General features: G+C 36.5%; 2 protein-coding genes and 1 long non-coding RNA gene across 3 annotated transcripts; 2 read left to right on the top strand and 1 right to left on the bottom strand.

The window, feature by feature from the left end:
* The first annotated feature begins 26100 nt into the window (after positions 1-26100).
* On the top strand, positions 26101-30029 carry LOC107772125 (thioredoxin reductase NTRB). The gene is made up of 2 exons (XM_016591610.2): positions 26101-27166; positions 29763-30029. Exons 1-2 carry the CDS (start codon positions 26134-26136, stop codon positions 29831-29833), a joined length of 1104 nt encoding a protein of 367 aa, XP_016447096.2. The 5' UTR covers positions 26101-26133; the 3' UTR covers positions 29834-30029.
* Positions 30030-47231: 17202 nt separating this feature from the next.
* Positions 47232-50907, top strand: LOC142179523 (uncharacterized). Its single transcript, XR_012707947.1, has 3 exons — positions 47232-47480; positions 49790-49831; positions 50674-50907. It is a non-coding gene; the product is annotated as an uncharacterized LOC142179523 (long non-coding RNA).
* Positions 50908-56656: 5749 nt separating this feature from the next.
* On the bottom strand, positions 56657-60547 carry LOC107772124 (3-hydroxy-3-methylglutaryl-coenzyme A reductase 1). Its single transcript, XM_016591609.2, has 4 exons — positions 59386-60547; positions 58663-58844; positions 58002-58348; positions 56657-57473 (listed from the first exon to the last, which is right to left on the bottom strand). The coding sequence occupies exons 1-4, from the start codon at positions 60429-60431 to the stop codon at positions 57231-57233; spliced, it is 1818 nt and encodes a 605-aa protein (XP_016447095.2). The 5' UTR covers positions 60432-60547; the 3' UTR covers positions 56657-57230.
* Positions 60548-72089: the final 11542 nt, after the last annotated feature.

The following is a 72089-nucleotide window of genomic DNA, read 5'->3' as shown; positions in this document are numbered from 1 at the left end:
AGGATGAAATATCTTTTACTTCTTCAACAAATACAATCTTGCGAGCATTACATCATCAATAAGTGATAATCACCTTTACTTTATCTTTTCGAGGTGGAAGTAGTTTAGGGTCAATGACGTTTCATCATTTAGTTGCATCTCAATTGTGTTGATAACAATTGTTTAACTAATAACTAAGGACTATTATAGCACAAGTTCTCATATGTATAAAGCATCTAAAAATAGCAACATGTTCGCCACGATTGTGGTGCAGTGGGTGTTGTGAATGTGGAGTCACATGACAAAACGAGAAGAAAATCCAGGAATATATTGTCAACGTTCGGAAAAAATCGAAGTAATCATTTCTATTTCCATCATGATATACGGGTTTTTTGCTCCCTTAGGCTAAGATTATTAACACGTATTTGCAAGCTCTCTAAACTTTAGTCTAACATGCCTAGCTTTATATGAATTTTATTTCCCCCATAATATGCAATAGTATTGAAGTTTATTAAAGGAAAATTAACAACTATGCTCATTTATAAGTAGCTCATTATAAAAATTGGTCAATTCATAAAATATTACTAATATTAGCCAAATATTATTAATATTAGCCAGATATTTGTAGCAAAAAAATGTTAAATTTTTATTTTATTTTGAGTGGTGTTATTAAAATAGATTAGATACATCTTAAGGAGCTTGAATCTCAGTTTTGGGATGATTTGGTAGAGTTTTGAGGTAGTTTGAATTTAAAATTCGAAGTAAAAAATGAACATGAAAAAAAATATGATGTGTATCACACTGTCCCCATTTTTATCATCCGGGCAAGGAAAATGTGGTTGCGGATGCCTTAAGCAGGAAGGCAGAGAGTATGGGTATCTTGGTATTCATTTTAGTATAGGAGAGGCCACTAGTTTTGGACATTCTGTCCTTTGCTAACAGACTTATGAGGTTGGATATTTCAGAGCACAGTCGGGTTCTTGCATGTGTTGTTACCAGACTTCATTATTGGGACAGATTAAGGCTCGGCAATTTGATGATCCGCATTTGGAGTTCTCAGAGAGACGATACTATAGGGTTTCTTTATCATGGGCAGTGTTGTGGAAGTCCGGAACAAGGTTATATTCAATATGAGGTGTATTGTCGGCATCCAAGATGTTATTTGAACAGCTATGGTGGTCAGAGGTTATTGCTTCGGGCATTTGAGTTGTGTGGAGCAGCATGTGATTGTATACTAGATTGGAATTTTGGCTCGATTCAACTTGTTGAGTTCATGCAGTGTGATGATGTGGGATTCGGGTCCTATGATGAATTTCAGACGGTGAGATTTGGGTTCTAAAAAGGTTGTTGTATTCGTTAATGAAGTCTTTTTCTAAAAGTTGTAGGGACATGCGAGTGGGGGTAATGCGGGGAGGCCTAAATTCCATTGATTCTGGCTAGAATCTATCGCTTCTTTTTATTGGTATTGCCAATAATAACTTATTTGTGTATCACATATGTATCATATTTCTATCAATTGTGTATCTGTCACGACCCAATTTAGGATTGTGACCAGTGCTTAGGAGCAAGTGCTCCCAAGTAAGCCTCATCGGTAATTTTACAGAATCGGGTAGAGTTTTCCCTATTTTTGGACCATCCCAAAAAAAATTCTTGTCTCAAATCAACAACCAAACATCCTAATATCATACCAAACAATTGACAACTTGTCAATTAACCAATACATGTCTCTACCATAACTAAATCACCAACTAACCACTAGAAATACTAATTTATCTCCAACTTGATAAATGAGAACAATACTCAACATAAGACTATAATAACAAAAGAATACTCATAACACTAAAATACTGACTATGGAGCAACTCTAAGAGTTCAATGGAAAGACCATAACAATAAATAAAATCTCTGCCCACGCGAACAAGTACGAGGCTCACCAAGAATTTTCAACTTGTGCGCTCTAATTAACGAGATCCTTGCATGCGTCAGCTGTTGTCTCTGTAAAAAAAATTAGCGGGAAATGAGTCGTTAGCTCAGTGAGTAATAACACTTAACCACAACCATTTTTATTTGGAGACAAGTCAGAAAACATGATAATATCTCAAATAGAAAATAATATAAAAATGCCCTTTCAGAAACAATAAATATTTTTCAGTCTCATCATACTTTTCTTGTAGTATAATATAATTAACAGTTCAGTAATAAGCTCGGTAACCACTGTATAATATCAATATTCACATTTTTGGGAGGTTTCAATGAACGGATCATGTATTCGGTATAACTGTGGACTTCTTTGCAAGAAGTCATATATAACGGTAGTCCCTACTCGAGGGAAATCGGTAACGGTATGTTAGTTCTACCTTTCCACTAGCGAGGGTTATAACTGTACTCTGTAATCGGTAAATACAAGGTGCACCAGGTCTAACGAACCCGTCGTTAGCTACAGGATCTTTCAATGTCTACTCTCATTTATACTTGTCTCTATAATCCGCATATACTCGTAGAAAATAATTTAAAACAATACAGGGCATTTCGGTATTTATCAAATCATGTAATTTCCTTTCGATAACAGTAAATTCAAGAAACGGTCAAACAGATCTAGTGACACGAACATATTTAAAACCACAGTATTTATCTCAAATAACTATTTCGGTATCATATCGAGTAAAAGACTTGTCTCACATGCAACTCAAAATAATCGGTAACATATTCATATTAAAAACCATGTGTAAATCATGCAAGTTATGAAAACACAAATTGCGGTAAGACTACTATTCACAGTACTCGTGCCGAAATACCAAATGCTTCACCTCGAGCAATTCGTACAAATTCCTCCAATCAATCTATAATTACATAATATCAATCTCATGTTAATTTCCTTGTTTAAGCTAATTCATAGCTAATTTAGAATACTCAATCATCGGAGTTCATGTTTGGATCTTAATTTGTGGATTTATATTTACCTCCATATGAGTAATTACTAATTTATCAACTCCAACCTATTCATATAATTTATTACTCCAAATTTCATAAAGTTCTATTGGTTCTTTAGGAAGAAAATTCTCAATTGTGTGAATGAACTAGTGTAATTTCTATTACTCTGTAGAATCTTCCAATCAAGAGAATCGAAATTTAAATCTACCAGAAGAAAAAGTTCAAGTAATACCCATAAGAGACAATTTGTGCTTAAGATTCCTCAACAATTATAGTTATGGCTCCAATACACTGCACTCACTTCTTCCTCCTTCTTTTCTCTTTTCCTTCTTTCTTCCTCTGCTCTTTTTTCTTTTCGTTTTTTTCACTGTTTCGAAGCTTTCTGCTTCGTTTTGAAGTTAATAAAGCTTTCTGCTTCGTGTTGTTAACCCTTTTCAAAGCCTTTGTTGGCAGGTAAGGGTAATGGGCTCTTTTGGCCTTCTTTTTTTCGGCCTTTTTTTTTTTGCTTTTTTTTATATATATTTTTTACTATTAGTTCTTATTTTATTTTTAATAGATGGTTGCTTATTATTATTATTATTATTATTATTATTATTATTATTATTATTATTATTATTATTGTTATACTAATGACCAATACACCCTTATTAAAAATATAGGTTGTTTGTGTATCACATGTATATCCATGTATACTTGTGTGTGAGATACATGAGTGATACATGTGTCGCAAAAGAATTTTTTTGAACTCGATTTAATTACGAATTTTGATACAAAAATAGTCCAAATCGCCTTCAATCTTCCTCAAGTTTTGTATATTGACTTATCTATATGTTTTCAATGAATTTCAACTATACCCATTAAAAAAGTTCCTTTTTTGCTTAGATTTTTAGAATATTGTATATATATATTTTTGTATTTCATCACCTTATTTGCTACCTTATTCATGAAATTTCATTTTCGTCTTGCATCTAATGTTGATAATTACGCTTAAAAATATGGAAGGAGATTTTTGCATGTGATTCTTTGAGAGAAAGAACCTTATTTATTTGGTTTTTTAATTTTTATATGTGCTTGGCTAGTTTTGGTAAGTCTATGACTAATGGCTAGAGGTTGGTAAGTTGAGACTTATTTGGAACATTCGTGTAAGTTTCGTTTTATTAAGGAATTTTTACATTTTTATGCCACATAGGAAACCTTATTATCCTCAATGTTTAAGGTTTGACTTAATTACACTTAGTATACCAAATTACCAATTCTATATCATAATTAATTAAGGATATAATTAATTGTACATTTTTTACTCCTTAATTAAAGGAATCTGCACGTTTCTCTCTCCTAACCCCGCAGTCCCACCCACGTTTTACCTATACCCACGTTCTTTTTACCATTTTCCATCTTCTGAAACCAAATTCTCCCTCTAAATTCACAGAAAATTGAAGAAACCCTTCAACAAAGTTGGTTCCCCGTTTTACTCCAATGGAAGTTCATCAATGAAGAACAACAAAGTTCATCAAAATTGAAGTCAAATCTTCAAAGTTCATACAAACATTTACCTTCAGCTTCAAATTTTCTCAATGAAGAAGAACAAACTTTCAAAGAGATAAGAGAGCAGCAATTCCACCATTGACAACCATTAAAAAGCTTTGAAGCTTTGAATTCAAATTTGGGTTTTCAAAAATCATTATTTGTTTTGATTGGGTGTTGTTGTAAATAATTGGGAATATGTTTTGGAGTTTATATCTCAATTTTGAGGGGTTTTGGTGAAGATTTAGACTTGGTTTTGGCTGAAGAAGAAGAAGACATATTGCATAAATTGTAGATAAATTGTAGTTACAGTTGGATTGATCAGAATTTGAACTAAATACATCTTCGCCGCCGTTGACGGTTTCTGACGAGGAAACTCCTCTGTTCTCTACTTCTCCATTCTCCATTTCTTATTTTTACTTCTGTTTTACGTTTTCTATTTCTAATCTGAGTTTCTTGATTTCGCACACTTTATACACACATTTGATACTGCAAAAATATGAAGTAGTTACAGTTGGATTGATCAGAATTTGAAATAAATAAAAGAGATTTTTATATTCCTATACCACATATATTTCAAATTCTATGAAAATCTGATTTTACGGTAATATCTATAAAATTCCTACATTTATCTACAAATAAACTACACATCAATTTTAGGATGTATAAAGCAATATTATTTTCATAATTATCTACAAAATTATTACATTTATACTACAATTAAACTACAATCTATGTTGAAAAAATGTTGACTACAAATTTTTCTCTTCATCTACAAATTTTCTTACAAAAATTCCACAAATATACTACAAATCAGTTTAAGTATGTATAAAGCAGTATTATTTGTAAGGGAATCTACATAATTACTACATTTATACTACAATTAAACTACAATCTATGTTGAAAATCTACAAATTATCTACAAAATATCTACAAAGTGGGTACATTAAATTTTAATATCCCAATTCTCATTCAATTGGAGCATAATTAGGATTTTTGACATAATTGTGTTTTTTCAGAAGATTTGTAGAAGTTTTAGTTGTTTTTTATTTGTGAAAACAGAAAATAAAGCATCTACAATCAGAATACAAATAATCTACAATTTATCTACAAAATATCTATAATTTATCTACAATTTCTGCAATATGTCTTCTTCTTCTTCTTCTTCGAGTTTCAATCTAAAATTCAGTCAAATCCAAGTCTAATCTTCACCAAAACCCCTCAAAATTGAGATATAAACTCCAAACCATATTCTCAATTATTTTCAACAACACCCAATCCAAATAAATAATGATTTTTGAAAACCCAAATTTGAATTCAAAGCTTTCAAGCTTTTTAATGACTGTCAATGGTGGATTTGTAGCGATTTTGATTTGTAGCGATTTTGATTTAATGACGAACTGAGATTTTGATTTGTAGCGATTGTGAGAATATCGAAGAACAGAATTCGATTATAAATTGAAGATAAAGGATTTCCGTGATATGATTTGATCTGATTTACGCCAAATCTTTTTAGAAGATTCTGTTCCTGAATTTTAGCTCGACAAATTAGGAAGATTCAGCTACTATTAATTAGTATTTAATGATTGGTATAATAACAGTAGAAAAAATGTGGACAGGGCGGGTAAATTAGAAACTATGCACATTTTTAGTAATAGAGTTTCATATATGGTATAGGAAAGAAAAAATCTCTTTTATTAAACTCCAATTTACATCTTGTCCGGACTAGGATTAGTTGATCAAATGACATATTTGTGCTAATATATTTCAATTATACTCCATATCAATCGTGGTAAAATTTCATTGAAGCCATTTTCTCAAGCACAATATATGTTTGTTTTCATCTCCGTCGTCCTTATTGATCTCATGCAGAATCCAGATCTGGAATTACCTAGATAAAGTATTCAAATGGTTTATAGCCTGTCGGTGTACTTCTAAAACTAACTTATTTATAAATAAAAAAGTGCTTTCCAAAAAAGAATTTTGGTGAAAAAGTAATTTGTTAGCTAATTAATTTGAAAAGTACTTTGAATAGGATATAAAATTCATTTCATTCCATTCACGCTTATTAGTTGGGGGGGGGTACACAAATAGCCTAGGACTGCTATTTAGAAATTAGTCAATACTTATTTTGTCCTGGAAATTTGAACTAAAACTCTTAACTTGAGGACTTTATGTTCTGAAAAATTGAACTGAAAAATAAAAATTCAAGACACACCGACTAATTTCTTAATAGCAGCTCTCTAAAATAGCTACATGGTATCATTTCTACTTATGTGACTTGTGAGTGGCAAACAACTTTGAAATGCAATTGGGCCAGCGTTTATTAAGCAGTGGACTCATTTATCTGGGGATCTGTCGCTTGGCATGGGCCTATAATTCTTGATCCAACAAATTTCATCTGTAGCAGGATACGGGCCTAAAATTCTTGACCAAGAAAACTGTTTAACCTGAACTTTCATTTTGTCTTCTTCGGTGCTTTCACGTCCAAATTATATGAAAGACCATTGCTGCCTTCGCCACAAAGAAAATCTGATCCGAAAGCTCCAATCATCCTCTTTCTATTTCTCTGAAATAGAAATCGACAGACAAATAAACATAGAGTATTGAGTACGTACTGTATGGGGTAAAATTGGTTTACAACAGATGGTCGAATGATAATATTGTTGGGCACGCCAAAGGCCCAATGGCCTAATCGTATTTTCTTTTGGTTTTCATTCATATTCGGTGTTTATTCATATTTTGAGTGGGTTTTGGCTTTAAGAAAAAGCACCACTCATGATCAATAAATAGGACAAACTTGGAGAATTATTCTATGCTCATTGATACAAGTCTTTGAAAGACTTAAGCATAAGAGTGGCTCTTGATAGAGCTTTCATCAAGAGAGAAGAGAGAAGAAAGGTATTTGTTTTGTTGCAGATTTTTATTCCGATCAGCCAACTTCAAATTACATTTTCCGATTCGTAAACCGTTGGATCGGGCTGAAATTTTGACTGATTGTTCATAACATCTTGATATTTGATTTGAACGGTGAAGATCGGATTTTGGAGGCCTGTAGCATCTGATTTCGATCCTCGAATAGCAGCTTCGTTTTGTGGATTTTCCTCTTTCTTCAATTGATTAGTTGTTGCTATTGTTGCTCCATGTTTGGCACTTATTGTGTAGACAATTTGGAGAACTTTTGTAACCCTCTTATTTTTATAGTGGAAATTTTTGGATCTTTGTGATCCCGTGGTTTTTACTTTCGATTTGAAGTGTTTTCCACGTTAAAATTTGGTGTTCTTTATCTTCTTTATTTTTGGGTTTGCCTCTTCCTCGACATAACAGTGATATCAGAGCCTTGGTTATTTATCCGGGTTATTACGAAATGGAGGCGAATATGAGCAAGATGGTATGTTTAAATGGGAGAAATTATAATGTTAGGAGAAGCAAGATGAAAGATTTGTTGTTCGTGAAGAAGATGTATCTACCCGTTTTTGCAGCTCATAAACCCGAGAGTGTATCTAATGAAGATTGGGATTTCGAGCACCAACAAGTATGTGGATATATACGACAATGAGTTGAAGATAATGTTCGCAACTATATTGTGAACGAGACACATGCGAGATCATTGTGGGAAAAGCTAGAGACTCTTTATGCTTCAAAAACTGGGAATAACAAGTTGTTCCTACTAAAGTAATTTATGACCTTTAGATACAAGGAAGGCAGCCCTATCCTTGATCACATAAATGATTTTCAGGGCGTCCTTGATCAGCTGTCTGGAATGGGAGTTAATTTTGATGATGAGATACAAGGACTTTGGCTTCTTAATACTCTGCCAGACTCTTGGGAAACTCTTCGTGTTTCTTTGACAAATTTAGCTCCTGGAGGTAAGGTGGTCATGGAATATGCCAAGAGTGGTGTGTTGAACGAGGAAGTAAGGAGAAAATCTCAGGGTTCGTCCTCGCAAGCAGATATCTTGGTTACAGAAGACCGGGGGAGAGATAGAACAAGAGGCTCAAGGAATGGAGGTAAAAGTAGAAGTAAGTCAAGGTCTAGATACTAAAATATTACATGCAACCACTGTGGCAAGAAAGGACACATCAAAAGGTTTTGCCGCAAGTTGAATCAAGACATTAGAGAATGAAAGAAAGCTGAAAATAATGAGAACAATGTTGTTGTTATTGTTCGAGATGACCTTCGTTTTGCTTATGATGAAAACGTCATCAATTTGGTATCCCATGAGATGAGCTGGATAGTAGATTCCGGAGCTACCTTACATGTCACACCAAGAAAATATTTTTTCTCATCTTATACTCCTGTTGATTCCGGAATGTTAAAGATGGGCAATGCCAATGAAGTTAAGGTGTTTGGTGTTGGCATAGTTTGTTTGAAAACTAATAATGGTTCAACGTTAGTTCTTCAATATGTCAAGCATGCTCTAGACTTTCCTTTTAATTTGATTTTCGCAGGAAGATTAGATAATGAAGGTTACCATAATGCCCTCTTTAATGGCCAATGAAAGCTCACCAAAGGCTCGTTAGTAGTGGCTCGAGGAGTCAAGTCTGATTATTTATATGTGACACATGGCTCTATTCTTAATGACTCAATAAATCTGATGGAAAGTGATACTTTATCAGAATTGTGGCACAGAAGATTGAGTCATATGAGCGATAGGGGGATTACGTGTTTGGCTAAGAAAAGTTTGCTTTCTGGATTAACACAAGCAAATCTGAAAAGGTGTATCCATTGTTTAGCTGGCAAACAGAAAATGATTTTATTTCATAGCCATCCTCCCTTAAGAAAGCCCGATTTATTGGAGCTAGTACACTCTGATTTGTGTGGTCCTTTTAAAGTAAAGTCAAAATGTGGTACACTTTATTTTGTGACCTTCATTGATGATCATTCTCGTAAGCTCTGGGTGTATCCTTTGAAATCTAAAGAGCAAGTACTTAGCCTGTTTAGGGAATTTTAGGCCTTAGCTGAGAGACTGACGGGGAAGAAATTAAAATGTATTCGCACTGACAATGGTGGTGAATATTGTGGTCCCTTTGATAACTATTGCAAGGAACAAGGAATTCGTCATCAGACAACTCCGCCCAAGATGCTTCAATTGAATGGTTTGGAAGAGGGGATGAATAGAGCTCTAGTTGAGAGATTTAGATGCTTGCTTTCAGAAGCTAAACTTCCAAATACATTTTGGGCGGAAGCACTTAACACTGTTGCATATGCTATCAATTTATTTCCTACTGTTGCTTTGGGTGATGAAGTCCCAGATAGAGTTTGGTTTGCCAAATATGTTTCTTATGATCACCTGAGAATTTTTGGGTGTAAAGCTTGTGTGCATGTTCCTAAATATAAGAGATCGAAACTGGATGTCAAAACTAAGCAGTGCATCTTTATCGGTTATGGTCAAGATGAGTTTGGGTATCGTTTTTACGATCCAGTTGACAATAAACTTATTAGAAGTCATGATGCAATATTCTTTGAAGACCATACTATTGAAGATATTGACAAAGCTGAGAATATAGATTCTTAGAGTAATGAGAGCTTAGTTGATAGTGATCCAGTTTCTATTGCTAAAGAACCTATTGCACATGAAGGAACCCAAGACAATGATGGAGATAGTGATCAAGATCAAAATGATCATCATAGTATAGATGTTATGGATGCTTCAGTTGATGAAGTTGTGGTTGATCAACAACCAATTTCTGCTCATGTAACTACTTCGAATGCTCCTGAAACCTCTCTTAGAAGATCTACAAGGGAGAAGCAAAAATCCATGCGCTATCCTCCTGATGAGTATGTACTTTTGACTGACATGGGAGAACCTGAGAATTATGATGAAGCCATGCATGATACTCATAGAGATCAGCAGATCGAAGCCATGGAAAATGAGATGAATTCACTTAATATGAATGGCACATATGAGTTAGTGAAATTGCCGAAAGGTAAGAGAGTTTTATCTAACAAATGGATATTCAGAATAAATCAAGATAACCATACCTCTGCACGTAGATACAAGGCGAGGTTAGTTGTTAAAGATTTTGGCCAGAAAAAGGGAGTTGACTTTGATGAAATTTTCTCCCATGTTGTGAAGATGTCTTCCATTCGTGTGGTTCTAGGCTTAGCATCAAGTCTAAATTTAGAGGTTGAGCAGATAAAGGTCAAGAATGCTTTTTTCATGGTGATTTAAATGAGGAGATTTATATGGAGTAGCCTAAGGACTTTGTAATTAACCTTGCAGATAAACATGCGTTTTGCAGAAAATTGGCAAGCATGAAGCCTCTCAATAGTTCCTCTACTTGAAGACACATTTGGCCCCTTGGCTGGAGGGGAGTTTTGTTGGGCACATGCCGATGTTGTCCAGCCATAGGCCCAATGGCCTAATCCTATTCTCTTTTGGTTTCTGTTCCTATTCGGAATTGGATTCAGTGTTTATTCCTATTTTGAGTGAGTTTTGGCTTTAAGAGAAAGCACCACTCATGATTTATAAATAGGACAACCTTGGAGAATTATTCTATGCTCATTGATACAAATCTTTGAAAGACTTAAGCACATAACAATGGTTCTTGAGAGAGCTTTCATCAAGAGAGAAGAGAGAAGAGAGAAGAAAAGTATTTGTTTTGCTGCAAATTTTTATTCCGGCCAGCCAATTTCAAATCAAGTTTTCCGATTCGTTAACCGTTAGATCGAATTGAAATTTTGATTGAGTGTTCATAATATCTTGGTCTTTGATTTGAACTGTGGAGATCGGATTTGGAAACTTGTAGCATCTGATTTCGATCCTCGAATAGCAACTTCATTTTTGTGGATTTTCCTCTTTCTTCAATTGATTAGTTGTTGCTATTGTTGCTCCATGTTTTTGCACTTGTTGTGTAGTCAATTTGGAGAAGTTTTGTAACCCTCTTATTGTTATAGTGGATCTTTGTGATCCCGTGATTTTTACTTTCAATTTGAAGGATTTTCCACGTTAAATTCGGTGTTCTTTATCTTCTTTACTTTTGGGTTTGCCTCTTCCTCGACATAATAATGGTATTAGAGCCCTGGTTGTTACGGAATTTTTAGGTGTTTACCATAATTTTCTTACCATATTTGGTTTTCCTATTTGTTGAAGGAAAGTGCAACATATTTACCTTAATTGGGTTTTCTTTCTTGTAGAAGGAAATTATAAAATTTCTCATATTTGGCTAGTCCTTTTTTCTTGTAGGAAAACGTTTGGACTTCTATAAATTGAGGATCCTTCTCAGTAGCATCCACAATGTAGCCATATGGGGTTTATGAGTCGTGTTTAGGGAGGAAAACTTTACGGGATAAATGTTAGTGTGTCACTTGTGTTTGCCTCTTCGTGAGGTTGTTCTCTCAATATTTTTTACTCTCTTTTATTATAGTGTATTGCTCATCTCCACCGTGGACGTAGGTTAGTTGATCGAACCACGTTAAATGTTCTTTTGGTATATTTCTTTTTGTTGTATGATTTATCGTCGTTCAAGGTTTGCTTTGCTAGCTTTCATATGACACCTGATTTTTCGGTCATAATAGGTAGTATTAGAGTGAGGTTCAAGACAGGTTCATCTTGACGGGTTCAGTTCCAGTCGCAACATATTTGACGATAATCATGATATTTGTCAGAGAAATTTGACTAGTGTGCTACGCACGTTGAGACAAACTTTGTGGTAGAGATTTGGAGATGCGACCTGTTGAAGGCTATGTGAAGAAGGCGGATCAAATTTATTTTGTCAGAAAATTCAGGCCAAAGGGGAGAATTGTTAGGTGTTTGCCATAATTTTCTTACCGTATTTGGTTTTCCTATTTGTTGAAGGAAAGGGTAACATGTTTACCTTAATTGGGTTTTTCTTCTTGTTGAAGGAAATTACAAATCTCCCATATTTGGTTAGTCCTTTTTCTTGTAAGAAAATGTTTGGACTTCTATAAATTGAGGATCCTTCTTTCTAATTCAGTAGCATCCACAATGTAGCCATATGGGGTTTAAGAGTTGTGTTAAGGGGGAGAACTTTACGGGACAAGTGTTAGTATGTCACTTGTATTTCCCTCTTCATGAGATTGTTCTCTCGATATTTTTTACTCTCTTTTATTATAGTAGATTGCTCATCTCCGCCATGGACATAGGTCAGTTGACCAAACCGCGTTAAATGTTTGTGTCTCTTATGGTATATTTCTCTTTGTTGTATGATTTATCGTCGTTTAAGGTTTGCTTTGCTAGCTTCCACATGACACCTGATTTTTCGGTCCTAACAAACATAACACGTGGAACCGAAGAAAGGCAAAGGACGAGCCTGGGAACAACAAATACTGGATACAATGAGTGTCACCGATATCGGGTAAATCCCGAAGGGAGCATAGTTGGTGGTATAAGTTCAAAGGTCTGCCGTAGGAGAGCATTCAATGAGAGAATATTCACTAACAATAAATGAGCAACCTTTGCAGAGAATAATTGCATTCAAGGCCGCCCATTACATGTTCATCAATGACTCTTTTATTATCATTTAAGAGGAGTTTGATCTTAAGATCTAGTTTCCCTAGGTAAAGCTATAAATAATAGGGTCACCAGCCATTGCAGAGACAAGAAACTTTTTGCATACAAAAGCTTTTATTTTACTATGTTTGCTCTCAACTCAACAACTTTTTTTTTGCACTTTATCGTTATTTTCACTTTTGCTCTCGGATACGCTGAGTTTGGAGCCATGCTTGTTATCTTTTTCATTTCAACTGCAAAATCTTAATTTTAGTCCTATCTCTTTATTATTTTTGGATCAAATCAATTCGTTTGTCTATAAACTGCGTAACGAATTTACGTGTACCGTTTTGTGGGTAAAAGTTTTATTCATCTCTATTGATTTTTTCACACTAAATTATGTAACTTGCATTAGGTAAGACTGGCTAAGTGAGTGATACTTTTAAGGCAAAATTACGTGCCACATCAAACATTTGACACTATATTTACTATTTGTAACTATACTTTCAGCAAATTTACCATCTGTAACTATATTTAAATTTTATATCAAATTCATAAAATAAGAGATTAATTGTTTTCAACTTAAACAAGAGAGAGCGACAAGCTCTCGTAGATTAGTTGAATAGAGCATTCGTTTAGTTAGCGGAGGTCTTGAGTTCGACTCTCAACAAGAATATTTTATTTTTCTGTATTTCTGTATTTTTTCTTGATTGTATTTGTTGCACGAACGAATACAGTCGATACATATTGTATCCTTTGTATACACCTATGTTTACAGTTAATATACGTTGTATACCCTTGAATTTCACCTTGCTTACCTTTGATATATGTTATATTTGTTGCGCATTTGAATACAAGTGATACAAGATGATAATAATAGAGTAGTAGCTACAAATAATAATTAGATAAACTATAGTTACTAAACTCTAAATTATAATGCTTTATGAAAATTTTTCAATATTTAAAGTCGGACCGTAATGGGTTGAGTCAAATGACCTATCACATTTTTAAGCTGAAGAGTATTAGAATGTAACCAAACTACAAAACATGTTAATTGTCAAACCGCTGTTTGAAGGTTTAATATGATCATAAAGAAAGTTGCTATACTTATTCTTCGATGGGAAAAGAAGAAAAAAAAACAAAAAGTAAAATGTGAACTTTTGACTTTGTAAATAGGCTGCTTCGGGATTGTGACATTCTTGTTTTTTTATTGAATCGGACAGATTAAGGAACACGGCAAAGCATGAGTATAGTATATTTGGATATGATTCTTTGGATTGTCCTTATCCAATTTACTAGAAGATTCACTATTCCTATATTTCACATTAAGATAGCTAAATCTCTTTCTATTTATTTCCTAGCACGTTTGGCCGACTTATTGAAGCTTTGGTATCTCTTAAAATATTTTGGTAATTAACTTATTCTTTTATGACTTTAAGGCGGATCCAGAATTTGATAGTTATGAGTGCCCTATTTAATGCAAACCAAGCACTAGCAAAAAAGATTATATTAGGAAGTACATTTAGTCTGTTCGGTCCTTTTTGGATTACTTTGGTTCCGTTCAGTACATTTTGAATTTATTCAATCCAACTTTTAAAAAAAATGCATAAACGAATATATCATACGCCCCTTCAATTTACATGTAGTTGATTAATACTACATTATGTCTTTGATGTATCACTCTAAAAAATCTCTAAAATTAATATAATAACAACATATGGATAAAAAGAGAAAATTATTAAAATTACATTCAAATAAAATTTGAAAATCTAGAAAAAAGACAAAGGAAGTTGTAACGACCCGACCGGTCGTTTTACTTTTTAGAACCCCATCCCCCTAATAAGACTTCCCACACTTGCTTTAACTAATTTACGACATGCGGGGATGGTTGGTTCGAAATTTGGAAGAGTTTGGGTTGGAATAGGCTTACTTGATTCCCTAAGATTTTCTTAAAATGCTAAGTTTGACTTTGATCAATATTTTTAGCAAACGGACCCGAACTTGTGTTTTGACGGTCCCGGAGAGTCCGTAGGAAAATATGGCACCTAGGCGTAGGCCTGGAATTGAATTCTGAGGTCCCTAGCCTGAGTAATGAATTTTTATTAGAAATTGTTAAACTGAAATTTTAAGGATTTAAAGAAACTAAATAATGATTGATCACGTTGGTATCGGGCCCATATGTTGGTTCCAGAGCCCGGTACAGGTCCAATATAACATTTATGACTTGCCCGCAAAATTTGGTGTCAATCCGAGTAGTATAAGCACGTTTCGGCGCGTTAGGAGTGAATTGAAGAACTTGAAGTTCATAAGTTTGATTCAATTGGTTTTAGGGGGGTGATTCAAAGATTTAGCGTTGTTTCGGGCATTACCGAAGGTTCGAGCGAGTCCGTTTCATGATTTTAAACTTGTCGGTATGTTCGGGCGGGGCACGGGAGCCCCGAGCGTCAATCGGACGAGGCTCGAGTGAAGTTGGAAAATTTGGGAAGAGGTGAAGCTTCAGGTTGTTGTCATAACTGCACCTGCGGTTGGTCAACCGCAGATGCGAGACCGCAGAAGCGGTCGTCCTCTCGCAGATGCGGCCAAGGCAGGCCAAGCCAAAGCCATAGAAGCGACTCCTTAGCCGCAGAAGCGGCTTCAAGACCGCAGAAGCGGTCCCAGTCCGCTTGGCCAATTCCGCAGATGCGGCCTTCCTCTCGCAGATGCGGTCCCCTGACTGCAGATGCGGAAATCACTGAAGCAATGAGCTTCATTTAATACGGGCTCTAAGCCATTTTGGCCATTTTTCATTCACCCATTGAGTGATTTTGGAGCTCTTAAGAGAGTACTTTCACCTAGCATTTTGAGGTACGTTTATCCCACCTATTCCTAGTTTAATACTTGAGTCTTGGGTAGATTAACACACAAAGATTAAAGTAAAATTATGGGGTTAGAGCAAAACCTAGGGTTTTGATAAAAGTTAGATTTAACCACGAATTTTGTTATGAAATGAATTAGAAATAATATATTATTGATCCTTAGGTAATAAAGAACAACTTTCTTTGAAAAATTTCGGAATCCGGGCACGTAGGCCCGGGGTCGGATTTTAGGAAACTTGTGTTTAAGATTGGAAAATTACTTTAGTAACTAAAATGCGAACTCTTGAGCTTGTATTGACTAGTTCCTACCTCGTTTAATTAGTTTCGGATTGTTCGGATTCAAATTGAGGGTTTTGAGCACGTTCTTGGTATTGGAAGTACACTTTGGAGCGATGTGAGTCTCCTATCTAACCTTGTAAGAGGGAATTGTCCTCATAGGTGATATAATTGAATAACTTGCCATTAAATGTGGGGGCTACGTACGCACTAGGTGACGAGAGTCCGTGCGTAGCTACTATTATGCTAAGTCCGGGTAGTCTAGGACCCAAAAGCATGTTTTATGTGATATTCTTGTAACTTTACGTTTAATTTGGATTGTTTAAAACATGTTGATTATGGTAAATGAGACTAGTAAGAGAAACATTATCTTTCACGGCCCTTTTAAAGAGAAGTTGATATTTCTATGAGTAGTTGCTCCCCAGATATATATTCTTGTCTACTTGTTGTTCTGTTTAATTATATTTGACCGCATCGTATGTCTGATACGCGAGCGAGGTAATAGATACATCTATGGTTCGCATCGTTCGACCCTCAGCAGTGCACAATTTACTTTTATGTTGGATCGGGCCGTACGACTTCGGCACTACTTGCACATGTTTTTACTCTGTATTTTTCTATAGATTGAGCTTTGTTATATGCCCTGAGATGTAAATGGCCAACTGCGTTATTATCTAGGGAAGAACCTGTTATTTCTTGCTATAAACTGTTAATTATTTATATTATCCATGCTCAAAATAATTTATTTCTCATATTATTTGAACCTAGTAAGTGTCAAGTCGACCTCTCGTCTCTACTTCTTCGAGATTAGACATGATACTTACTGGGTACATATTATTTATGTACTCATACTACACTTTTGTACTTAATTGTACAGGATCTGAGGCAGGTACATCTGGTTACCAGTCTGGTACGCATTCTTGATCAGTGTCCGAGACTTCCACGGTGAGCTGCTCCCTTCTTGTGCCGTTCAACAACATGATGGAGTCTCTCTGTATTTTGGATGTCTATTCTATTTCAGACAGTAGGATAGATTTATTCTTTTGTATATTCTACTAGTTGCCCATAAACTTGTGACACCAGGTCTTGGCATACACATTGGTGGACTATTCTTTTGGGGATTGTATAACTATTTTTGTACGTTACTAATTATCACATGCTTTTAACTTCAAATTTAGAAATTTCTGTACTTGTTTTAGTAAAGTGAAAATGGAAACTTATTAATACTTCCGTGTTGGCTTGCCTAACAAGGGTGTTGGGCGCCATCATGACCTATAATGGAATTGAGTCGTGACAACATGGTATCAGAGCACTAGGTTCACGTAGGTCTCACAAGTCATGGGCAAACCCGATAGAGTCTTGCGGATCGGTACAGAGACGTTTGTATTTATCTTCGAGAGGCTATAGGGTGTTAGGAAAACTACTCTTTATTCATTTCCAATCGTGCAGTGGTTGGTATACTAAATTTCCCTATTCTATTCTCTTACAGATGGTGAGGACACACACGACTGATGTTCCAGACACGGTAGGAGTTGCTCCCCCCGTTGCTAGAGGCCGAGGCACAGGCCAGGGGAGGGCACCAATCCGAGGTAGGGGACGAGGGCGTCCCAGAGCTGTTCCAGTAGCACCACCAGCAGATCCTGCGGGAGATCCTATCATTGAGGAGCAGGGCGAGGTGCCCGCAGCAGAGCCTACCCCAGCAAACTTTATGACAGCACCGGGTTTACAAGAGGTCATAGGCCATATGCTGCTGTTCATGGACACCATGACTCAGGTTGGTTTATTTCTAGCGGATCCAGCTACATCACAGGAAGGTGGGGAAGCACAGACCTCTACTGATCAGGCTCCTGGTCATGCAACTGCAGTGTATCAGACTCCGGGTGCACTACCCACAGTTGGGGCTCAGCTAATTGATGCAGTAGTGCCCGAGCCCAGACCAACTGCGGATGGTGACCCGCAGAAGTTATTGGATAGATGGAGTAGACTTCACCCTTCTATCTCAAGGGTGAGAGCGTCATGAGGATTCCTAGGACTTTATAGATAGGTGTAGGGACAAATTGCACAACATGAGGATATTCGAGTCGCATGGGGTTGACTTCACTACTTTTTAGCTGGAGGGCAGGGCTCGTAGATGGTGACAGTCTTATATTCTTGGTAGGCCAGCAGGTTCTCCTCCCATCACTTGGGGTCAGTTCACATAGTTATTCTTAGACAGGTATATTCCACCCTCTGAGATGGAAGAGTTGCGGTATCAGTTTGAGTAGCTTGAGCAGGGTCAGATGTCTGTGACCAATTATAAGGCGAGGTTTTCTGAGTTGTCTCGCCATGTACTCATGATACTTCCCATAGATGCAGAGATAGTGCGGAGATTCGTTGCGGGGTTGCACCCCGGTATTCGAGATAACATGGCCCGAGAGGTGGAGATGGGTATTGAGTATCAACTAGTAGTGGAGATTGCTCGCAGGATTGGGGGTTATCGCCAGAGGGGTAGAGAGCAGATTCAGCAGGACAAGAGGGCCCGATTTTCTGGAGAGTTCTGAGGTGCCCCAGATAGGGGTAGGGGCACTTCAGGAGAGGTCATCCCGGCAGGCCCCCCTATTCAGCACCACCACCACCTCCCCGAGGTGCTCCAGTGAGGCCTTATTTCAGTGCGATGCCGGAGATTTCTTATCGTCCACCAACTATTTAGGGTTCCTCCGGCGGGTATTCTGGTCATAAAAGTTCTTCCAGTGCTCACTTCAGTGCTATACCAGAGAGTTCATATCGCCCATCAGCCATTAAGGGTTCTTCTAGTGGATATTCGGGTTAGCAGGCTCAGACTTTAGGGCAACAGGTTGTGGTGCCGAGAGGTTGCTACATGTGTGGAGATCTAGGTCATATGAAGAGGACTTGCCCCAGGTTTAGGGGCAAGGCAGTATAGCAGGGTCAGCAGCCTATGATTTCAGCACCGGTTGCCCAGCTGTCTAGAGGTGGGGGCAGACTGGTAGAGGTCGTCCTAGAGGTGGAGTCTAGACAGAGAAAGGTCAGCCAGCTATTGCTGAGTTAGGTGGAGGCTAGTCAGCCGCCGCTCCATCCAGATTCTATGCCCTTCTGGCTAGGCCAAATGCATTGGCCTTAGATGTCGTCATCACATATATTATTTCTGTATACGGTAGAGATGCTTCGGTATTATTTGATCCAGGGTCTACCTATTCATATTTATCATCTCTGTTTGCTCATTTTCTGGTTATTTCTCCTGAGCCTTTGGGCACTCCTATTTATGTGTCCACTCCTGTGGGTGATTCTGTGGTTGTAGATCAGATCTACCGGTCCTGTGTGGTCACATTATGTGGTTTCGAGACTAGAGCGGATCTCACGTTTCTTGATATGATCGACTTTGAGATCATCCTAGGCATGTATTGGTTATCTCCATATCACGCCGTCCTAGATTGCCATGCCAAGACTATTACATTAGCAATGCCAGAGTTGCCAAGGTTGGAGTGGAAGGGTTCCTCAATTAATACATCTAGTCGGGTTATCTCTTTTCTGAAGGCTCAACATATGGTCGAGAAGGGTTGTTTAGCTTATCTAGCTTATGTTCGGGATACCACTATAGAGTCGCCGATGATTGATTCAGTTCCAGTAGTCCGGGAGTTCACCGATGTGTTTCCTTCTGACCTTCCTACCATGCCACCGGATCATGATATTGATTTGTGCATTGATTTGGCTCCAGGCACCTAGCCCATATCTATTCTATCGTATCGTATGCTCCGAAAGAGTTGAAGGAGCAGCTTGAGGAGTTGTTAGCAAAGGGATTTGTTAGACCCAGTGTATCACCTTGGGGTGCACCAGTGCTATTTGTAAAGAAGAAGGATGGGACTATGCGTATGTGCATTAATTACCGCCAGTTGAACAAAGTCACCATCAAGAACAAGTATCTGTTGCCTCGTATTGATGATTTGTTTGACTAGTTGCAAGGTGATAGGGTGTTCTCTAAGATCGACTTGAGGTCAGGGTATTATCAGTTGAAGATTCGGGATTCGGATGTTCCGAAGACTGCATTCCGGACTAGATATGGCCATTATGAGTTTTTGGTGAAGTCCTTTGGCTTGACTAATGCCCCAGCAACATTCATGGACTTGATGAATAGGGTGTTCATACCTTATATTGATTCCTTTGTCATTGTCTTCATTGACGACACCTTTATATACTCACGTAGCCTGGGAGAGCACGAGCAACAACTGAGAGTAGCGCTTCAGACCTTGCGAGAGCAAAAGCTATATGCTAAGTTCTCCAAGTGTGAGTTTTGGCTGGAGTCAGTGGCATTCTTGGGGCATGTTATGTCAGTAGAGGGTAGTAAGGTGGATCCCAAGAAGATTGAGGCAGTTCAGAGTTGGCCATGTCCTACTTTAGTGACCGAGATCAGGAGTTTCCTGGGGTTAGTAGGCTATTACAGACGATTCATGTAGGACTTTTCATCTATTGCATCACCTCTGACTAGATTGACCCAGAAGGGCGCTCCTTTCCGTTGGTTCGATGATTATGAGGCGAGCTTTCAGAAGCTCAAGATAACTTTGACTACAACACCAGTTCTTGTGTTGCCTTCCGGTTCAGGGATGTATACGGTATATTGTGACGCTTTGCGTGTTGGATTAGGATGTGTATTGATGTAGGAGGGGCGAGTTATTGCATATGCTTCACGTCAGCTGAAGATTTATGAGAAGAGTTATCCTGTGCACGATTTGGAGTTGGCCGCAATTGTTCATGCTCTTAAGATATGGATGCATTATCTATATGGGGTGTCATGTGAGGTTTATACTGATCATCGTAGCTTACAACATTTGTTCAAGTAGAGGCATCTTAATTTGAGGCAGTGTAGATGACTTGAGTTACTGAAAGATTATGACATCACCATTCTTTATCATCCGGGCAAGACAAATGTGGTCGCGGATGCCTTAAGCAGGAAAGCAGAGAGTATGGGTAGCTTGGCATTCATTACAGCGGAGGAGAGGCCACTAGCTTTGGACATTCAGTCCTTGGCTAACAGACTTGTGAGGTTGGATATTTCAGAGCCCAGCTGAGTCCTTGCGTGTGTGGTTACTCAGTCTTCATTATTGGGGAAGATCAAGGCCCGACAGTTCGATGATCCATATTTGGCGGTTCTCAGAGAGACAGTGCTACAGGGAGGTGCCAAGGAGGTTTTTATTGGCGAGGATAGTGTTTTGCGACTCCAGGGTCGCCTATGTGTTTCTAATGTTGATGGTCTGAGGGAGAGGATACTAAAGGAGGCACACAGTTCGCGGTATTCCATTCATCAGGGTGCGACGAAAATGTATTGTGACTTGAGACAACATTACTAATGGCGGAGGATGAAGAAAGACATAGTGAAGTATGTGGCTAGGTGTTTAAATTGCCAGTAGGTTAAGTATGAGCACCAGAGTCCGGGTGGCCTACTCCAGCAGATGCCTATACCAGAGTGGAAGTGGGATCGCATTACTATGGACTTCGTAGTTGGGTTGCCCCGGACTTTGCGAAAGTTTGATGCGGTATGGGTCATTGTCGACAGGTTAACCAAGTCGGCACACTTTATTTCGGTTGTGACTACTTACACTTCAGAGAGATTGGCTCAAATTTACATTCGGGAGATAGTCCGGTTGCACGGTGTGCCTGTTTCCATCATATTAGACAGAGGCCCTCAATTCACTTCCCATTTTTGTAGAGCCGTTTAGAGTGAGTTGGAGACCCGTGTAGAGCTTAGCACAACATTCCATCCTCATACAGACAGGCAGTCGGAGCGAACAGTTCAAATTTTGGAGGACATGCTTAAAGCATGTGTGATTAACTTTGGAGGACAGTGAGATCAGTTCTTGCCTTTGCCAGAGTTTGCTTACAACAACAGCTATCAGTCCAGCATCGAAATGGCTCCATTTGAGGCTTTATATGGTTGGCGGTGTCGTTCTCCTATCGGGTGGTTTGAGCCTGGTGAGGCTAAGTTATACGGCATAGATTTGGTGAAAGATGCCTTGAACAAGGTAAAGTTGATTCAGGAGAGGCTTCGCACAACTCAGTCCAGACAAAAGAGTTACGCGGATCAGAAGACGCATGATATATCATTCATGGTTGGCGAGAAGGTCCTCTTGAAAATCTCGCCAATAAAGGGTGTTATGAGGTTCAGGAAGAAGGACAAGTTGAGCACAAGGTTTATTGGCCCATTTGAGGTGTTGAAGCGAGTTGGAAAGGTTGCTTATGAGCTCGCCTTACCCCCTCCCCCCCCATTTTATCGGGAGTTCATCCAGTTTCTCAAGTGTCTATGCTTCGGAGGTATCATGCCTACTTGTCCCATATGTTAGACTTCAGTACTATTCAGCTAGATGAAAGTATGAGTTATGAGGAGGAGCCAGTTGCCATTGTTGATAGACATGATCACCAGTTAAGATTTAAGAGGATTTCAGTGGTGAAGGTCCAGTGGAGGGGCCAACCAGTCGAAGAGGCGACCTGGGAGACCGAGGAGGACGTGCGGAGCAGATATCCACATTTATTCAGCACCTCAGGTATTTTTCCATGTCCGTTCGAGGACGAACGTTTGTTTAAGAGGTGGAGAATGTAACGACCCGACCGATCATTTTGCTTTTTAGAACCACGTCCCCCTAAATAAAACTTCCCGCACTTGCTTTAACTAATTTACGACCTGCGCGGATGGTTGGTTCGGGATTTGGAAGAGTTTGGGTTGGAATAGGCTCACTTGATTCCCTAAGATTTTCTTTAAAGGCTAAGTTTGACTTTGGTTAAAATTTTTAGCAAACAGACCCGGACTTGTGTTTTGACGGTCCCAGAGGGTTCATAGGAAAATATGGGACCTGGGCGTATGCCCAGAATTAAATTCCGAGGTCCCTAGCCCGAGTAATGAAATTTTATTAGAAATTGTTAAACTGAAATTCTAAGGATTTAAAGAAACTAAATAATGATTGATCACGTTGGTATCGGGCTCGTATGTTGGTTTCGGAGCCTGGTACAAGTCCAATATGACATTTAAGACTTGCACGCAAAATTTGGTGTCAATCCGAGTAGTATAAGCACGTTTCGGCGCGTTAGGAGTGAATTGAAGAACTTGAAATTTATAAGTTTGATTCAATTGGTTTTAGGGGAGTGATTCTTAGATTTAGCGTTGTTTCGGGCATTCCGAAGGTTAGAGCGAGTCCGTTTCATGATTTCAAACTTGTCGGTATGTTCATACGGGGCCCGGGAGCTCCGAGCGTCAATCGGACGAGGCTCGAGTAAAGTTGGAAAATTTGGGAAGAGCTGAAGCTTCATATTGCTGTCATAACCGCACCTGCGGTTGGTCAACCGCAGGTGCGAGACCGCAGAAGCGGTCGTCCTCTCGCACATGCGGCCAAGGCAGGCCAAGCCAAAGCTGTAGAATCGGCTTTAAGACTGCAGAAGCGGTCCCAGCCCGCTTGGCCAATTCCGTAGATGCGACCTTCCTCTCGCAAAAGTGGGACTGTAGATGCGGTCCCCTGACCGCATATGCATAAATCACTGAAGCAGTGAGCTTCATTTAATACGGGCTCTAAGCCATTTTGGCCATTTTTCACTCACTCATTGGGCGATTTAGGAGCTCTTGAGAGAGGACCTTCACCTAGCATCTTGAGGTACGTTTATCCCACCTATTCCTAGTTTAATATTTGAGTCTTGGGTAGATTAACACACAAAAATTAAGGTAAAACCATGAGGTTAGAGTAAAACCCAGGGTTTTGATAAAAGTTAGATTTAACCACGAAATTTGTTATGAAGTGAATTAGAAATCGTATATTATTGATCCTTAGGTAATAAAGAACCACTATCTTCGAAAAATTTCGGAATCCGGGCACGTGGGCCCGGGGTCGAATTTTAGGAAACTTGTGTTTAAGGTTGGGAAATTACTTTAGTAATTAAAATGCAAACTCTTGAGTTTGTATTGACTAGTTCCTACCTCGTTTAATTAGTTTCGGATTGTTCGGCTCCAAATTCAGGGTTTTGAGCACGTTCTTGGTATTGGAAGTACACTTTGGAGCGAGGTGAGTCTCCTATCTAACTTGGTAAGAGGAAATTGTCCCCATAGGTGATATAATTGAATAACTTGCCATTAAATGCGGGGGCTACATACGCACTAGGTGACGAGAGTTCGTGCGTAGCTACTATTATGCTAGGTCCGGATAGTCTAGGACCCAAAAACATGCTTTATGTGATATTTTTGTAACTTTATGTTTAATTTGGATTGTTTAAAACATGTTGATTATGGTAAATGAGACTAGTAAGAGGAATATTATCTTTCTTGGCCCTTTTAAAGAGAAGTTGATATTTTTGTGAGTAGTTGCTCCCCAAATATATATTCTTGTCTGCTTGTTGTTGTGTTTAATTACATTTGACCGCGTCGCATGTCTGATTTGCGAGCGGGGTAATAGATGCATCTATGGTTTGCGTCGTTCGACCCTCGGCAGTGCACAATTTACTTTTATGTTAGATCGGGCCGTACGACCTCAGCACTACTTTCGCATGCTTTTACTCAGTATTTTTCTGTGGATTGAGCTTTGTTATATGCCCTGAGATGTAAGTGACCAACTGTGTTATTATCTAGGGAAGGACCTGTTATTTCTTGCTATAAACTGTTAATTATTTGTATGCCCTAGTAAGTGACAAGTCGACCTCTCGTCTCTACTTCTTCGAGATTAGACAAGATACTTACTGGGTACATATTGTTTATGTACTCATACTACACTTCTCTACTTAATTGTACAGGATCTGAGGCAGGTACATCTGGTTACCAGTCTGGTGCGCATTCTTGATCAGTGTCCGAGACTTTCACGGTGAGCTGCTCCCTTCCTGTGCCGTTCAACAGCATGATGGAGTCTCTCTGTATTTTGGATGTCTATTCTATTTCAGACAGTAGGATATATTTATTCTTTTGTATATTCTACTAGTTGTTCATAAAGTTGTGACACCAGGTCTTGGCACACACATTGGTGGACTATTCTTTTGGGGGATTGTATAACTATTTTTGTACGTTACTAATTATCACATGCTTTTAACTTCAAATTTAGAAATTTCTGCACTTGTTTTAGTAAAGTGAAAATGAGAACTTATTAATACTTCCGCGTTGGCTTGCTTGACAAGGGTGTTAGACGCCATCATGACCTATAATGGAATTGGGTCGTGACAGAAGCAAATAAACAATATAAATAAATAATAAAAATGAGATTACACCAAAAAATGAATAACAAAGATGAAGAAAATAAGAAAAATTAACAAAAGGAGCATACAGAAAAGAAAGGAAAGGGGATAAGGTAACAAAAGGAATGACAAGGACCAAAATTAGTCTTGATCCTAGGTCTTTTACGTGAAATTTCGGCACTTCAACCATGGCACCTACATCCGTTTCGTCTCGGGTGCCACTCATTCTGTTATGTAGGATATTTGAGGAAAATACTAGTAATACATATACAAGATTTTATCCGAAGTGAGCGGATGGCATACCTTCCCAACTCTATGCATAGATCTGTCCCTGCCTTTAACTAGTCAAAATATACAATTTGTATCAAAAGTGCCCTCACGTAAGTCTTCAATCGTGCAGTCTCATCAATATCATCACCGGTGAGATGGTGACTATAATATTATAAATATTTACTATAATTTGACTTTTATTATGAAACATATATTGATTAGAAACACACCTTTATAATCAAGCTAAACTATGCCCTTATTAACTTGTCGAACCAAGTGTTCGAGGATTGCTTTATATGATTTTCCTTTGATATCATATCCGGAATTCAAATTTTTTGTTTGAGAACTTCTCTAGAAACTAATCTCAGAAAACTAAGTACAAAAGAAGTCATATTCATATAATATAAACAAGGATGACAAGGAATAACTTGGCTTCAATTTACCTCCAAAATAAGAACTCCATTAAAAACAATAAAAAAGAAGGAATAAGATGTTGAACTAAGCTAAGCATGTAATTGGATTCCGAATATGGTTTTGCTTCCAAAACTATATTTCCAATATGATATAGTAGTACACATTTCCCCATTCAATATTCATATTTAAACAGTTGTCTGGTTGCAAAGTCAAACTAAAACCCATTCTATTCAAAGCAAAAATATGAGGGGGAACTGTTGGCCAAAACTCTTAAATACCCTCAAAAAAGCCCGTAACCTAATTCCCGTCGCTGCCCTCTCCACCACCTCCTCCGCTAATTCTCCCAAAATCTCCTCCATGGACGATCTTCCCAAAACCCTAAAAACCCCCCTCTGTATCATCGGCAGCGGCCCCGCAGCTCACACGGCCGCCATTTACGCCGCACGTGCCGAACTAAAGCCGATCCTCTTCGAAGGATGGATGGCTAACGACATAGCTCCCGGCGGTCAGCTTACGACCACCACCGATGTCGAGAACTTTCCCGGTTTTCCTGAAGGTATTGGCGGTGGTGAGCTAATGGAACGGTGCCGTGCGCAGTCCGTTCGTTTCGGGACACAAATTCATACTGAAACTGTAACTAAAGTTGACTTTTCTAAAAGTCCTTTTGAGATTGTTTCGTCTGATAGGACTGTGTTAGCTGACGCCGTTATTGTTGCTACCGGTGCTGTAGCTAAGCGGCTTGAATTTCCCGGCTCCGGCAATGACGGGTTCTGGAATAGGGGAATTTCGGCCTGCGCCGTTTGTGATGGCGCGGCTCCGATTTTTAGGAATAAGCCGTTGGCGGTGATTGGTGGTGGGGATTCAGCTATGGAAGAAGCTAATTTTTTGACTAAATATGGTTCTAAAGTGTATATTATTCATAGGAGGGATGAGTTTAGGGCATCGAAGATTATGCAAAGTAGAGCATTGAGTAACCCTAAAATAGAGGTGATTTGGAACTCAAGTGTAGTGGAGGCTTATGGGGAGAAGCTATTGGGTGGATTGAAGGTGAAGAATGTTGTTACTGGGCAAGTTTCGGATTTGCAGGTTTCAGGTTTGTTTTTCGCCATTGGGCATGAACCAGCTACTAAGTTTTTGGACGGGCAGTTAGAGTTGGATTCTGATGGGTATGTTGTGACTAAGCTGGGGACGACGTTGACCAGTGTTAGGGGTGTTTTTGCTGCTGGTGATGTGCAGGATAAGAAGTATAGGCAAGCTATTACAGCTGCTGGCTCAGGTTAGTTGTTCGGACTTGCTTTAGTTTATTGCTTTGCTTAACTCAGTATAACTACTTTTCTTTTTATTCTTGGTTGTGATTTCTAACCTTTGTAGAATTTGAATGTCAATTAACTGGCTAATGCCCTTAGATGTTGTTGAATGCTTGTGCATATTTCTCTCGTTGATATTTGGTCTAAAACGTTAGCAGAGAGATGTTTCATTAGTATAGCAAACTTTTAGTTTTATCAATAATGAAGTAGAGAATGCACTCTTTGCAGCTATCCTGTCTGGATATTTGCTGAAGAAAACCAATTCGTCAAGTGACATAATGGCTGTCTTTTATAGTGGTTTACCTTAGTTTTATAATTTGTATCATTCACAATGGTTTCTTTTGAGCTACCTTAATGTAATATTTAGAAGAAAAGGAACCAAAAACAGTCCCATCAGTGTCGTGTTAATTTGATTTGGTTATTGGAAGAGGAACTTCTCGATATAAGCAGTAAGAATAGAGCAAATATATGATATGAAGAAACCAATAATACATATGGAGATCGCCTTAGGGGGTGGCAAGGCACCGTGCTGCTTAAAGTATCACTTGAACATTAGTCTATGCGTTGCAAATATGCTTGAAATGTTCTTGGAGAGGTTTCTAGTGTAAGGACCTCGATCCCATAGCTTGGGTGGTGGGGCTGCCCTTGTGATGGACAAGAAAAAGGGTTTAAATGCAGTTTTTTGTATTTTGTTCCAATCTCAGATTTTTCTTTGGTTCAATAGCCATCACTAGCATAAAACAAATTACTTGATTAATGATTTAAATTTAGAGAAGTGTTTTTGTGTTGGAAAAACTCACCTGATTATCATTTAGACCTTGCCATGATTTACAAAACTTCAGATTTCTCATTGCTTAAAGGTGCTTCTTTTTTTTAAATAACTCTAGTGATATCTGCCTCGATATGAAACCAATGCCAAGAAGATAATCCTTTAAAACAACAATTTTCTGGCTGGTCTAGATGGCATCTTGTCCGAATTCTTTGGATAAACCATCTTTTTTAGAAAGAAAGGTTCAACATAAACCATCTTTTAGGGATTGTAAAAATGTTTTCGAACTCAGTAAGAGAATTAATAGCCTCATGTTTCACTATAATCATAGAAATCGTGATTCTAGGATCTTCTGATGCCTTCATATCAAAGAAATACAAGCATCAATCTGAGCTTTGGTTAATCCATTTACATAATAACGGGCCTTTTTGGTGATGAAAAAATCGGGATATTTTATTCCAAAAGTATGGTCTTTTGAAAACTGTTTTACCATTCTAAGGTGGGATTTAGGTCCTACCGATTTATCTCTGACAGAACGATTTCATAGCAAATACCGAATAGTTAAACCAGTTTGCTCTACTGAAACCAGTTGACTATTTAGCTTCTCTGATTAAAAAAAAAAGTGACTCAATGAAAAAAAATTAAATACTCAAGCTTTGAGAAATTGTGCATGTGATTCTTTTCAATATTGATTTTTCACGTGGTTTAAGATTATGCAATTGTAAGATTTATTACTAGTTTGTGGCTATGTAAATGCTGGGTTAGATCATAGTGTTTGCAGAAAAGGGATTTTTGTTTAAAGAAAAATTTGTAGCAACTCGTCCATATTGTTTCTAGTACTGTTGTGAGGTATTCTGATTTCCTTGGAAGATATATAATTGTCAAATGGATAAAGGTTGCGGTATATGTTCTAGGACTTGTTTGCTGGAGCTTTTTTTTTTTTATTAAGCTCTGTACTTCTGCTAGTTTCCGTAATTTACAGAAATGTGTCTAAGGGATCCTACTAAGTTTAGGACATGTTATTGAACTAGGTTTGCTTTTTTAGGATCCTTACATTTTTTTTTTTGAGATGGAATTTTTAGGATCCTTACATTTGGCATTGAATTTTACGTTATGCTTGTGCAATAGTAATGTTGATTCATTTTTATATTTGGAGCATCCTTGAGAAGGAAACATTTTTCCTGATAAATTAATCTGAGAAAGAAACATTTTAGAGGAATGACCTTGTGAAAGAAATATGGTATCTGTTGGGTGCGGTTAGTAGCTTCCGCAAACATAAAGAGTACCTTGTGAAACAATTTGATTTCTGTTGGGTGCTCTATGCAATGCTGGTACCTTTGCAGTTGGTGCTTAGAAACTTTGTATGATGCCTCTTGCCTTTTCTTTTCTAAACATTTGTTGCAACTTTAATCAAGAATATCTCTATATGCTAAGCTTGGTTGGATACTGATATTAACACCTTAACATTTTGATACTCGAGATGTTCACGAATTCTATTGTTGGAATTTCTACCCATACAAGACCCTAGATCTCTGAGTTATACTAATGTGAAAAAAATGGTAGGAAATTTACTTATCATGTAAAAGTTGTACACAATGTTTATCTGAAATGGTTATGCCTTTGGGGAAGCTAGTGATAATTGCATCAATATGTTTATTTTAATTGCTTTTGTTTTACTTCATGATTTTGCCATTATGTTCTTCAAGTGTAACAATTGTGTCTGGACGAAGCACGTTTCTCTCGAAATAACACACGGCCTAATGTTTTTTGGTTCCTGTTTTGGGGCATGCTTGTAGGGTGCATGGCAGCTTTAGATGCCGAACATTACTTGCAAGAAATTGGTGCCCAAGAGGGAAAGAGTGATTGATTGCTTGGTATTGTTCCATTGAAATTGTGTTGCAAAAGGTCAGGATTGCATTGAAATCTATGTATTAAGAATTTGTTTCCTCGCAAATATTTATGATTGAAAAGCATATTATTTTTATGAAGCGATTTCTCAAGCCATGGTTCGTTCTTTGTACTAAACAGTTGGATTAATTTGAGAGATGCAAGTGTTATAATCAGCTATGTTGCAATTTTGTATTGTTGCCACCTCATATTGAATTTTGTTTTTCAAGCACAATTACGTCAAAGACGTAGAGAGCCATTTCCAGAGTGGCTTTTGATCTTGTAATTAGACTTGGAATGATGTTCATTAATCTTTAACAACAAGTATTGGGGGGATGTTGGTGAAGATCTATTTCGATAAACCTTATTCTTTAGAATAGATTGTGATTATAAATCAGAGATTTTATAACAAATTATAATATTCTTTTCAGAGAACTATGATTTCTATAATATCTCAAAAATTAAACAATGTATTACTCAATTCCTCATGTTGTAATGTCAATTTGAGTGCATGCTAGTTTAGTATTGAATTTGTATTACTTTCGTGAACATATTTTCGAATCTAATAGGACGTTGATAGCTTGTTCTTGAATCTATGTTATTGATGAGAAGAAGCCCCATGAACGATTAAATGAAAGCAAGAAAAGGAATTTAGGGCTCCCGACAAAGGAAGATGTTTCGGATATAACAAGGAATAAGAAAGTTTTATTTGCACATAAGGATTTGAGATACAGAGCAATCACAACCATTGATAAAAGAAGTGATAGATTTAATCTCAACTATTCAGATCATGCGAGGAACAACTATGAAGCATTGGATGCCAAAATTATTTCCACATGTGAGACGTGTAGATAGCACTATAAAGAATAAATACAGTTAGTTTGTTAATTGGTAGCAAATAAATAACAATTAGACAATTGTACAAGACTTTATTTTCTTTTATGATTTTTTTTATTTACATAGAATATATAGAGGATATGTTGTGTGTGTGTGTGTGTGTGTGTATATATATATATATATATATATAATTCTGCAGATTCTCTTTTCAATTCTTTATAATCTTACATGGTATCAGAGCAGTGAGGCTCGATCCTTGAAGAAAGTTTTTCATCATCGTTTTTGTGAGAATTTTCCATCACATTCATCATGTCTGACAGTACTTAGACCTCCCTACTCAATCTGCACCTGGAAATGCAGTCACCATTGATCAGAATCATCCTTACTTTTCTCATTCATTTTATGCTCCTGGAATGACACTTGTTAATGCTGCTTTTGATGGGAGAGGATTTCATGGCTGGTGAAGATCAGTACTGATAGCCCTTTCAGCTAAAAATAAATTGAGATTTATCAATGGTTCATGCCCTGCACTTGCTCTCACTTCAAAAGATTATCAACCTTAGAGCAGATGCAATGACATGGTAATCCTGGCTGCTGAACTCACTGTCCAAAATCTGCAAAAGACCTCTGGACAAGCTTGGAATACAAGTTTGGTCAGTCAAATGGAGCAAAATTATACCACATGAGGAAAGAACAATTTGGATTAGTACAAGGTACAAATGACATAGCAAGCTACTCCACAAAACTCAAAAGATCGTGGGACTCACTCAACTGTGATGCCAAAATGCAATTGCCTATGTGTTTGTGTAGGTAAGCAGAAATTGGAGAAGTCACTAGAGGATGAAAGACTCAATTCAATTCCTTACGGGATTGAATAATGCTTATGGTCAAGCAAGAGGAAATATACTCATGATGAACCCTCTACCCAACATAAATTGTGCCTACTCCCTTGTTCTCCAGGATAAAAATCAAAGAGAAGTCTATGCTAATCCTCTCATTTCTCCTGATTCCTCATCATTCATGGTAGGGAATAAGGTAATTCATTTTAAGGGAATTTTCCACAAAGGAATGGGAAGCAGTCACAAAGGTTTACTAGCTAAACAACCTCAAAAGTATGGGAATAACCTTAAAAAACATGGGTTTTCACCATAAAGGACCTCAACTTTCAAAGGAAAGAAGACAAAGTTCAACCCTAATGTATCTTGCACCTATTGCAAGAAGACATGACACTCTTTGGCTGATTGTTATATGATCATAGGCTTTCTTGAGGATTTCGAGTTCACTAATGGGAAAGGAAATCAGGGAACAATCAGGAGCAATGTAATTTTATGTGGAGACCAGGGAGAAGATCCAAACAACAACAACTACAATCAAATACTGAATCAACATTTTTCTAAAGATCAGTTTTCACACTTGGTTCAATGGATCAAACATGTCAAAGTGGGAGAATCGGGAAGTTCTAGTTCAGAGATTAATGCAAATGTTGTAGCTGGTACAATTATCAAATATTCTTTGACTCAAATGCTTTATCTCCTTTTCCAGTTCCTATAATATTAATCTTCCTAATTCTTTCAAAGTCATAGTCACTCATATAGGCAGGATTTCTATCTTACCTAATTTTGTTCTGGAAAATGTTTTTCATGTCCCAAGTTTCATATACAATTTACTATCAGTAAATAGATTTTGTTCATATTGCATTATCTCATTCTCATCTAGTTAATGTCTGTTGCAGACCCCTTTATTGAAGAGGCATCAAGTTTTTGGTGAAGCTAGAGAAGGATTATATCTATTGGAGCCTAATGCTGATAGTACTAAGTTTATGAATCAAGAAAATGTAGTTCAAACATCAGAACAAAATATTTTTAGTCATGTTTCAGTTCCTTTTTATTTTTTTCAAATGCAATCTCTCATGTAAACCTTTGACACATTAGATTGGGGCATTTGGCTTTTTTCATCAATGAAGCATCTCAGTTTTATTTCATTTCCTTCCAATTCTGAATGTTTCTGTGATATATGCCCCAAAGCTAGGCAAACTTTTAATCCTTTTCCTTTAAGTCAAATTAAATCCAAAAGAGCATTTTAGTTAATACATATAGATATTTGGGGTCTACACAAAGTTCCTACTTATAATAGATTTAAATATTTTTTAACCATTGTGGATGATTTTAGCAGAGAGACTTGGACCTTCCTAATTAGTACCAAAAGTAATGCTTTTAGGGTACTAAAGAATTTCCTAACAATGGTTGAAAGACAGTTTTGTGTGAAAGTACAGAAAATAAGGACAGATAATGCTTTTGAGCTTGGGAAAGGATCTCAAGAAGCTGTTTTTCTTTCCTCTCAAGGAATAATTCACCAAACATCTTGCGTTGCAACCCCTCAACAAAATGGCATAGTTGAGAGGAAACACATACATCTTTTGGAAATGGCAAGAGCATTGCTCTTTCAATTACAAAATCCTATTTGTTACTGAGGTGAGTGTCTGTTGACTGCTATATTTTTAATTAATAGGCTGCCTTCTAAAGTACTTAAGGGTCAGACCCTTTATTTCACGCTATTTGGACAACCCCCTTCCTATGATTCTCTTAGAAAATTTGGTTGTCTTTGTTATGTTTCTACTTTATCTAATGGTAGAAGCAAGTTTAACCCCAGAGCAAAGGCATGTGTGTTTTTAGGCTACCCTTTGGGTCAAAAGGGTTACAAGTTGCTAAAATTGGACACCAAGAAAATCTTGTCTCTAGGGATGTTCATTTCCATGAATCCAAGTTTCCATTTACTACATATGCCCTTTCCACAGATCCCATATTTCCTTTCTCCTCACCTCCTGATAACTCATTAACTAGTGGGGACAACTCTTTACTTTTGTTTTAGTCCGAAAGTATTGATTTGTGTTTTCGAAACTGATAAAATTGTGAAAATTACAGGAATATTGGAAGTTTGATCTCCCATGATGAAATCCGACTCAAAAGAAGTGTTCTAAAGCATAAGGAAAAAAAGGCGCAGAAGCAAAGAAGTGCGGTCCCTAGAAGGAATTCATCGGCCGTAGAAGAAATTTTGGACCGCAAAATTCCATCTGCGGCCGCAACCCAAGTTAAAGACCCCAACATGATTTTGACAGATGTGCGGCCACAAAATAGGGTCTGCACTAATAAATAATTCCAAGTTCAGAGAGTGTGCAGAAGACCAAATCCTGACATCATGCTGAAGTGCGGACCGCACAAGAATTGTGCAGCCGCAAAAGTTGCTTTGCAGCTGCAATCCAGAAATGTGCGGCTACAGAATCTACTCACCTGCCAACTGAAGAAATCTGCGGACCGCACATGAATTGTGCGGCCGCAGAACCTCCCGAGGGATATTTTTGTCATTGAATTTTGGCCCACTATAAATAGACAAGTTTCACAAATATAGGTCAAGTTTGGAAGAAAAAGTTGTTGTAGCCGTTACCTTTTACTACTTTAGGAAGTTTGTAACCAATTTAGTATTTTTACATTATCTTTTACTATTTTAATCCTTGATTACGAGTTTAATTAGCTTTTCTTTCTTTATTTTCTTCCATTCTCATTATGAGTAGCAAGATTTTTACTAGGGATGTGACTCAATCCTAGTGTGTAAACCTTGTGGATATTTAATTTAATGCTTGTTTATGATTGGGTGTTGGTTATTTAGCTTAGTTCATGCTTTAATTTTAGAATTAAACCTCAAGCCAACCGAAGAGGCCGGGTGCCTCATGACAATGTACCCGATCCACCCCCACCTCCATCACGAGCGGCTCCACACTAGGTGTTACCTAGTGAAAGATATGCTAGTGCAATATTCCCTCCCCATATTAGGGCGTACAACTTCTAAATCACCAATGTGATGCTCATTTTGCTTGAGCAACGGGGTTTCTTCACCGGTGCTCCAACTCAAAATGCGTATAATTATTTGAAGGGGTTTGTGGATACTTGATAGGGGAACAAACAAACAAATGTCTGCGAGGATGCATTGAGGCTAAGGCTTTTTTTGGTTCTCTACACGGGGGAAAGCTTTAGATTGGTTTGAACAATTACCGAACCATTCCATTCACACTTGGGATGAGTTGGCGGAAAAATTTATTGCTAAGTTCTTCTCTCTCGGGCACATGGCTACACTTCGAGATGATATTTTGGCATTCAAGCAAAAGTCAAATGAACCACTACACGAGGTATAAGAGCGCTATAGAACAACAATGGTTAAGGAATGTCCCAACAACAATATGACGGAAAACATGATTCAACAAACCTTCTATTGTGGGATCAACACAACCAACCAATGTGTAGTGAATCAACTTGCCGGTGGGAACTTTATGACTATGAAGGCATGTGAGAATTTGGATGAAATTGCGGAAACGTCACCGGTTTGGAAATCCCGGGCCAATGTTCCACAAAGTGATACCGAATATGATCCACCTTCACAAAGAATTACATGACCATGGGCAAAACATTGCCGAATTGACTACTACCATGAATCAACTAGCAAAGGCTCAACTTCATCAAGTGCAAAATTCTAAGCAAGTCAATGCCATGGAATGGGTGAACATGATGCTAAACAAGGGAAGGGCCAAAGGTCCTCAAGTGCAAATCGAGTGGAGAACTATGAGCAAGACGATAGTGGTTTTGAGCAAGATAATTCCTATAATGAACAAGAGGAGGAAGTGCAATATGTGAACAATTTTCAAGGGAAAAGAAACAAACTTTCAACGCCTAAACCAACAACAATGACGACCTCAAAACAATCAAGGTAATTGGAATTCTAACAATCAAGGAAATTAGAGTGGTAACAATAATCAAGGGAATTGGCATAACAACAACAATCAAGGAAATTGGAGTGGAAATAATTAAGGAAATGGGGGGGGGGGGAGGGGGGGACAATCAAAGCGTATGATACAACAATCAAGGCAACCAGGGGTTGGGTTTTTAAAGGCCCCCAATGAATCAACAACCGAGCAACCCGCCTCTTTATCCTTCCTATGGTCCAAGTTCTTCAAACAATAAGATGGGGCATATGGAAAATGTGTTCAAGCAAATGATGGAAAAGAATGCTGATTCGTATGACCAACTTTCCTCACACAACATATCAATCCCCAACTTAGAAGTTCAAATGGGGCAAATCTCTCAAGCTCTAAATTCTCGTCCTAAGAGGGCATTACCAAGTGACACTGTAGTAAACCCAAAGGGTGGAAACAACACGGGGAATGCCATGGTCGTGACCACAAGAAGTGGAAGAGGTGGGAATGCACCCACCTCAAGTCAAATGAAACTTGTTGATGATGATCAAGTGGTGAAAGAAGAGGAGGTCTCGAACAATATGGTGCAACCTAATGAGGAAGTTCCGATTGATATTGATGATAGTGTGGAAGAGACTCAAAAGGAGGTAAACCCGTCTATGGATCACATTATTGATATATCAGAGCCGGAAGTGCAAAAGGCTAAGGCATTATTGCCTAAGACTCCACCTCCATAACCTCAAAGGCTTGCCAAGAAAAATGGTGAGAATAAATTCAAGAAGTTCATTCAAATGATGAAGATTCTCTCAATCAATGTGCTATTAGTTGAAGCTTTGGAACAAATGCCCGGTTATGCAAAGTCTATAAAGGATCTCGTGACAAAGAAGCGGTCAATGAATTTTGAAACCATCAAAGTCACTCATCAAGTGAGTGCAATTGTGCATTCAATGGCTCCTAAGTTGGAGGATTCTGGTGCTTTCACGATTCCTTGTACAATTGGAAGTGCCAAGTTTGCTAAAGCTTTGTGTAATCTTGGGGCAAGTATTAATTTCATGCCCTATTCGGTTTTCAAGACTTTGGGAATTGGGCAACCAAGACCCCCATCTATGAGATTGCAAATGGCCGATCGTACTATGAAGATGCCCTTAGGAATGATTGAAGATGTTTTGGTTTTTGTTGATAAATTCATTCTTCCAGCGAATTTTGTCATTCTAGATTGTGGAGTTGATTATGAGGTGTCGATTATTCTTGGGAGACCTTTTCTTTCTACGGGGAAGGCTCTTTGTGATGTTGAAGCCGGAGAACTTACCTTCCGGGTTAGTGATGAAAAAGTGGTATTCCATGCGGCAACCAAATAGCAATGAGGTGTGCTCTTTTGTGTACTTGGTAACCAATGTTATTGTTGATGAAACAAGTGCTACACTCAATGTTGGAGGCCGTCTTGCTCAACTTGATGATGATGAGATGGATGGCTTCATGGAATGTCTGAACTCTTTGCATGGAATGGGGTCGTGCAACCATGCACCCCGAAAATTATCCTTGGTCTTGAAAATAGGATAACTCCTCCTACAAAGCCTTCTATTGAAGAGCCTCCTACCTTGGAGTTGAAGCCATTTCCTCCACATCTTCGGTATGAATTTATTGGTCCTTGTTCTACTTTACCGGTTATTCTCTCATCTTGTTTGACTAACGTGCATATTGGCTTTGCTACAAAAGAGGATGAAGGCTATTGGGTGGACCTTGGTGGATATTCGGGGGATAAGCCCCGCCTTTTGCATGCATAAGATCAACTTGGAGGATGGTTCCGAATCATCTATAGAACATCAAAGGAGGTTCAATGAGGCTATGCAAGAAGTTGTCAAAAAGAAGATTATCAAGTGGTTGGAGAGGTTGTCTACCCCATCTCTGATAGTTCATGGACCTCTCCGGTTCAATGTGTCACAAAGAAGGAGGCATTACAGTGGTCACCAATGACAAGAATGAGTTGATTCCTACAAGATTGGTGACCGGTTAGAGGGTTTGTATGGACAATCGCAAGCTCAACAAAGTCATAAGGAAGGATCACTTTCCACTTCCTTTTTTAGATCAAATGCTTGATAGACTGGCCAACCGTGCTTTTTATTGCTTTCTTGATGGGTATTCGGGCTACAACCAAATTCTTATTTCTCCAGAAGATCAAGAGAAATAACCTTTATATGTCCCTATGGCACTTTTGTTTTCAAGCGGATGTCATTTGGTTTATGCAATGCACCAGTGAATTTTCAAAGGTGTATGATGACTATTTTCATGGATATGGTAGAGGAATACCTTGAGGTTTTCATGGATGACTTCTCGGTGGTTGAAAATTCTTTTGATGATTATCTTGCTACTTTGGACAAAGTATTAGCTAGATGTGAAGAAATAAATTTGTTGCTCAGTTGGGAGAAATGTCATTTCATGATCGAGGAAGGCATTGTCCTTGACCACAAGATCATAAAGAATGAAAATGAAGTTGACAAGACAAAGATTGAGGTAATTTGTAAACTTCCACCTCCAACTTTGGTGAAGGGTGTGCGGCGTTTCTTAGGCCATGCAGGGTTTTACCGGTGCTTCATCAAAGATTTCTCTAAGGTGGTGAACCCGTTGTGCACGTTTCTTGAGAAGGATTCTATGTTTAACTTCAATGATGATTACATGAGAGCTTTTGAATTGTTAAAGTTCAAGTTGACAACTACTCCTATCACCACTGCTCCAAATTGGAGTGTACCTTTTGAACTCATGTGTGATGCAAGTGACGTAGCGGTTGGGGCTATTTTGGGGCAACCCATCAACAAGATTTTTTCATCCGGTCTACTATGCTAGTAAGACCATAAATAGTGCCCAAGTCAACTATACCGTTACGGAGAAAGAGCTCCTTGTTATTGTGTTTGCAATTGAGAAGTTTCGCCCGTACTTAATGGGTGCAAAAGTCATTGTCTACACGGACCATGCGGCACTTCATTATCTTATGAGCAAGAAAGACTCCAAAACTCAGTTGATGAGATGAGTGCTCTTGTTGCAAGAGTTTAATATTGATATCCAAGATATAAAGGGTAGTGAAAACCAAGTGGCAGACCACTTGTCTCGTTTGGAGGAGGAGGGGAGGTCGCATGATGGCCTTGAAATTAATGACTCATTCCCCGATGATCAACTCTTGGCAATTTCAATGAAAGAGGTGCCATGGTTCACGAATTTAGCAAATTTCCTTGTATGTGGAATCATCCCAGATGAGTTCTCTTCAAACCAAAGGAAGAAGCTCAAACGGGATTGTCAAGATTATTATTGGAATGAACCATACCTCTTCCGGATTTGTACGGATGAGGGTGATTAGAAGATGTGTACCAGAAGAAGGGCAAGGTAAAATTCTTGGGGCTTGTCATTCTTCGCCATATGGTGGTCATCATGGTGGAGCGATAATAGCAACCAAAGTGCTTAGTTGTGGTTTTTATTGGCCGACCCTTTACAAGGATGCAAGTGAGTTAATGAAAATATGTGATGAATTTCAACGGGCCAGTGGTATCTCAAAGAAAAATGAAACACCTCTCACTACCATTTTGGATATTGATATTTTTTAAATATGGGGTATTGACTTCATGGGTCTTTTTGTGAGTTCTTGTGGAAATACCTACATCTTGGTCATAATGGATTATGTGTCCAAATGGGTTAAGGTTGTTGCTTTACCCAACAATGAGGTGAGAAGTGTGCTGGCGTTCTTAGAGAAGAAATTTTCACAAGGTGTGGTACTTCGCGTGCAATTATAAGCAATGGGGGTCACATTTTTGCAACAGGGATTTCAACACTTTACTTAGCAAGTATGGTGTTACTCACAAAGTCACGACTCCCTATCACCCACAAGCTAGTGGGCAAGTGAAAGTCTCCAACCAGGATATAAAGAGTATTTTGTCCAAAATGGTGAATGCTAATCGGACAGATTGGTCCAAGAAGCTTGATGATGCATTATGGGCTTATAGGACGACTTACAAAACACCTATCGGGATGTCTCCATATCGGTTGGTATTCGGAAAAGCTTGTCATCTTTTGGTGGATTTAGAGCACAAGGTCATGTGGGCTCTAAAGGGGTTGAATCTTGATTAGGATATAGCCGCTAACTTGAGGGTTGCACACTTGAATGAATTAGATGAGTTCTGATACCATACTTATGCAAGTTCGTCCTTTTACAAAGAAAAGATGAAATATCTTCATGATAAATACATTTGGAACAAAGAGTTCAAGGTGGGCGATCTTGTATTGTTGTTTAACTCAAGGTTGAGGATGTTTCTCGGGAAGCTAAAGTCTAAATGGAGTAGTCCTTTTGAAATTATGGGTGTGACACCTTTTGATGCATTAGACTTGAAGAACAAAAACAATGAAGTATTCAGAATCAATGGTCAACGGGTGAAACACTATTTGGGAAAGGTTAGAGATAGCCACATCGTGGCGGTCATTCATTTCACTTGATGGTATTTTGCGTCGTTCCACAATGTTATATCAGAAGCTTCTTTGGAGGAAACCCATGTTTCTTTTCCTTTTTCTTTTTTATAGTTAGGTGTTATTTTTGTTCTAACTCGATTTGAAGTGTGCTACAGGGCTAAGTGTGACTTACAGGAATTTTGGATGAAAATATGGCTAAGTGTTTTAAGAAATGTGGACCGCTGTTGATTTATGCGGACCACAATATTATTAGTGCTATAGAAAAAGAGCATTTCGGCCACATATTTAGCTTGCGGACCGCTCAATCGAGATGATGAAAATACAACTCTCTAAAGTTTTAGCCTATCAGTGCGAATGTCGATCTACGGTCGCACATGAAATTATGCAGACCGCATATGAAAAGCTGAGATGAGGTTCTAGGTAACAGAGTGTGGACCGCACTCGTTCTTTTTCCCCTTAGCAAACAAGTAGTATAAATAGAGGAGCATGGCTCATTTTTACGTTTTTCACTCTCTAAGCATAAAAATTGTGTTGTGTTAAATTTGCTTGGTGATTTTATTTGTCCACACACAACCACTTTGATCAGTAATTCATTTCACACACTCTATCTGGTATGCTTCAAGTTCACGTTAATCTTTTTAGTTAGTTTAATTTGTAGATTTTTGTTCTTTTTAAGCCATTTGTTATTCGAGTTCAATTGTGTGTCCATGTGGGGTAAATCTGAAAGGAGTTAACTAGATATATATTATATGGGGATTGGGTTAGTGTAATTTCATGTTTCTATGATGTAGCCATGTCAAATTATGCACGAAATTGAAAGCCCTAGATAGAAAAATTTGATATGTATGTAGTTTTTGAAATCTGCGGCCGCACTTGAATTTGTGGGTCCGCAGATATTGAACTTAGGGCAACTTAGTGAAGAAGGGATCTGCCACCGCAAGTTAAAATGTTCGAACCGCAAAATTCCCATCGCGACCTCAAAATAACCTAGTTACTATCATCAGAGAGTCCCTACTTTGAGACTCCAATGTGCGGCCGCAAGTTTAATTGTGCGAACCGCAGAAATCCTGTTACGACCGCACATTAACCAATTCTCTGTCATTAGAGAGTTATAATTTTTTAGGTTTTAGAGGTGCGACCATAAGTGAAATTGTGTGGACCGCACTTCACTTCTGTAGCCGCACAACAAAAATATACGGTCCACAAGTCCTCATCTGCAGTCACAAGTGAAATTGTGCGGACCGCAAATCACTTTCCCTGCAAGTATGATCTAACTGAACACACTCACTGTATTATAGTTTATACTTTACTTTCATGACTCATGTGTATGTTTGAACATTGAATTGTAACTAACACTCACCTTTGCTTGATACAGACAATGGTTCGATCTAGAAGACAAGGTAACACTTCAAAAGGGAAAGGTGAACCTTCTCGGGGTCGAGGCAAAAATCCTTTAACCCTTGGCCAACCACAGACAGTAAGGAAGAAAGCAACAACCGGCAGAGGGAGAGGTTCAGACCTCTCTGGGACAAGCTCATATGTCCCATCTAGGAAAGCGTCAGAGGGCAACTCAACCTTTGTTTAGGAGCAGCCGACCATACAGTTGAGGCCGTATGGGATATACCATATCAGAGACGAGCCGGCCTCATCTAATAGTGCTTCCGAGGGATCGAATAATGCTAGTAAGGCTTCTAAGCCATTAGCTACACCAGTCCCTAAGGCACAGGATACACCAGTTCATGATATCCCCGGTGATGGCGGAGGGGGAGATGCTACAGTTGCCAGCCTTGAAAGATCAAAGAAGAAAAAGGTTTGGGAGGACCGCTTTGTCAACCTAGCCGCCTTCACCAGCTTCCGTATGTGGTGGACAGTGAGGTCGCTAACTCTTGAGCGACAGTTTCTCTTGACAGATTTGGAGAGGTACAACCTAACCATTTTGACACAATTCAGGGCATGCAAGCAGTGGATATGGTTCACTCATAGTGTAATGGATGAAAAATAGTACATTGTTCGAGAATTATATGCCAATGTTGCTCATATAAAAAAAGGGAGGAAGGTGACCAAAGTATGTAACCTCAAAGTGAGGTTTGATCAGCATATGCTCAACACATACTTGGGATTTGATGATATTGAGCCGAATGAGTATTTGGAGAAGTGTGCACTGGGGGACAAAACCCGACCTTGGTTAGCTGATATTCTAGCACCACCAAGGCCACCACCACCATGGATTGTTGTTGGGGTTCCCATCCACCGGAGCACTTTGAGTTTTGAGGCGAAGGGGTGGCAAACCTTTGTCTACAACAGACTGGACCCGAGCCAAAATGAGACTCATCTCCGATTCCTCGAGCAGTTCTGGTGGCTTCTATCATCGTCGGATACCCTATCAATGTGGGTGCTGTGATGTCAGCCAACATCTCAGTGATCGTTCGGCAAGATGAATCGTCCTACTCGTATCCCAGCACTATTACAAAATATCTCACCGATGCAAAGGTAGAGCCGAGGGATTGTGATACAATGTTGAAGCTGAAGAAGCCTTTTACTTGGTACTCAGAGATGGATGCGAACAACCCGATGAGGAAAGTTCAGCCTCCTACCACCACATGCGAGTATGATGAGCCAGCCGTGGTAGTTTCTGAGACAGTTGATGTTTCATCCACTTCGGCTGAGCCTTCCTCAAGTGTCATAGCTATGCCTCCACCATCATCCACAACCCCTACTACAACTCCTGCCACAACTCCCACCTCAGCTCTTAGGCTAGTGCCTATGCCTACTAGCCCCCTATTTGTGCTTGAGTCTCCTAGACATTGGCGAGTCTCAACAACTGATGCAGACAGCTACTGCAAAGCTGTCTGACTTGTCTAGTACTGTTGCAATGCATTCTACTTCTCAGGCACCTCAGTTTCCCCCGACCATTGATGAGACACTAAAGAAGCTGATCACGTCCAAATGCACATCTCTAAAGAGGTATGGCACGGTTGTTTGCAATAATGAAACCCAACAAGGAGTCAAGATTGAATCCATAGAGAACTAAGATGGGAGTTAGTAGTATATATTCAGAATGAGTACGTGAAGTATCTAGATTGGACTTCCACAAACAAGTTTTTGTTTCTACTTTTAAAATTAAGCTAACAATTGCAAATCTAAAGGTATAAAACTAGAGTAGATTGTTTTTGATAGTTTTTCAAAGATATAAAAAGGCCCAGGGCTGTGACCATGACCTAGGTGTTTGCCTAATGGGATAAATACTTTTATGATTGTTTTATTGACTGTGGTGTATTATAGCTTACATCACTATATTGCCCGCTCAATATCTCTTGGTTAGAGAGTAGTTTTGCCCAATTTGGCTTTCTCAAGTCCAAATGGGTATCTAACAAAACGGTTGATAAGAGCTCAAGTCGGGTTGTTACTATCTCTAGGTTGAACCCTTTATTTGGGTTAATCAATCTCTCAATTGACCCAATTCCTTGTTAGATAAGTTAACTTAGACTAGATCCCTCTTTCTCAAGAAGAGACTAAGTCAAATAAGCATGAATCAATGTTTAAAACTACTAATTCTACAATTGAAGCTTGAACCTAGCTAAATAACAAATACCCATTCACAAACAAGCACAAAATTAATCACCCATAAGGTTTACACATAGGATTGTGTCATAACCCTAGTAAAAATTTAGCTACTCATAATGGGTATAGAAGAAAATAAAGAAGAAAAGATAATAAAACTCATATTGAAATATTAAAAGATAGAAATTCAATGTTGAATCATCAAAATAAGCTAAAGTTTCCTAAAGAAGTAAAGAAAAATGGCTACAATACTTTTAATATTCAAAACTTAACCTAATTTCGTGAAACTCTTCTATTTATATTATGCTGACAATTTCGAACAAAAATGCCCCTCGGGAGGTTTTGCGGCCGCATAATTCCATGTGTAGTCCACAGAATTCTTCATATTGTAGGAGCTACGATTTGTGGCCGCACAATTCTTGATTGCGGCCACGAGGCATCATTTCTACGGTCTGCAGATTTATCACTGAGGCCGCAACTTGGTCTTCTCCGGTCCGCACCTATACTTTTGCTGCCGCAAGGCACTTCTTGGAAATTGGGAAATTGCACACTCTCTGAACTTTGTTCATATCCTAACTTTTGTGGCCGCACAATTCTTGTGCGGTCCTCAATTTGCTAGAAAGTCTGATGGGCTTTTCTTCATCATCTGCGGTCGTAGATGGAATTCTTCGATCTGCACTTCGTGAGCTTCTGTGCCTGCTATTACCTTGAGTTTAGATTACTCCTTTTTGAGTCGAATTTCATCTTGGGAGTCCAACTTCCAACATTCCTGCAATTTAACACATTTCATCAGTTTTGAAAACACAATTCAATGTTTATAGACTAAAACAAAAGCTAAAAAGGCACTAATAAGTAGTCAAAATCCCTACTTATTAACATAAAAAATAATGTCGATTCGGATGACCAACTTGCCTCTTACAACATATCAATCCGCAACTTAGAAGTTCAAATGGCTCTCAAGCTCAAAATTCTTGTCTTGAGGGGGCACTACCAATTGACACAGTAGTAAATCCAAATGGTGGAAACAACACGGGTCATGCCATGGCCGTGACCACAAGAAGTGGAAGAGGTGGAAATGCACCCACCTCAAGTCAAAGGCAACTTGTTGATGATGATCAAGTGGTGCAAGAAGAGGAAGTCCTAAACATATGGTGCAACCTAATGAGGAAGTTCAGATTGATATTGATTAAAGTGTGGAAGCGACTCAAGGGGAGGTAAACCCGTCTAGGGATCACATTATTGATATACCAGAGTCGATAGTGCAAAAGGCTAAGGAACCATTGCCTAAGCCTCCACCTCCATGACCTAAAAGACTTGCCAAGGAAAATGGTGAGAATCAATTCAAGAAGTTCATTCAAATGATGAAGAGTCTCAATCAAGATGTCATTAGTTGAAGCTTTGGAACAACTGCCCGATTATTCAAAGTTTATGAAGGATCTCGTGACAAAGAAGCGGTCAATAAATTTTCTCGTGACAATGAAGCGGTCAAGAGTAGAAATCACTTCTATAATTCTCCTGATACCCCTAGACAAAGTAAGACTCCAACTCTAGTCCTTAGGAAGTCGCCTATTCATCAAAATATTATGTTTGCAACAATATTTACCTCACAGATTTGACTACCTCCTGTTTTTCTCAACCTAGTAAACCCCACGTCTATTATTTTAGAGCTTTATCTAATCACAATCAGCACATCATGCAATCTATTTCAGAACCTAGTAGTTTCTCTCAAGCTTCTATGCATTCAGGGTGGCAACAAGCAACGTTTTCAAAGATTAAGGCTTTGAAAGTCTATAACACTTGGGAAGTGACTATTTTATCACCCCGGCTAGAAGACTTTACCTTGTAAATGGGTATACAAGGTAAAGCACAACTCCGATAGAACTGTAGAAAGATTAAAGGCAAGGTTGGTGGTGGTGGGGGATATATACAGAGAGGAATCGACTATATTGAGACCTTTTCCCCTGTGGTCAAGATGACTACCATACGATATCTAATGGTAGTAACAGCTAAGAAGAATTGGCCTATTTATCAATTAGATATCAGTAATGTATTCCTAGACGGAGATTTACAAGAAGAGGTTTTTATGAAGTTCCCGACAGGTTTATCTTCTCCTAGTCCTAATCATGTGTGTCTCCTCAAAAAATCATTATATGGTTTAAAGCAAGCTTCACGGCAGTGGTATGCCCGACTTGCTGGTGTACTAAGCTTCAAAGGGTATTTTTCGTCCTTAAATGACTATTCTTTGTTTTTCAAATAACAAGGGACTTTTGTTTGTATTATTGTTGTCTATGTAGTCGACATTTTTATTAGTGGCAATCATCCAAAAGAAATCACAGCACTCAAAAACTTTCTTAATACTGAGTTCAAGGTAAAAGATTTGGGAAATTTACATTATTTTCTAGGCATGGAAGTTCTTAGAGAAAAGCAGGGGATAATTGTTTAGCAGGGAAAGTTCACCTTGGATTTATTGAAGGAATTCAACGTTTTTGATAAGCCTTGTGTCTCATCTCCTCTTGAACCATCCTCCAAACTAGTTGTAGATGAAGGGGACTCTCTTCAGGACCCCATTGTGTATCGACATCTTGTTGGGAAACTGAACTATCTCACACACACGCCCACATTTATTATTTGCAGTGCTGAAGCTTAGTTAATACATGCAAAATCCACAATTCTCCCATTTCAAAGCACTTCGAATATTGCGTTATCTGAGATCAGATCCTGGCCAAGGAATTCTTTTGAACTCTTACCCATCTCTTCGTCTGCTTACTTTTTGCGATGCCGACTGGGCGTCTTGTCCGGAGAGTCGCCGCTCCGTCAGTGGGTTTTATATCACCCTTGGTGCAACACCAATTTCTTGAAATCCAAAAGGCAGGCATCTGTTTCTTTATAATCCGCAGAAGCGGAGTATAGATCTATGCGTCAAGTCGTCGCCGAAATCACTTGGCTCACTCGCCTTCTTGACGACCTGTCAATTTCACCATCACTGCCAATTCCTATTTTTTCAGATAGCAAAGTGGCGATTCACATTGTCCGCAACCCCTTTTTTCATGGAAGGAGAAAACATGTCGAATTGGACTGCTATTTCGTTCGGCAACAGTTTCTCTCCGGCCTCGTTCCTCTCTCTTTTGTTCTTTCCTCCTCCCAACTTGCCGATTTATTCACTAAATCACTCTCAGGACCTTCACATAATTCTATTCATAGCAAGTTGAGGGTCACTTCTTTACCCTCCAACATTGGGGGGGGGAGATGAGAAGAAGCCCCGTGAACGATTAAGTGAAAACAAGAAAAGGAATTTAGGGCTTCAGACAAAGGAAAGGGGATTTCCGACAAAGAAAGATTTTTCGGATATAACAAGGAATAAGAAAGTTTTATTTGCACAAAAGGACTTGAGATATAGAGCAATCACAACCATTGATAAAGGAATTGATAGATTTAATCGCAACCATTCAGATCAGGCGAGGCACAGTTGTGAAGCATTGGATGCCAAAATTATTCCCACGCATGTGAGATGTATAGATAGCACTGTAAAGAATAAATACAGTTAGTTTGTTAATTGGTAGCAAATAAGTAACAATTACACAAAAGTATAGGACTTTATTTTCTTTTATGATTTTTTTTATTTACATAGAATATTACTATAATTTAGAAGTGAGAGTTGGGGTACACGAACATGGGATAGTTGGGGCATACGGACAGGGGTAATATAGGGATTTCAAAAAAATTCCTCTTACGCTTTGCCAATTTGACCTCTCCTCTATGACTTAAAGCTCTGCTAATTGGGAGATTAATGGTATTTTCGAACGTTCCTTCGTTTTTATCGAATTTCCAGAAGCTACTCAGTGCTCATATTCTCTTCTTCATTTGCTCTTCCGTAGACCAATCCAATTTTCGGCTTCTACTGTTTTGCCTGCAATTGCTCTTCCTCTTCCTATTGAACCTTCACTATTTTATGAAGTCTTCTTGACAATCAACACCATACAAGTTCTTATGTTCTGCTTGTGTTTGGTTGCTTCCATCGTTGCTTCTGCTACTCTTTGTCGTGAGTTTTGAATTTTTCCTCCTCTGCTTGGTGTGTCATCTATAGTTGAAAATTACTTTTCAAAATTCTAAAATTTCCTCTTGCTTGGTGTGACATATGTAGTTGAAAATCTCTTTTCAAACTTCAAAATTGTTCAATTTCAATTTCATATTATCTATGTATGTGCTTTATAGTTCTGATAGTTTTTATTGTCTTGAACTTTTTGTACATTGGGATCTATACTTGACGATTTCTTTTCAATATGCCTAAATTTACTCAATTTCAATTCTATGTTGTCTCTGGTATGTGTGTTACAGTTGTGGTGAATTTTTTTATAATTCTTGCTTCTTCTTTTCTACAATGTATATTGCCGCTAATGCTATTTTGGTGGGTATTAGGCGATTTCCCTTTCTTGTTGGAGTTTCACATGCCATCTGTAATGTCTGATAATATGCCTAAATCAACTACTTTTTTTTTTTACTTTTCTCATTTGTCCCCGTCCTCTGTCCTCTTAATTAATTTTATTTTTTATAGAAATATGATAAATCTTCTTATTAGCACTACAATTTGTAGTCCTTTACAACTAACAGTAAAATTTCTGTAAAGGTATCTCCAAAACGATTGGTAGTTACAAGCTTAGAGTTTTAACTTTATTAATGCATAGACATATGTAGGAAGAACTTTTTTGAAGCTCGCGTACTCGATGTGCCCTCATCAAAAAGAGAATATTAGGTATTTTTGAGAGATGGAGAGACTCAGTTGGAGAATGTGTTGTCTTGGTTGAAATTGCTAGGAAAAAATGTGAAATGTGCACTTTTGTTATCTGATGTAGCTGGATAGCTGCCGGTTACAAAGTTTAAAGCTATATAGACTGAGACTAGGATTTAAGAAAGACATTGTTTATTGATTTTATAATTATTTAGTTTCTAGCTAAGATGAATCCTTGAATATTAAGGACCCTAATGGGCCAAATCAAAATATCTTGAAAAAGGTTGTAGAAGGAGGAGAAGTGTTTTGAATAGAACAATCCCAACCAATAGTTGTAATCATAACAATTCTTTTTCTTGGAAACTTTAGAAGGCATAAGATATATAGGTATATGAACTGGTCTAAATTAAGCATTTCATTGTCGTTTCCTATATGTGTCTCTTTGTAATATGGAGGTAAGGATGTATGGGTTTGGTAAAGCTCAAGAAGTGCTTACCATGACTAGGAGGAATAATCAGTATAAATATGGTACTAGCTTGTAGAGTATTGCTGCAGCACTAATGCATGGTGAAGATAAAACAACTGAAAACATCTTCAAGAAGATGGTAGCATGATAAAGGAAGAGGAGTATATTGCTGAAAAAACTGCAGTGAATTGACTGCAAGTTTAATTGTCAAAGTCAATTTATCCTGCTAAAAAGATTATATGGGATGTTATGTGTATATACTTTGTAATTTCTATGAATTGACTGTAAGTTTAATTGTCAAAGTCAATATCGAGATTTTAAAAAAAAATTCTGCTTATGCTTTGCGAATTTTGACCCTCTCCTGTATGACTTAAAGCTCTGCCAATTGGCGGCTTAATGGTATTTTCGATCATTCCTTCGTTTTTATTGAATTTTCAGAAGCTACTCAGTAGTACGCACATTCTCTTCTTCATTTGCTCTTTCGTAGACAAATCTAGCTTTCAGCTTCTACTGTTTTGCCTGCAGTTGCTCTTCCTCTTCCTATTGAGCCTTCACTATTTTACTGAGTCTTTTTGAGAAATAACACCACAGAAGTTCCTATGTTCTGCTTGTGTTTGGTCGCTTCCATCGTTGCTTATGCTACTCTTTGCTTCTCTATTATTATTTTTAGGTATAGAATCGAAATTAAATTCATGAAAAAACTAACACTATGTAGTGATGATTAGCAGCTGCAACTATCTTCTAGAGCATGTATATATTGTATTTTCTTTAGTTTCTCCCCTCTCTGACATGTTTAGTATGGTGATCCGACTATAATTCAAGTTCAATGGTTGATGTGTAATTAGTTGTTGGGCCTAACTTATTTTTTAAAATTACTGAAAATTATCTCCAAATTGACTGAGAAAATAGATTATATTTGGTGGTTATAGGCTTATAGCTTTAATTTTATTAATGCATAGACACACGTAGTAGGAATTTCTTCTGGGGTATTTGTTGTTCCCATTGTATATCCTTTTATACATTCTTTCTTATGTACTTTTGTACACATCAAATTCATATAAATAACTTTTAGTACTGTCGCACTAGGTACATCCAAGATGTTTGAATATATGCGTGAACCTACTAACAAAATTTTATTCTATTTCTTTTACAACAGGTTTACCACAACATTCTGATTCATCATTCAATAACTCAAAAGGTACGTTATTTACTTCTGGTAGACACCATCATTCAATAACATATCTCTATCATGTATTATTGTGTCAAAGAAATATGTCTCAAATGTATGTCGTTGTTCTCATCTGTCTTTCTATTAGAGTATCTTACTATTTTTTTAACTTTCTTTAAACCAAATGATAAATTTAAAATATGGTTCAGATTATACTAACCTATAAAATTAATATAACTAAACTATAGACTATTTGAAATAGCCCGAAGCAAATGTACTTTGGAGTTATGCTAGAGGCCTCAAAGAAAGGAATGAAAAAATAATTATTTTGTGGCAACTAAGAGATAAAAGAGTTGAATATAAAAAATGGAAACTCCTTCATCATTTAAGTAATGCATGCTCATCTCTAGAAGTTGATAGCTGACCTTGAAAAAGAAGTGCTCTTACAATTATCAATCTTTCATTATCCCTTGAAGAAGGTCAGCAAAACCACATTGTTATCTTCCTTTCCTGAAAGATTTCTGGTATAAATTATATTTGTTTACACGCATAATGTCTTGTGGGTATGTATAAGTATACTCAGATGGTTAAATTAATCTACTCTCATTAACATTAACGTTACTTTTCATTTGATAGGTTATGTTTCTCGAGCTAAAAAAATATATCAGTTACTTCCAAACAAAGGAAAATTTATAGTACAATGCCACCCCGGGATTTCTTAAAATATATTGTTTCCAAGGGGCTACCAAAAACATTCATGGGAATACTTTTATTATTCGCAAACTCTGTTTAGCTCATATATTTTCGAACGTTCTGTCTATTACGTAGCTTTTGCTAAACTTCTGGGTTAATTATTTTTGCTAAACTTCTAGGTAAGAATTAACTGGCTTAACTGCTGACAATAGAACTATCTGTGACATAAAGGAGAAGACTGCTTATATGGCTCTTGATTTTTGGTTTGAGCTTGAAACTGCCAACACCAGCTCCTCCACTGTAAAGAGATGTATTTGATTATTTATTGTACATGATACGTTCTGTAAAAAGTTGATCAAGGTATATCTTGATTAAATATATTCTGCTGGCAAATGAGCTGAGTTTCTTTCTTTTGATCTATTCTATATGATCTGGGTCTTCAGTTATGTGCATTAAAAAGTTATACTGTGTTCTAGAATAGGGCATGTGAAGATTGCTATAAGCAAAAACTTGAGATGTAACTCGGTAACTTCTACTGTTGATTCCCTCAAATTCTTATTATACTACCTTCAAATGTTTGTAATTACTGACATAATGTTCATGTTCATCCTCGAAGAAAGTGGTTTAAGCCTTGCCATCACACAAGAAAAGTTGTTTCTTATATCTATTTCGAGTTGTTTTATTATTAAATTAGACAACTAAACTTTTAAAAAACTTCTTTATCATGTTGGGCCCGTGCCATGACAGATCTAGTGTTGTATATATAGGGCCGTCCAGTCCATGGAATTTTTACATGGATGATCTCTTTATAAAAAGGAATTTTTACATTCCTATTCCATATTGGAAACTATATTACCCTCAATGTTTAAGGTTTGATTTAATTACATTTAGTATACCTAATTACCAATTATATATCATAATGTGTTTTAACTATACAATTAATGTACCGTATATCACTCCTTAATTAGCGCTACCGTACGTTACGGTATATTCCTCCAAATCCACACCCCCACGTTTCTCTCTCCCAAACTCACACCCACACCCACGTATCTCCCCACACCCACGTTTCAAACCCATTATTCCCTCTGCTAAAACCAGAGAAACATATGTAATACCCTTCCATTAACGTCCAATTTCAAGCTTTTTTTCTTCTAAAACCAGTCAAAATTGAAGTCAAATCTTCAAAGTTCATACACACATTTACCTCCAGCTTCAAATTTTCTCAATGAAGAAGAACAAACCTTCAAAGAGACAAGAGAGTAACAATTTCACCATTGACAACCATTAAAAAGCTTTGAATTCAAATTTGGGTTTTCAAAAATCATTATTTGTTTTGATTGGGTGTTGTTGTAAATAATTGGGAATATGTTTTGGAGTTTATATCGCAATTTTAAGGGGTTTTGGTGAAGATTTAGACTTGGTTTTGGCTGAATTTCAGATTGAAACTCGAAGAAGAAGAAGAAAAAGAAGAAGAAGAAGAAGAAGAAGAAGAAGAAGAAGAAGACATGACATACATTATATTGCAACAATTGTAGATAAATTGTATATAAATTGTAGTCTATTTTTAGCAGAAGATTTGTAGAAGTTTTAGTCGTTTTTTATTTGTGTAAACAGAAAACAAAGCATCTACAATCAAAATACAAATAATCTACAATTTATCTACAAAATATCTATAAACTGGGTAAATTGAATTTTAATATCCCCCAATTCCCATTCAATTGTAGCTTAATTGGTATTTTCGACATAATTGTGTTTTTTTGCGGAAGATTTGTAGAAGTTTTGGTCATTTTTGATTTGTGAAAACAGAAAACAAAGCATCTACAATCAGAATACAAATAATCTACAATTTATCTACAAAATATCTACAAACTGGGTACATTGAATTTTAATATCCCAATTCTTATTCGATTGTAGCTTAATTGGTATTTTCGACATAATTGCATTTTTTGCAGAAGATTTTGTAGAAGTTTTAGTTGTTTTGGATTTGTGAAAACAGAAAACAATGCATCTATAATTCGAATACAAATAATCTACAATTCATCTACAAAATATCTACAAACTGGGTATATTGAATTTTAATATCCCAATTCCCATTCGATTGTAGTTTAATTGGGATTTTCGACATAATTGCGTTTTTTCAGAAGATTTGTAGAATTTTAGCCGTTTTTATTTGTGAAAACAGAAAATAAAGCATCTACAATTAGAATACAAATAATCTACAATTTATCTACAAAATATCTACAAACTAGGTACATATTTGGAATCGACATGATTCCCCTGAAATGTATGTTTCACATTTTTTATACATATTTTTGTTCAAAACAGTACTAAATCATCCATTTTAATACAATTTTTATACAATGTTGTTCAACTTTCATACAATAGGTAAATGAATAAAAGATAAATAAATAAACAACAGTCTACAATTTATCTACAATTTCTGCAATATGTCTTCTTCTTCTTCGAGTTTCAATCTGAAATTCAGTCAAAACCAAGTCTAATCTTCACCAAATCCCCTCAAAATTGAGATATAAACTCCAAACCATATTCCCGATTATTTTCAACAACACCCAATCCAAACAAATAATGATTTTTGAAAACCCAAATTTGAATTCAAAGCTTTCAAGCTTTTTAATGGCTGTCAATGGTAGAATTGTTGCTCTCTTTTCATTTGCTTCATATTACTGAAATTTGCGATTGAGAAATAGAGAGAGATGTAGAGAGAATTTCTGGAAACATAGTGTATCGCAAAAACAGAGTATGAAAAATCTTGTTCTGCGTTGTGGAAGATCAGAGTGAAGCCGACGATAATTATGGAATGTGCGTGATTTGCGTTGGGGAAAATCTGGAAAATATTTAATTCCCCCTTTTTAGCGCGCAAAATAAGGAATCATAAAGCTACAGTGATTTTTTATTTGATGCATTGTATATATTAGGTAGAAATACTATTAACATGAAGGGTAATAAGCAAACTATGAACATATTTGATAATATAGTTTCATATATGGTATATATACGAAAAAGCCTCTTTATAAAAATTATTTTCTTAACTAATAGTAGTATTCTTCGTTTGTTCCAAAAATAGCATATTTTATTACAAATATAGCATTATAGAAAAATAACTGCAATCCCTTAAATGCCGCACCCAATATTTAAGGAAATCGTTTCCAATTTAAAATCTTAAATGCTACACCCAATATCTAAGTAAACCGTTTCCATTTTAAAAGTTAAAAATGGCAGCACTCAATTTTTAAGAAAATCGTTTCCATTCTCACTTATATTTTATAAAAAGATTATAAAATTTCGCTCTCTTTCAATAAAACATCAATTACCAAAATTCTCAAAGATTTTTTCCTTTATTTCGCTCATTTATGCCATCTTCTTCTACAAGGATATTTTCTTCAACCACACACTAAAGTGAAACTAGAATGATAAAATATAACATTAGTTTAATATACTTAAAATAACATTGTAATTTATAAATTATAAAATACCATCATTATACTGTATATATTAGTATACTAGAATTTTCTTGTAATTTATACACTATTAAATACCATTATTCTATCGTATATATACATATTTATATACTATTATAATACTATGTATATATGTATTCCATGTATATTTTATTATCCACTGTTATTAATATTAATACATAATCAATATATACAATTGTTGAAGAAGTAATAATAAAATCTGACATTAATATGATTTTCACTTGGTATATTATTTGGTTGACTTATACAGTTATACATGTTTACATGGAGTATAATTATCTATTATAATTTATACATAGTTATATTATAAATTTATACCTTATTTATTCAGCGTATATTATCGCAACTATAAGGTTATATTCTAACCTTCTATATGTATATTAATTATATATGTTATATTTGAGATTTGTTAATTTTATTTTACTATAAATAAGAACGAACAAATTATGCAATGTGAGAAATAATCAAGTACAAGTCTATTTTGAATAGTATAACTTGATTACCTTTTCTTAAGGAAATAAATGCTTTAAATACGATGATTATGGGTGCTTTGAATAAATGTTTAAAGCTTGTTGCTAGAGAATATAATTATTTAGTTGCCATGTATGTAAAATCCTAGTTGGTGCTAGGTTCTTGAAATATTTTCTTAAATTTACACAGAAAATTCTGCACATTCTCTCTATAATAATAGTTTTGGATTTCAATCGCATTTACATATGCTCATTACTTCTGGCAATATAGTGGTCGTCGTGTATTATTCCTTGACTGATTTGCGTTAAAAGTTTGCTCAAATCAAGTTTGATTGATGGATGCTTCGATTTGTTTTTGTAGCTCGAGCTTCCGTCGTGCCTAGACCATCCCTTCGAGTTGCTATATTGTTCAGATTAAGATGTGCAAACCCATATACTAAATCACTCTTTTGTTTCATTTTGAAAGACCATCTTTGGGTCGACACATTTGACTTGTGTATTCTATTAGCAATCGAGGAATAAAATAATACAATTACTGCGGTAGAAGAAAATATCATATAAAAATTCAAATTTTTTACATGCACATGAATTTTGATTTTTGAAAGTGGTAGTATTAGTTACTACTATACTATTATTTATACAGGAATATATCATTATTAATGAATTTTGAAATTGTGTTTCTGAAGTCCAAAGGGTTATCATGCGAATTGAGACATAAAGAATGGAGTATTACTTTTAAAACATTTTTAAGATAAATTTTTCCCTTTAGATTACGCGTAGTCTGTGCTTCATTTTTAGCCCGACAATTATCTGGTCACTTGTTGCCTTGCGCCGACATGAGACTGTAAGCAAAGTGTAACAGGTATATGCACGTGGGACCCCTCCAAATTCGTACCAACGTAAATTTGCTGCACATTTGGCCCTTTGATAGCCATGTAAAATTCGACAAAGTCCAAAACTCCAAATTCGTATTGACTTCTACTTTACATGAACATTTGGACTTAGCTAACCCAACACCGCTGCCGTATAGCAAAGAATTGTTAAAATGGCTTAGGGATAGATTTGGTATTGGCTATGGACAGGAGCTTGCCTTTCTGGAAATGAGTCTCTGATAAATTCATGTCAATGCACTTCACTTTTTCATCTCTTAGCTCTTAGGAATCCGTCACTATTGTGACTGGTATTTACCAATTAAACCCTGAAACATGACGTTTCCTATATTTCGTCCACTAAAAATGGACACTTAAGGCGGCGTTTGTGCCATCTGCTCTATCTCTCCACATAGTAATTAGGGGCAATTTAAGAAGAATACAACAGCATCAAATCTTCAAATCTAGTGTAATCTAACAAGTGTTGTTTGAAAAGGGCAATATGTATATCTAGCAAGTGTTGTTTGAATATGGCAATATGTATATCTAGCAAGTGTTGTTTGAATATGTATGCAGATTTTATTCTTACCTTGAGAAACTATTTCCCATAAAACCCGGCTCAATTTTAGAAGAGCATGTATTCATATTAAGTTCACATAAATTGTCTAAAAATGAGCAGTGTGTGCAATGATAATTTCATCCATACTGACATAAATTCTAATTCTGCTTATCAACTGTAGCTTCGGAGACTTAGGATAGAGGATTAGGAACAACTTTATTTAGATATGGTTGGTCAGAACAAAGTGGGTGAAACGATACCATTAGCAATTACATGTAGAGGCTAAGTTGGTGAAGAACCATTGAACAGTATTTATCAAATTTCAGATTGATTTCATCTTTGAGAAGAATATTGACATTTGATTCATGTTAAGCTTTGGAATCTTTAACATATTATGGAGTAATAGTTTACGAGAACATAAAATTGTTTGGTTCATTGTAATAAGGGTAAAATGATTCTCATTCCGCGTCGTGTAGACAATTCAACATTCAACTTGAAGTTACAGGGACTGCGAATATAAACAAGTGAAGCATAAATGATTTTTTGTCGTTTGCCTTAGTTGGCAAACCCTGTGCTAATTTGGATCCATAATTGTGGATTAGAATAGTTTAAATAAATTTAATAGTGATTTGTGGACCTAAATACAACCAATCTTCACATGAACAGGAGAGATCCATCAGCTTTAAACGTGTTTAGGCACATATATCCATGTTCTCGGAATAAACATTTGAATTAATGGGTGCATGAACAAACAACAATGATGATTAATAAAGAAGAAAGAAAGAATTTTCATATACAAAAAGCACACTTTCTGAGCAAACATAAAGAGTTTGAGATGCCAATTCTCCCTAAATTACAAACTAGTCACAAATTAACAAACAAATGAAAGACAGTACAACAGAAAAGATTAAAAAAAAAAGGTCATCTTCTTTGGCGCATGAATGAAATTAACCAAATATTGAATTACAAGTTAACCCAACTGGTCACCATCCCACCTAACACCTTTCATAGATCTTCAGTAAATATTTGCAGGTTTTTTTACACGAACTTAGAAAAATTATGACCCTACCTCCTCACATGCCTTCATAGAAAGAATACAACACTACATACAAATCCACCCTTGATTTCCTTGTCTTTTTCTTCCTGATCTTTCTCCACATGACTATTGCCTTCCTGTATCAACACTTGTTCAACTTTTTGGTCTGCCCTTTACTTACTGCTCTCCCTAATTGGAAAATTTTATTCCTACTTTTATTGTAATCCATTTCTTTAATAATGATGGTTCTTAAAGGATGGTGATGTACACATGTGGGGATAATAAATTTGACTTTTTCCTCACTAAGAGGATGCCTTAGTAACATCTTTGCTAGATCTATTGTATTTCATGTGACTCTTAACCAGCTGCCCTGCTGAGATAGCAGACATGAGAGATAACTCGCCAGCAAGAACAGAACCTGCTACTATTGTGGCCAAGAGCCTTGCATTTGACCCTGCTGCCTCCCTGTTTGCACCTTTCACTCCTAATAAGTTCAAGCAAGCTGATTGTGATGCAAGTTGAGTTCCACCACCAACTGTACCAACCTGAATTCATAATGAGAAATGCATTATTAATACAATATACATAATGTGAAAATGTGGCATAACGATTCATGAAACACGTGCAAGTTTGTCTCCGACATATGCCACTTGATCATGAATTTCTTACAAAGCCTCTGTCAAATGGACCCAAATGACTAAAGACCGTATTAATATTCCTGGCGCCACCTAGCCTTCTACAGACACTACACTAGTATATTCTCAGTATTTAATTGTTCAGCTACTTGTCAATATTTCTTCTGGGGAGAATTCTACTATACTGTTAAACTTAAGATCTGATGAAATCAAAGCTGTAGTCTGCATGCACTTCGTTAAAAGCACTGTCTCTTTAATAATTTTAAACTGACTTCTTGTTTTTATCCATATTTTTTGCATTAAAAATCAGTAATTTAATGATTTTTGTTAAAATATATGTCCTCACATGCAGTAGGTTTGGTGGAATAATGAATGAAGGTGCGACGAAAGACAGCAAGTAGTATAATAAAGAGTAGAGTATACATGTCAATTACATACCTCAATAGAAGGCATAGTTACTGAAATATGGAGGTCTTTGCCATCATTTACAGCCTCCATCATAGTGATGCAGTGAGAACTCTCAACATTCTGAGCAGGGTCCTGGCCAGTGGCTAGATATACAGCGGAGACGATGTTACTGGCATGGGCATTGAAGCCACCGAGGGCACCAGCCATGGCTGAACCAGTAAGGTTCTTAAGCACGTTCAGCTCCACCAGAGAAGCAACCTCTGTTTTCAAGACTTTCTTCACCACTTCTTCATTGATAATTGCCTCGCAAACTACCGATTTTCCTCTCCCTTCAATCCAGTTAACTGCTGCTGGCTTCTTGTCCGAGCAAAAGTTCCCTGTCATGTTTCAAATAATTTCAATTAAATAAACATCTCCACACCAACTAGGGGAAAAAATAATAGTAGTAGCAACAATAAATGAATATATAGAACCAAAAGACGTGTACTATAACTGGATCTATATGCAGTCTAAAGACAGAATAAATTGTATTGTACTTGATTATTCTTTTTTCCATGCACTGAATAGTACTAATATGGAATCTGCCATGAAGATAGACCTAGAATTATTATTATTATTATTTATTTATTTTTGGCTTAGATAGAAAAAGTAGTACTGAATTATAAATAAAATAAAAGGGTCGACGGAATACCAGATATGCCGATGACGTCCATGTCGGGATATTCATTCTGAAGGTAATCCAGAACGTTTTGCACACCTTTGGACACCATGTTCATTCCCATTGCATCACCAGTGCTACAGCTAAATCTCATATACAGATTTTTACCAGCTATAGCACATTGAATGCTCTGTAATCTGGCAAATCTGCTTGATCTGCAAAAAATCCCATTCAAAACAGAAATTATAAAACTTGAAATCACAATATTGGATAACATGCAGATTACAGATAATCTCAGCATTTATAAAATGGGCAAGTAGTTAGAATACTAGAAATTACCAATACTTTCTTGTCCTTTTCCCTTTTTTTTAAGGTGGGTGAATTGAATAATGTATTAAGCGAAAAAGGATTTTAGAAAATAAAGGAAAAACTATATTAAAAGAAAGAAACAGATCATGTTCTCATTAAAGACATCAACATTAAGAGATCCTAAAAGGGGAAAGCTTAAGAAAAATTGTAACAGAAAATATTGACACAAGATATAGAAAGAGAAGCAAAACTTAAATGCTCTGTTTGAACTATTTCATGCTAACTCTCACCAACTATACAAGAGCTCCAACATTTCAGTAATTTAAAACTACCAGTTATTTATCGTGTTTTTGAAGGAAATTAAGCATAATAATATACTCCTACGTCTTGGAAAATAATAAGCATAAGACGAAAAATAAAATAAAGAAGAGGAAGACGAACACTTACTTGTTGAAAACAAGTGACAGAGTCTCAAAATTCAGGGGATCCTCAACGAAGAACTTCAAATCCGCAGCCCTTTTCGCAGTGGCGAACCTGACCACAGGAGCTCTTGTCATCCCATCTCTGAGCAACACACTAGTGGCGCCACCAGAAGCAAAGATGGCCTTACAACCCCTGTTGGTGCTAGCCACTAAACATCCTTCCGTCGTCGCCATTGGCACCGAATACTCTCTCCCATCAAGCAACAATGGCCCCGCAATTCCCACGGGTATCTGTACGTATCCTACAGGCATCTCACAGCACTGCCCAAGGATAGATTCATAATCAAATCCCTCCAACGGTAGCCCTTCCAATGACTTCCCTGTAATCCTCTGCAACGCCTCTCTACGAACAGAAGCTGCCCGTTTGCAATCACCAAGCTTCGATTCCAAAGAATAAGACGGTGTTTTCCCCTGAACCACAGATTGTATAATCTCCTCGTCATTCTCTGATACTGCTGGTGTAATTATAGGTGCAGGCTTCTCCGCAACGGATAAAGCTACCTTAGCAGGTTGCTGTGGAACCATTGGGACAATTTGTCGAACAGGTGGTGGAGGAACAGCAGTGCAGCCGAGAGTCGTCGCAGCAGCACATGGTCCACGTCGGCTATCTTCCTCAATAATAAACTGCTCAGTATTCTCATCTTCAACATCCCAGGAATCACTGTTGGACCTTGAGACAAAAGACTGAACAAATCCGATCCCGAAAAAGCCCAACAGATATATAACAGAAGCGATCAACGAAACCATAGCGGCCAATTCAGAAAAGGTGACCATATGGAGAGGCGTCGAATTACGGATCTTCTCACGCCACCTGACGAGAAGGAAATACATGACAGAGAAAAACATGGTGAAAAATAAACCATTGGTTAGATACAATGGGAGTGGAAGGGCATCAGATGCTTTAGGAGAGGAAACTTGTTGGGTTTGTTTGTGGGGTTTGAGAGGTTCGCCGGCGGAAACGTCATCTTTGGAAGAGTAAAAAGGCTTGACAGGTCGCCGGCGAACGTCCATTGTTGATTTTTCCGGTAGGAACACCGGCGAAGAAGGAGATAACGCGAGAAAATGAGGAATGAGAGAAAAGGAAAGAAGTATTAAGCAGTGATGGTATGTATGTGTGGAGAAGCGAAAGTTGAGGAAATGTATTTATAGGGAAAAAGCAGTTAGCGCGCTATTCTTTGGGGCCACGCACTCCGCGTGCTGTTGGGCTAAGCTTATAAGCATTTTTTTATTTATTTATCTATTTGTTAAAATTAAAATTGCTTATAAGTTAAGTATTTATAAATAAATAATAAGTCAAAAGTCATAAGTTGATCTCTCCCAACTTATTAAATTTCAGCTTATAAGCACTTTAGGTTTGACCAAAATATTTACTATTCTATCCCTAAAATAATTCTTTTTAAACAAAACTCTTCGTATACCCAGTTCTTTAGCTTCTTATTATTAATTTCAGCACTTTTATCCAAATAGGTAATTGCTTATTTTTTAAATCAGTTTCAACACTTAAAAGTGTTTTTCAGCACCTAATGCTTATCAGCTACTCTAAATCAGCTAAGCAAACGGGCTCTTAATGTTTTTTCTGTTTCTTTTTAAATTTTTATCTTCTTACAAAATGATGTCTGAATTTATCCTGAGTAATCTATTGACGATTTACGGTTAGACCTCTCTATTAACGGTCATTCACTGTAAAAGTCAAGCTTTTATGGAACCAAATTTTATATTATATTATAATATATCTTCTCTATAACAATACTTTATTATAATAGTAAAAAAAATTCGGAACAAATGAGGTCGTTTTCGAAAGATTTGACTGTATTATAGTCGCTAAGCATATGTCTCGGGTAAATTCCGTCCAATAAGGCACATATTTCCTATCAAGATGGATATAGCTGTTAACAACGGCGAAATCAGGAATTTAGTCTCGGGTATTCAAATTTGAAAGAAAAAAGGAATTTTTACACAAATAGCCGGTTATATTCGCTGTTTATTTTTTTAGTCATATACATAAATTATACATCGATTATACATAATTATACATATATAATACATAAGTTGTGCATATATTATACCTCCATTAGTTATTTTCTATACCTTTTAGAACCTAATATTTTAATTATATACGCGGTGTAATTTTTCACAACCACCATTTAAGACATGTAGCTTCTATTAGCTTATGATCAAATCCGAATATATATATATATATATATATATATATATATATATATATAGGTATGACGTGGCTCAGTTAAGGATAAATGGTGATTTTTTCCCTTTTATAGGTATGTCCTCAGTGTTTTTTTTCTCTTTTCTTTCTCCTTTTAAATTTTTATTATCTTTTAAATTTCTTTTTTAGTGATAAATGGTGATTAGTTTTATTTGTTTCTGTTTTGTTCAGTTTGGGGTCAAAATTTGTGTGTGGGGAAGGGGGGGGGGAGGGGCTAGAAAGAAATAAGGGTCTTTTATACTAATAGTTTTTAGGGAAGGAGAAAAGGGTTTGATAAGGATACGAACACAAGAAGTAAATTCCTCCGCACAATTTCTTTTCTTTTTCTGTTCTTTTTCCTTAAGCACTCTTGTGAAAATATACCTAAAGATATAAGATATTTAAGATTGATCGGCGACATGCATGAAAGTATGTAGTTACTTCTTTTGTCACCCAAATAGAAAAATTAATTAAATAAAAAGTGATTAATTAAAGAACTCTAAGGGTAAATCAGGGGTAGATTTTCTCCAGATGTCACATGGTACCAAGTGATCCTTTCATTCTTGCTTAAACAATTCGAATATCAAATCTGAACTTTTGTTGGATATCTTAGGTTATTTGAGAAAAATCATACGAACGTGATTCAAAACAAACAATATCATACTGATATCTTTGAGCAATTTTAGCCTTTAAGTACCGACAAGAGTTACATAGCTGATTAACATTTTTGATTGAATAGAGTGAACTGTGGGTATCTCTTCAAACGAGGGGATCATAATAGTCATGGTCCTCATGGACATGAAAATGCTTAATTTTGCATGCTTTGATGTTTGGACATTGAACATTAATTTCCCACTGGACAACAGAAAAGACAAACGACTTACATTGGTTTCTTCGTAGGGAAATTAATTAGTTGCATTGTTATTACTCGTTATGATTATTGTAGTGTCATGTGATCTCTCCTTAATTTTTAGTTGTCTACTTCTAATTTTGTACTTCCTTAAAAAAATTATAATTTTACTCATAATAATAGCATTTTAAAAAGCTTTAGGAAATAATTTAAGAAATTAATAATTAATGATAAGGGTAAAGTATGAAAAAAATTATTTTTCTCTTAATTTATTAAAATGAATAAATAAAAAAAAATATCTTTAATATGATGGATAAGTAAAAATGAACGGATAGAGTATATTTTTCTTTATATATATTCGTAGGTTTGGTCTCTTCCCATTGCGAAACTTTAAACCTATGATAGGCTCATAACAGTCAAAGTGTATGCACACTCTATTTCAATTGCAGAAAAGGTCCAAAAATATCCTTGAACTATTCGAAATAGCTCAAAAATATTCTTTGTTTGTTTTTGTGTTAAAAATATCCTTGCCGTCTATGTTTTGGCTCAAACATGTCCCTAAACTATTAATTTTGCCATTGAAGCTGACATGACAGTCCAACTGGGTTAGAATTGCTTACATGGTCGTCCACCTAAGCAATCCATATGTGAAAATTATTTTTTCAAAAATTTTATTTTTCCAAATTTTTTTAATAAAATATAAACCAACATTTATTCTGAAAAAAGTAAAAAAAAATTGAAAAAATATTTATTTCGGATTTTTTTAATTAAAATACAAAATCAACACTTATTCCGAAAAAAGTAAAAATTTTACGAAAAATTATTCTTGATTGTGGTTTATGATTTGATTAAAAAACTCAATTGTTCTCTTTTATGAATTTATGATTAATTTGTGAATTTCGGAGTTATGTTGTTGAATGCTTTTGAATCCAGTAATAGCGCAGTTATGTCTTGGAACATTATCCCTATATAATTTCAACTCCATTCTTTAGCTCCCCAAAAAAAATTAACATACAACGTTTACAAGAAAAAAATTAAAACTTTATTTGTACAACAACAAAGACACTGGTTTATTAATCCTAAACAAGTTGGAGTCGGTTATATGAATTCTCGATATCTATAATCATAAATTCACAAAAGAACAATTGAGTTTTTTAATCAATTCATAAACCCGAATCAAGAATAATATTTTTGTAAATTTTTTACTTTTTTCCGGAATATGTGTTGATTTTGTATTTTAATTAAAAAAATTCGAAATAAATATTTTTTTTTCGATTTTTTTTACTTTTTCAGAATAAATGTTGATTTTGTATTTTATTAAAAAATTCTGGAAAAATAAAATTTCCGAAAAAATAATTTTCACATATGGATTGCTTATGTGGACGACCACGTAAGCAATTCTAACCCAGTTGGACTGCCATGTCAGCTTCAATGGCAAAACTAACGGTTTAGGGCATTTTTGGGCCAAAATATAGACGGCAAGGATATTTTAGGCACCAAAAACAAACGAAGGATATTTTTGAGTTATTTCGAATAGTTCAAGGATATTTTTGGACCTTTTCCGTTTCAATTATAAAGAAGAGGGATACCTACATCTCAGTCAAGGATAGGATATACTCTGATCAAAATGACACCATATTGACTAAATTATGAATAAAGGAAAACAAGAAAAAGGGAGAGAAAAAGAAAAAGAAGAAGATATACACCATAATATATATGAATAAGTTATGCTACCGAAAGTTATAAGTTTTATTTTGTCTTCTTGTACCAATTAACTGCTCTAATCTATACTAAATAGATTTAGAAATTCTATTAGACTTATGGTAGTAGATAACACCTGATTTTCATAGTTATTGTGTTAACGCTTGACACAACTTACCAAATATACCCTTAAAAAATGTCCAAGATAATTGATATATGTTTATATCTGTATGCATACAGTATATCTTGTGATAAAACTTTACCGCACCAAATTTAAACACTAAATTATTCTAATATACTATGGTTAAGTGATAAATTATCTATGAGAATATATAGTAACTATAGCTTAGTGATAAGCATTGTGAGATATATGTTATGTATTTATTATGTGTATCGGTCTAAATTTGGACGGCTTGATAATTGCAAATGAACATTGTCGAGGATAGAGCCGACCACGGCACAATAATGAAGAGTCGTCTTAGGAAGGATTATTGCCGAGATAAAGCAAAGGGGGGAAGGAAGCAACAGTAGGATAGTTTAGCAATAGATATAAGGAATATTCCATTGGATATTCTTTATATTGTACTTTTTAGGGTTTCTTTGGAATACTCCTTATAAATAGGAAGAGATAAAGAACAAAGGGGTATCTTCGCTTTTTTGATAAGGGCGCATTGTAAAGGGTTGACTATAAAGAATATATAAAAATTGTCTCGTTCACTAACGTCATTGCTCATTACATGTTATTCTATCTTTGTTTATAAGATCCAAAGATTCATGATCTATCCGCACTTTCCATCATTCCACGTTGCTGTCAGGAAGAAGAAGAATCATCTAAGTCATAATATTTGGGTGATAAATTCCTTCTTATTATATTTACTGTCATTATCTACATTTATTGCATGTTCTTATTATAACATTCATTGACAATCATTGAGCACATACCCGATATTTATTATTCTCAAACATTGTTCATACCGCATATCCTCTTGTACTAGATCTAGAATTTATTATGTTTAACTAGGATTCATCCTTCATTTCATTATTAATTAGTTTAACAAAAAGCTTGATACTTTTTGGTCGAACATTATGTTGGCATAAAAATCCAGTGCAAATAAGTACTTACCTTATATGTTGTTTGTATCTATTTGCAACACTTAATATAATTATAAACAGCTGAATATTCGTAATATGAGTAACAGGTGCTACCAATAGTTATTTTAATGCATGCTTGTCATAGCTCAGGAAATTACCTAAAGAAAATTACTTAAAAATAATTGAAATTTGTATATATTCAATGCAAAATATCTGAGTAAAGTCAGTATAGTAAAAAACAGGTTCTTAGGAACTCTAACTCCTCTTTTAAATTCTTTCGGTGCAATAATTTTTTTTTATTAATTATATTGCTGAAATATGAGTAGGCTCAGTTCAACACTTCATTTTGAACTTGTGTTGAAATTTTTTTCCAGTTGAAGGCAGGGACAGGGGCAGGCTCATGGATCTATATATAAAAAAATTAAGATAAAGCCAGCCAAAAAAGAATATAATGCGACGTTGTTGTACATATTTGAAATTATGGGAATGCAGCTTCATAATTGTTTTTTTTTTTAAAAAAAAAAAATTTATATACATGGACTCTTCCAGGAACTAGCCTAGCCAGCTTAAATTAAACTTCAATATTTGAAGTATTTGACTACTGCCTGCTGGCGGAAAAGTATTCATTGTACAACGGCTGCATCTGCGGGACCAAATTCCAAACAATATTGACGAAATAGGAATTCCTATTTAACACACTAAACAATTATGACGATCTAAAATCCACTAATAAATAAAAAGAGTTTTAAAATCTAAGGCTATCATGAGTAAGAGACAGCTACAACAGGGACGCAAGTACTTCTTTCAATTCAGCTCCCATCGAACACAGAAACATCATCATCCGAAATTTGCACGCAATGTGCAGGAAGCGTAGTATGAGTACAACTGACCATATGTACTCAATAAATAACAAACTTAACCTTAGGTTGAAAGTAGTGACGAGCTGGAACATAGGTCGGGTCCAACACCAATAACCAACAGTAGCTCATATAAATGTAAAGCAGATAATAAATGGAGTAACTCGGAGATAAAAATGCCCAAGTTTTCACAATTTTTCCGAAAGATAGACCCGCTTTTCAAAAAGTATCAGTGAAAATCCAAATTCTTTACCGAAATTGTCAAAAAATATGAGATAATCTGGAACTGTAATTTTTTTTTTTGAAAATTCTTTCCACAACAAATAAGATATTTTATTTTTTTTCTTTTCAAATAACAAGTGCAAAGATACCCCTATGTGCACACATATCAATGTGTGTAAAAGTCATGAATGACGTGATACCGTACAATATGAGAAAAATGCGTCTTATGCATGTATGCCATATATGCATGACAATGCCATGTATCCCAGAGATGAATCATGTAATCACGCTCTCAGAGTACTCAATCTCTCTATCTCACTCTTTTCACTCATCAACGCTTAACCACTCGGTATTGTATATGGCCCATACGACCCACGAAAGATCCATCCCGGAATATATACAACATTGATTATAAGTCATCTAGTACCGAGGAAAGAAGGGCAATCCAACCCTGTGGAGAAATCCATCTCCAGGTTTCAAGTACTTCAGACAAATTCATGTCCAGGGAAATCCATCCCTCAATAGTATCATTCACGCTCACTGGGGGTGTGTTACAAACTCCGAGGGGCTCCTACAACCCAAGAGCTATCATAATCATCAATATAACCGACACGGCGTGCAACCCGATCCCATAATTGTCACTCATAATCATGCTCTCGGACTCACTCAGTCATCAATCTCTCCAGTCTGAGCCACAGGCTCACAATGTCATGGAAAACTAGCCCGACAACAATGATATGATATATCAATAAATAACAACTGAGACTGAAATATGATATGAATGCATGAATATGACTGAGTACGAAATAGCAATGAAATCAGTGAGATGACAACAAGAAACGACTACTATGGGTCCTAACAATATCAGCATAAAGCCTAAACATGATATCTAGCATAATTGACAGCTCACTTACTTTATCACATGGTGAAAATACAGATATTAATAAATATAGGGCCATTATACAGTACCATGGAAATAACGAAATCACAATTCGCAGGGTGCACGCCCACACGCCCGTCACCTAGCATGTGTGTCACCTCAATACCAATCACACAACACATAATTTGGGATTTCATACCCTCAGCACTAAGTTTAGAAAAGTTACTTATCTTGAACAAGCCAATTCCAATACCGAGCAAGCCAAGCGATGCTCCAAAAATGCAATCACGTGCGTAGCAACCTCTGAACGACTCAAAACTAGCCAAAAGCAACTCAAATACATCAAATAAAGCCCAAGGAAGCAATTACAAATGATAAAGATCGAATCCTACATCAAATTCCAAATCCGACCAAAAATCACACTCGGGCCCATGCCTCAAAACTCACAAAATCCGATAACCCATTCGATTACGAGTCTAACCAGACTAGTTTTATTCAAATCCGACTCCAAATCGGTGTTGAAAACTCAAAAATTCATATTATGAAACTTTAGGCCAAAATCCTTAAATTCCTCTTTAAAATTCATCACTTAAAAGCTAATATCGAAGATAGATTCACGAAATATGACCAAAACCGAGTAGACAACACTTACCCAAACTCATATGGCGAAAATTGCTTCAAGAATCGCCTCAATACGAGTTCCATACCTCCCAAAATGCAAAAATGGCTGAAACCCTCGATATAGAGTACTTTAAATTCACTGGCGAATCAATGAATCGCGGTCGCGAAAATAACCTCACGATTGCGAAGAAGGAAATTCACTGCCCCTAAAAATGCACTACGTGATCACGAAGAAGGAAATGCACTGCCCATGAAAATGCGCTACGCGATCGCGTACAAAGAACTGCGAACACGAAGAAGAAACGACTACTGCCTAGCTTAGTCAAACACTCTACGTGAATGCGTGCAGGCTTACTCGAACGCGATGCTCAAATTGCAGCAACCTACGCGAACGCGTCTGAAGACTTGTGAACGCGATGAACTATTTCTCCCAGTCTTCAAACAACTCTACACAGTCGCGATTAAGGAAACCAGATACTTAGAGTTCCGTAGAACCAGCAATGCAAAATGAGGGAAAAATAGCCCGAAATCAATTCGAAATACGTCCGAGCCCCTCGGAACCACATTCAAACATACCAACAAGTCCCACTACATAACACGAACCTACTCGAGACCTCAAAACACACATAATAGTATCGAAACGACGAATCACACCTCAACTCGAAATCAATGAACTTGAAACTTCAAACTTCCGCAATCGATGCCGAAACCTATCAAATCACGTCCGATTGACCTCAAATTTTGCACACTAGTCACATTTGACATTACGGACCTACTCCAACTTCCGGAATCAGAATCCGACCCCAATATCAAAAAGTCCACTCCCGATCAAACTTTTTAAAATTTCAACTTTCGCCACTTCAAGCCAAATTCTACTGCGGACCTCCAAATCACAATCCGAACGCGTTCCTAAGTCTAAAATCACCCAATTATCTGCATGCAGAATATTGCATGTGTTTTTCAAATTCTGGTCCAAGTTTTAGTATACTGACATTAAATTTTCGTCCTTTACTCTGCATGAACGTTTGAATTTGTAGCCATCTAACAACTTGCTTGCATGTCGTTTCATAATGTACGTATTGTATTGTATTGTATTGCACTATATTATATTATATTATTTGATGAATATAATATTTGGATAAATTATATCGTTTGTTGTCGTTTTATGACATCATATACCAAAAATATGAAGAATAACTTTGCAACATTACTAAGAAAAAATAGGATACGAAGTAGAATTATTATATAAAAAAGTAGGGTAAAGGGTAAAATATATTTATTTAATAATAAAAAGGGCAAAATGAGAGAAAAAAATAAGGTACACACCAAATCCGCCGTTATATAAAGCTACACTTTTTGTCATTACGTAATGACAGATTTAAATACAACAAAATTTAAATAACAATCAAAACAAATATTGTATTTAAAGTAACAATACGATACAATACAATAGGTAACAACCATCCAAACAAGCTATAAGTCCCTTCGATTGACCGGCCTAGTAAGGCCAAATTAATTTTCCAAAATCTTTTGTTTTTTGTTACAAAGTTGTTAAAGTAATTTATCAAGATACAGTATGTATATATAGTTCAAAATTCTGAATGTTTGTTGGTTCAGATATAAATCAAATCGCAGTCAACAATAAATACACAAAATCATTGATTAGAAACTTATATATATCAAGTTGAAGCTATTGCAGTAGTTAAGTAATTCCGTCAAACTTTAGATTAGTGGGACTGGAACTTAAAATTGGTTAGTTCCATTCATTTGCCAGACACTTTAAGTCAAAAGTGAGTATCCACCAAATAATTCCTTAAAATTTGTCTTCGGCTACTGAGCAAATGCCTAATTTAGTCACCAAAAGCATGCACAGGAAAGTGTAGAACTTGACCTTTTTTTTCTTCTTCTATACTGTTAGAGGGTGCAGTGCGTCAAGCCAAACTTATTTTTTCTACAAAATGCCACTTAATATTCCTCTCCTTCCTTTCCTCCACCGCCGCTCCCTCCATTCCTTCGAAAAGAAACTTGAGGTTGACTTATAAGAACTCACCCACCCCACCTCGCAAACAGGGGTTTACGAAGGATATTGAGTAAGCGGTGTCAATATTTGTAAGACATGAATCTATACGCAAATTACTACAACAAAATCATCTTAATTAAACACATTCAAATATATTAATATATTTATTTTCTTAAAAATAAGTGAATCAAGAGAAAAAGAAAAGAAGAAGATAAAAGCGAATAAGTTTTGGTATTATTATTAAGAACTTTTTCTAGAAAGCTCCACATATTTTTCATGGAATTTCACTAAACAAACTTTGCTCAATAGTTGGGAATATGGGGTTAGTGTCATTTTGAAGATTAAAAATTCTTGATGGATCTGTTCAGAATCGGGTCAAATGAAGGCTAAGGAACCAACGCGACCGCTGGGCCTAGACACCCCGGTTGGTCAACAGTGTCAAGCTGGTATAGTTTTATCCTTTATTTCCTTTTTTAAAAAAAAAACATTATTCACATATAATTTTGTAAAACTTTTAGCGAAGCGGTGTTGGGTGACGCTGTTTAACCAAAGAATTGGATTCTTAGTCAAACCCTATTTTTAGAAGTATTCGGGCTACTGATAATCAAGAAATTCTATATTCTCTCAGTGATAAGAAAGGAAATTAGAATGTGAAATAACAAAGTAATCGATAGAAGGCAAAAGAAAGTAATTGTATTCCGATAATAATCAGAACGTATTTTTACTAGTGAAATCTCCTCCCCCTTATATAGGAATCTATAAGTGTAACGTTTCTTCCCTTTTATGATTGAATCATTATTAATATTAATGATATTAATGAGACGTTATAAATGACAATCGTAACTGTTCATGAAGATTTTGTAATGTCTATGATCATTCATGCACATTAATTGACGATTCATGAATCTTTCTTCTTTACTGTCTAGATTTATTTTGCCGGTGTCTCTTCATATAACAATTCAGACTCGAGCGACCATACCCCTTTTCTCTCGTGCGTGATTTGCTCGTACCTATTACAACTCGTGCCTCTTTTAATGCATCTCTCCAGCTGTCGCTTTCTTAGTGATCCACGTGTCTTGCCACATCAGCCACATATATAAATCCACATGTAATATTTATTTTTACCAATACAGATAGTCCCCCCACTTATCAATTATTCAGCAATTGAATATTTGGAAAATGGATCACATTTATGGCGGGAATTTTTTGCCGCCGTTTGTCATGTATCATTGTGTCTTCTTCAGAACTAACACGTCGTATGTCACTTCCATTTAATGTTTGTGACACGTGGCATTCATTGATTGGATATGAAACTATTTAGTGGTTTTTAGGGCTTTTTTGCAGCTGCATCAGTCATGAAGTGACTGTTTTCATTATGATGTTTCCATCATGAACCCCTTCATATGACGGTTGCTTCTTCGTATAAATACCTCCTTATGCCTTTGCTTTCACGAAAACCTTCAATCTACAGTATTCTTCTTCCATAATAGTTCTTGTTCATCAGCTCGTATTATTTTTTTATACAACCATGTCTTCTCCAAATCCCGGTCCTCATAGAGTAGTTATAGTATATGAACTTCCCCCTTCATCTGCTCCTATCTGAAGTAGAAGAGGTGACAGATTACGTAGTTTAGGGTCTGTATTTATTCGTGGTTCTTCTTCTCAACCTAGTGTTTGTTGATACCCAATTTTTTCCTTATATATTTTAAAATACATATACACTTTCAAAATAGTGCATGAGCATCAGCCAGTATTTTTTTTATAATTTTCCTATAATTTTAAAGGGATTTTAATTAATTTATTCTAGCATTTTCGTATATAAATAAATACTAATTGCATTACAAACGATTTGATGATAATTTTATTGCTTAATTTTATCATTTATATTTATACTAAGCTTTGATTATTTCATGAATAGCCACATTTACATTTTTGGGTTATAATTGCAATAACTTTGCAATAATAACCTATATATGCATTATTACTTTATTTCACCAGAAAATAGGTTTTTATAATTTAATAATATTAAGTAATTATTTTAAATTATTTTTTATACATGAAAATCATTTTTAATAATTTATTAATTATTTTTAAAATTATTTATCGCATTAATTGAGTATTTAACAAATAGCCCTTTTGATTTTTTTTTTAATTTTAGACCTAGCCCAAAACATTACCCCCCACCCCCAGCCCAATTAAAATACCCAAGCCCAATTTTCATTCAAC

The sequence above is a fragment of the Nicotiana tabacum genome, chromosome 3 (genome assembly GCF_000715075.1).
Source record: "Nicotiana tabacum cultivar K326 chromosome 3, ASM71507v2, whole genome shotgun sequence".
NCBI lineage: Eukaryota > Viridiplantae > Streptophyta > Magnoliopsida > Solanales > Solanaceae > Nicotiana > Nicotiana tabacum.
This window is presented reverse-complemented; position numbering and strand designations above follow the sequence as displayed.

Excerpts from the sequence above, each read along its gene's own strand:
- LOC107772125 (XM_016591610.2), top strand. The coding sequence starts at position 26,134 with ATGAGGGGGAACTGTTGGCCAAAACTCTTAAATACCCTCAAAAAAGCC. Across the intron at positions 27,167-29,762 it reads TATTACAGCTGCTGGCTCAG|GGTGCATGGCAGCTTTAGAT; the intron begins GTTAGTTGTTCG and ends GCATGCTTGTAG.
- LOC107772124 (XM_016591609.2), bottom strand. The coding sequence starts at position 60,431 with ATGGACGTTCGCCGGCGACCTGTCAAGCCTTTTTACTCTTCCAAAGAT. Across the intron at positions 58,845-59,385 it reads CTGTCACTTGTTTTCAACAA|ATCAAGCAGATTTGCCAGAT; the intron begins GTAAGTGTTCGT and ends GATTTTTTGCAG. Across the intron at positions 58,349-58,662 it reads GGACGTCATCGGCATATCTG|GGAACTTTTGCTCGGACAAG; the intron begins GTATTCCGTCGA and ends GAAACATGACAG.